The sequence below is a fragment of the Emydura macquarii genome, unplaced genomic scaffold, assembly GCF_026122565.2.
Source record: "Emydura macquarii macquarii isolate MOO-44397 ecotype Brisbane River unplaced genomic scaffold, CSIRO-AGI_Emac_v2 contig_759, whole genome shotgun sequence".
Classification (NCBI taxonomy): Eukaryota; Metazoa; Chordata; order Testudines; family Chelidae; genus Emydura; species Emydura macquarii.
The window spans coordinates 97,566-169,654 of record NW_027130896.1 but is presented as its reverse complement, the minus strand read 5'-3'; the positions used below and the strand labels follow the sequence as shown (position 1 = coordinate 169,654).

General features: G+C 41.4%; 1 protein-coding gene and 2 long non-coding RNA genes across 3 annotated transcripts; 2 read left to right on the top strand and 1 right to left on the bottom strand.

Annotated features, from left to right (window-relative positions):
• Positions 1-7,692: 7,692 nt before the first annotated feature.
• LOC137149502 (claw keratin-like) lies at positions 7,693-8,226 on the top strand. Its single transcript, XM_067543002.1, has one exon. It carries the CDS (start codon positions 7,693-7,695, stop codon positions 8,224-8,226), a length of 534 nt encoding a protein of 177 aa, XP_067399103.1.
• A 13,983-nt stretch (positions 8,227-22,209) lies between these two features.
• LOC137149504 (uncharacterized) lies at positions 22,210-23,708 on the bottom strand. The gene is made up of 2 exons (XR_010918793.1): positions 23,533-23,708; positions 22,210-23,084 (listed from the first exon to the last, which is right to left on the bottom strand). It is a non-coding gene; the product is annotated as an uncharacterized lncRNA (long non-coding RNA).
• Positions 23,709-36,245: 12,537 nt separating this feature from the next.
• On the top strand, positions 36,246-39,682 carry LOC137149506 (uncharacterized). Its single transcript, XR_010918794.1, has 3 exons — positions 36,246-36,301; positions 39,081-39,134; positions 39,569-39,682. It is a non-coding gene; the product is annotated as an uncharacterized lncRNA (long non-coding RNA).
• Positions 39,683-72,089: the final 32,407 nt, after the last annotated feature.

The following is a 72,089-nucleotide window of genomic DNA, read 5'->3' as shown; positions in this document are numbered from 1 at the left end:
TAATCTACCAAGTGAAAAATGGATATGGGATTTTCTAGAGTTTCTCAAAAGATACAAATGCCCTAATTCTATTTCCAATTCATAGGAATTAGATTTCCCAGTTGCATATGTTGCTCCCAAAATCCCCCCTTTAACTGAAAATCATAAGTCCACCAGCACCTGCAACTGAATAACTACAAAATATTATAGTGGAAAAACATTTTATCCCTGATAAAAATCACAGAGAGTAAGTACGTACAAGAGTCAGTGTTAAATGAAAATGGACCCTACTGTGATATCTCTAGAGATAGGAAGATTTTGAGTTGGATTGACTTACCCAGTTCACTGAGGAGATGAAGTCTGGAGAAGTGTTTAGAAGAGCCCTGAGCCGTGAGCTCTTTTATACAGTTTTTAGGAGTGCCTGAAGGATCTGAGATGCCTATGATGTAGGAGGTCCTAATTAGTTACCAAACAAACTTGATTATCTTGGTAGGTCTTCCTTTTGATGTGACTGTTTTCCTTAGGGTTTGCAATTATTGGGCTAATCGCACCCTCAGAGGGCGTGAGACGCATGTTGCATTCTCCAGGTTTCGTTCTTCTTAAAATTGTATGGGCCAACTGCAATCCTCGCGTCATTCCACTGACTTACTTAGTGCTGCAATGAGGATGAATATCAAGGTTATTCAAAGATCCATCAGTGGTACAACTGCCTATCATGAACAGGAGAACACTTTGGTCTTCTGAATTCATGCTGGTCATGGTAAGGGGCATTGGACAGTTCATTCTAAATCTACTAGGAAGAAGGGAGCCATTTTTCTCCATTCTCATCACCTGCACCCCAATGAGTCAGATCGGATTCCCTTTGAAATCAATGTGAATCCTTCCACTGCTTCTGTTGGTTTCCAGTCTGGATCTTAAGTCTAAAATTCACCCTTTGGTAGGGGGATAGTACAATGCCTATGGATAACTGTAGTCCCACTGTAAGCTTTCCAACTAGGCCTTAGCAGGGACTTCAGTGGAGCATGGGCCCATGTGGATAGAGGATTATTCCCCTCTATTCGGCATTGGTGAGGCCGCATTTAGAATATTGTGTCCAGTTTTGGGCCCCCCAATACAAAAAGGATGTGGACAAGTTGGAGAGAGTCCAGCGGAGGGCAACAAAAATGATTAGGGGGCTGGAGCACAGGACTTATGAGGAGAGGCTGAGGGAACTGGGCTTGTTTAGTCTGCAAAAGAGAAGAGTGAGGGGCCGACTTGATAGCGGCCTTTAACTACCTGAAAGGGGGTTCTAGGGAGGATGGAGCTAGGCTGTTCTCGGTGGTGGCAGATGACAGAACAAGGAGCAACGGTCTCAAGTTGCAGGGAGGGAGGTCTAGGTTGGACATTAGGAAAAAGTTTTTTACTAGGAGGGTGGTGAAGCACTGGAATGGGTTACCTAGGGAGGTGGTGGAATCTCCATCCTTAGAGGTTTTTAAGCTGCGGCTTGACAAAGCCCTGGTTGGGATGATATAGCAGAGGTTAGTCCTGCTTTGAGCAGGGGGTTGGACTAGATGACCTCCTGAGGTCCCTTCCAACTCTAATATTCTATGATTCTATGATTCTATGTGGTGGTCTCAAAGGGCTGCCAAGAGCAGATTTGCTCATGGCTCTGGGATTGGTTTGGAGGGGAAAGAAAGGAAGCAGTGATCTTTTGTAGATAAGTTTTCATTTAAATCCTGGAACCTGTGCTCTGTCAGAAACCAGCTCTCCATCCATGAGCAGCCAACACACTGAGGATTTGTAAGACAATGCTGCTGACAAAGCCCAGGAAGAAGCACAGGAGAGATGGTGAAGGAGGAGTTGGCTGTGGGACATGATTTGACATAACCAGCCATAGTCATGTTGCAGAAAACATTCCTGCAAGAACAGAATGTTGTTTAAGTGCAAAATACATCCCCAAGAATGGGTTCCTTATCCAAAAAAGGAGGCTGAAGTGTCAACTCTTGAGTTTAAGGCCCTGATCCTCTTTGAAGTTGAAGCAACAGTGCTGATTTCCACCAAGAGAACACCTCCATATTCAGATAAATATAATTCTACTTATTAAGGGAATGACATGAGAGAACTTGGCATCCCTTTAAATTGTTTTTGACAATTAATTTGTTCTTAACTCCAAATAGTATGACATGCACATTACATTCTGCAGATCTTTTTCATCTTAAAACTTTATGGACCAGCAACATTCTTGCTTTCATTCTACTGACTTCATTGATGTTGCGATGGGATATTTGGAAGCCTGGAGTGGTAGATGTCAATGCAGTTCAGGAGCACTGGTGAGCATGTGGCCTGCGTAATCACTAATACTGGGTTTTATTTCTGACTCTGCCACTTGTTCCCTGTGTAATCTTCAATTTAATGTGCTTGTTGACATCAATATCAATCAGATCTCATAGTGATATTATGCTCGATCATCATAACCTTCCTCAAATCAAAGGGCTTCAAAGCACTTCACGCTCATTGAAGTGTATGTTTCCACTGTGTAGAATTATTTTAATAGTAGAATTTTTTTCCTGGGATTAGGTGCCCCCAAATTGTAGATTATAGATTCATTTTACAAATGCATGTTAAAGTTTCTGATTTCATTCTAATAGATAGTTCATGATTCCTAGCCTCTGAATTTGGGGCTCTTTGATTTTCAGTCAAAAAGCTTTGCTTTTCCCTTCCTTTAACAAACATTGCTTTGTAAAGCTCAAGGGGCAGATGCTGAGCCAGTGCACATCAGTACAATTCCACAGACTTAAATGACATTCTTTGCCTTAAAATTGAGGGAAGGCATTTTACACTGCCCAGGTTAAAAGAAATCACATTGGGGAAGTATTTTTCATTTTAAAAATCATTTTAATTATGGCTGAAAAGCTTTCTCTCAGAGAAAGGTATTGCAGAATGGCCTAGGTTGGTCATACTTGGAATTAATCCAATCTCATCCCACAGCACTCTGACCATTGAAGAAGTTCTTAACTCCATTGGTTTTGTGCTTCCTCCTTTTCTCTGTGAGCTGAATGCTCTTACAGGACCAAATTTTCTTGACTGCTTATAGAATCATAGAATCATAGAGTTGGAAGGGACCTCAGGAGGTCATCTAGTCCAAGCCCCTGCTCAAAGCAGGACTAACCTCAGTTAAATAATCCCAGCGAGGGTTTTGTCAAGCCGCAGCTTAAAAACCTCTAAAGATGGAGATTCCACCACCTCCCTAGGTAACCCATTCCAGTGCTTCACCACCCTCCTACTGAAAAACTTTTTCCTAATGTCCAACCTAGACCTCCCCCCCCCCCTGCAACTTGAGGGGGGAGATGCAGTAGCTGATGTTTCCCATTGATTTCACTGTACATTGGATATGAGGAGTTGAGGGAGGAGGTGCAGAGGAAGCACAGAAAGATACACTCCAAACAAGGTTTTCTTGAACCTCGGCTGGGTAAAGTGCCTTTCTTCAATCTGAAGTTGATGGAAATGTGCTGGTCTACGCTAGCTCAGCATCAACCCAATGAACTTTAAAATATATATACAAGGGGAAAAAATGTTACTCGGAAGAAAATCAAAGCGCCCCAGTTTTGGAGACTCGGATCACAAACTTCGTACTGGAGTGGTATCTGAAACCTTGAGGGGAGTGTTTTAAATGAATCTAATCTTCTATACTGGAACATCTCATCCCAGTAAAAAGTTATTACTACTATAATCATACATCTCTTTGGCCGTATAAAACTTAATGAGTGTTTGTGAAGTACTTTGAAATGCTTAGATCAGAGAAAGCCTCAGACAATCCACGATGAAAGTTATAATTATACCTGTTTGCCATGGAGGTGAACAGAGACATGTTAAGGTGAAGGTCAGACAGGAAATCTGGAAAAAAATGAATTCTCCTGGACATGATGCTAACATCATGGCTTCTAAATATGTCACTAACCTGAGACTAACGTTTAGAGAGAGACTTACTCTGGATTTTTAAAAATTTTCTTTTGATGATTTTGGGGGAACTTTTGAAACATTCTCTGATTTAAGTTGAACAATGATCAACCATGAAGAGTCTTGTAATCCACTTTTACTCCCCTTATTTGAAAGTGTTGGCTCAGTAGTGGGAATTTACACTTGAGCAGCCTTAAAGTATCTTGTACCTAATCTTTTTCCATTTGAATTCTATATTGAGATTTTAATTCCGACACTACACATGAACAAGCCTGGTATGTACACACTCGTAATTCTTTTGGACAATTACTGTCCTCATGTATAAAGAAGGTAAAGTTAAAGAGACAACCTATCCTGTACTTTGTTTGACAAACCTGAAAGAATTCATTACCATTGGATTACTATCTATCTATCACCCATTACATAGATCTGTTTCCAAGGAAAGAAAAAGTAGCACACATAGTGCAGTTGGCAATTTCATTCCAATGGTGCTATGACTTAAAGCAAGTTTTTGATTGTTGAATTATATACTGAGATTTACAATGCTACCGCACTCATGGACATTTACAGACTTGTAATTTCTTTGGAGACGTATTATCCTCAGGCATATAAGAAAGGACAGTTAAAGAGGATCACAACATTAGCCAATTGGTTATTGTTGTTACTTAGATCTAAGGATGTAAACATTTTTTAACAAGACATATTACTAAACTTGTTTAATAAAACTGCGTAACAGGAATTAACCTAGTATTTAGTTTACAGTAGGAGGAGAGAAAACTATTGGGTTGTATTTCTGTTTTTGCAACTCCCCCGTATGACCTTCATCTCAATGTGCATCTTTTTCTAGCCACTAAAACAAGGATACTAATGATGTCAAGGATGTAAGTTCTTCAGTGTTCTCAGAACTCAAGATTTCAAAATACCTCACAAACACTCATTAGTATTTTATACAATGAAAGGGTTGTATTCTTCAAATATTAATAAGTTGTCTCTAGGATAAGACACTTGTGCACTGAGTAATAGAGTCACTTTAAAAAAAAGGAGGTCAAGGTCTCTCATCTCATTCCCTTAATCAGGTCATGATTTAAAGCCACAGAATTTGCAGCTATTCCATTTTCATTTAAATATAGTTTTTGGTATTTTTTAAAAATATATATTTTTTGAAAACTGAAAATGTAGGTGCTGGATTGGTGTAAATCAGCAGAGTTGCTTCAACTTCAAAGAGGCTCAGGGCCTTAAAATCAATGGTGGACACTTCTGCCTCCTTCCCTGGGTAAGGAACCCATTGTTGGGGATATATTTTACACGTTAAACAACATTTTGGTTCTCGCAGGAATTTTTTCTGCAACATGCCTTATGGCACTATTTATGTCAAATCTCATCCCATAGCCAACTTCTCCATCACCAAGATGGCATGATTTCCATTTCTCCTAGAATTCTTCCTGGATATTATTAGTGGCATTGTCTTACAAGGTCTCAGATTCTTGGCTGCTCATGGATGGAGAGATGGTTTCTGATAGAGCACAGGTTCTTGGATTTAACTCAAAACCTTTCTAAGATCACCTCTTCCTTTCCCTCCCCACCATTTCTCCCCTTCAGCCATGAGCAAATCTGTTCCAGAAAGCACTTTGAGATAGCATCGGTGACATAAATGGAGGTTCAATTTTAAGTCAGTTTTGAATCCCTGTAAAACGAAATTCACCTCTTGGAAGAGGGCCATGACAAAGACCCATGCTCCACTAAAGTCCCTGCTAAAACCTAGTTGGAAAGTTTAATCTGGGACTAACGATATCCATAGGCATCGTATGATCCTCCTGCAAAGGGGTGAATCTCAGACTTAAGGTCCTGACTGGAAACAAATGGAAGTAATGGAATTATTCCCATTGATTTAAAAGGGAATCGGATCTGACTCGTTGGGGTGCAGGTGATGAGAATGCAGAAAAATGGCTCCCTTCTTCCTACCAGGTTTAGAATGAACTGTCCAATGCCCCTCACCATGACCAGCATGAATTCAGAGGACCAAAGTGTACTCCTTTTCACGACAGCCAGTTGTGCTACTCATGGATCTCTGAATCACCTTGATATTCATCCTCATTGCAGCACTAAGTAAGTCAGTGGAATGACGCGAGGATTGCAGTTGGCCCATACAATTTTAAGAAGAACGAAACCTGGAGAATGCAACATGCGTCTCACGCCCTCTGAGGGTGCGATTAGCCCAATAATTGCAAACCCTGAGGAAAAGAGCCACATCAAAAGGAGGACGTACCAAGGTAATCAAGTTTGTTTGGTAACTAATTAGGACCTCCTACATCATAGGCATCTCAGATCCTTCAGGCACTCCTAAAAACTGTATAAAAGAGCTCACAGCTCAGGGCTCTTCTAAACACTTCTCCAGACTTCATCTCCTCAGTGAACTGGGTAAGTCAATCCGACTCAATCTCTTCCTACCTCTAGAGATATCACAGTAGGGTCCATTTTCATTTAACACTGAATCTTGTACGTACTTACTCTCTGTGATTTTTATCAGGGATAAAATGTTTTTCCACTATAATATTTTGTAGTTATTCAGTTGCAGGTGCTGGTTGATTTATGATTTTCAGTTAAAGGGGGGATTTTGGGAGCAACATATGCAATTGGGAAATCTATTTTGTATTAATTGGAAATAGAATTAGGATATTTAAAACTTTAAATCATTTTAGAAAATCCCTTAGCCATTTTTAAGTTAGCTAAATTAGGAAGACACTTTCCCAGGTTGGTCCAGACATGACTAAATCAGGGTCCGTCTACTTAATTCTGAAGCAACTGTTCCTATCACTATTGTCAGGGGAATGTGTGGGAATTTAAATTTGACCCCTTTTGGAGGGGGAACCCTCCTGTCCCACCCCTGGCCTGGCAGAAGTTCACTTTTCCCTCCCCCCTTCCCTGCCCCGGGAAGAAACTCATTCTTCTCTCTGCCCGAGGAAGAGCTTGCTCTTCTCTGCCTCCTTGGCCTCAGGGCCAGAGAAGTTTTGTGTCTGCGATGATTATTGAGGGGGGCAGTGCTCCTGCTTTTCCTCTCACGTGCACACCTTTAACTATTGAAGACAGGAGAGTGGATTAATCTGAAAACTCATGTTATCCAGTTTAGTAATTCCTGCATTCTTATGTGCAGAAATACCCATCTTAGATGCTTCTCCTGACTGGGCGTGATTTGGTGTCACTCTATGGAAGTCAGTGAACCTGAGCCAATTTACCTCAGCTTAGGATCTTGTCTTTAGTGATTTATTTGGAGAAAAGAAAAGTTTCTATTCATTCATCAGCAAGTCTTGGTGACTCACAAAGTTTGGAAAAACCACAAAGCCACTCTCTGACACTGGACTCAACTGGTTTGCCATGCAGTTTAAATACAAAAAGAAAAGGATATGATTACGATTATTCTAGCCATGTTCTCTTTGAGAAACATCTAAAATGGACACAGATTCCCAGGTGTCCATCATAAAAATACTTACATTTATTTCAATTGGTGTTTTTCAGACAAAGTAATTGAGAGGACTTCAAAGGGGCCGATTGGGAGGAAAGTTTAGTGCAAGTGAACAAGAGGCATAGAAAGAAGAAATAGGAACAACTACATAGCCACGAACACAGGGACTAAGTCCACGCCTCCTCTCTCTCTCAGGGCCCAGGCAGACCTCACTATAACAATAACCGAACTTTGAAGCCTTTCTTCCACTGGCACTTGAGCCTTCTCTTTACTGTACTTTCTCTTGTGTGTTCCAGGATTACCTCCATCACAGAAAGATGGCTTGCTCCAGCGTGTGCTATCCAGAATGCGGCGTGGCCCGGCCCGCTCCAGTTACCGGCAGCTGCAACGAGCCGTGCGTTAGGCAGTGCCCTGACTCCGAACTGATGATCCAACCCTCACCGGTTGTTGTGACCCTCCCAGGACCAATTCTCAGCACTTTCCCTCAGCAGAGCGAAGTGGGAGCCGTGGGAGCGCCTGTGGTCGGAGCCGGCTATGGAGGCTCATTTGGTTCAGGGGGCTTGTATGGCTATGGAGGCCTTTACGGTTTAGGAGGATATGGTGGTTATGGGGGCCGTTATGGTTACGGGGGATTGTCTGGTTACGGAGGAGGTTACGGGGGATTGTCTGGTTACGGAGGAGGTTACGGGGGATTGTGTGGTTACGGGGGAGGTTATGGAGGATTGTGTGGTTACGGGGGAGGTTACAGAGGATTGTCTGGTTATAGGGGAGGATTGTGTGGTTACGGGGGAGGTTACGGTTATGGGGGATATGGCCGTAAATATGTAGGTGGATACTGTGGGCCATGTTAAACCCAACAGGAATATCCATGAAAAATTAGAATTAAGCCCTACATGTTCTATTCTTTCCATCAGTTCATACTTTTAATGTCTCACTTTGAACTTTGCTACAGCAGATGTATAATGGAGAAGCCGTGTAGTCCTCCGCTTGTATTTTGCTGTGTTTCATTTCCCACCAACTATGGTAAAACAAGGAATTTAAAATAGTTCAGCTCTGTATTATTTCTTCCTGTAATTGTGTACTGGAAATTTTCATTCACATTAAAAACTATGCTGCATCATAATATCAGTCTTCTGGTTCTCTTTGTTCCTCCCTCCTTGTTAAAATCGGGCTGGATGAAATTCCTCCCTTTGGAGCAGGTAGCAGCAGGCGTTTCTCAAATTGCAACTTTCGAAGCCATGGAGTGAATCGGCACTTGACATGGTTCACAGCATTTTGCAGGCCCTCCGCACAGGGCTGGAGTTCCTCCTTCCATTAACTGGTTTAGCAAAGAGTCTTTTCCTGAAAATATTTATACAGGTTGTCACTTTAAGAATGTACATTTTTCCTTTGGTTACAAGAAGACCAATCTCATGGTTCATGGTAAGCCTCTGTGTGAGTCTTTGCAGGACAACGACCCAGATTTTCATAAGGAAAAGAAAATTGGCCACCAAATCACTTGTTTAATGCACAGTTATCCTGAATCCCAATCCCTTTAATGACAGGACAACTTTCAAGACAGGATACCTCTGCTTCTAGAGTGTTTGAAAGTTTGGATCTTCACTAGAAAGCTCTTCTCAACCTGAACTGCATAAGTCACCTTGCTGTTCTATGGCGCTTGTGTTCCCCAGGCATTTGGTGTTTCAGCAGAGATTATTCATTCAGACGAATGATGGGAAAACTTTACTTACATGGCCACTTGATATGGAGTGCTTTGTCTGGAGCCCTTTGACCATACCAATCTCTGTTTCCTGCACGATCGCTTCTCCAGGTGTTAAGGATGAATGTTCAAACCAATGTATCTCTGGTGTTTCATGCTGAGAGCATTTTGAATAATAAACTCTCAAACAGAAACTCAACTGAAACTTAAGTATGCAGTCAGCAGCCCTCTTTCAGAACATTCTTCTCTTTTCCTCTGCTGGGACCTCCAGTGATATATAGCATATAGCTTCCCCCTATAAATCAGTCTTTTATGACAACCTATTGGGGGTGTAAAGTCTACAAGGTTCTCTCCTTGACACCAAATTGCAAATCACTTTGCAATGCTGGAGATCAGCTGACAAGATCAAAGGCAAAAGGGCAGAAATACGTCAGCCTTATATTGACAGTTTGAATTTCAACGCACCATTAGAACTCAAATTAATCTTCTCATTGTATGTCTTGATGTGTTCATGAAGTGGTCATCAGCAATCTCCACTTCTTAGTGAAATGACATGACCAAAAGTTGATTTTACAAGGATGTTGAAAACACACCCAACTGAGTCCGTTCAGCTGTAGAAACAAATTACACCACACCAAAGACATCTGCAGCAGTCAGGAATTTCATGTGTGATATGAAGAGATGAATGCAAAGACCAAATTCAGCAAAATAATCTAATGGTTTTTGAGGTAGCTCCATATTACCATTCTTATATAAAGTTCCCTGAGTGTTCTGTGGCTTGATTTTGGAGGAACTGCAAATTAATTATTACATTTTCCACTACATTTTTCTTCAACATTTTCATCATTCTCAGTTCCCATAAGATGAATATTTTCCACTACACAAAATTTTTGATTTGATGACACTAAAGGAAAAATATTTCCAGACCATCCTGCCTCTCCCAGAGCATGCCATAATACTTAGCTGGTGAAAGGAGATTTAGCCTTCTGGCCACAGGTTTTATTTAAGGGTGATACAGCTCTACTCTTCAATATAAGGCCATAACAACGGACTCTTCCTTGGAATGGAAGAACATAGGCATTGCAACTACAGTTCAGGCTACTCTTCCACAGCGATCAGTACTTGAGGCCTCATGGAGAGGTCAAGTAACCCAGCAGAACAGAGATATGGGACCACCTGCCCACAGAGGTAAGTTTTTCACTATCGCCCATGAAGCAGATCTAACCTCCATTATCAGATGATGCCCTGAAGCACAAGAGTTTATATCCTTGCCAAACTTGAAGAAATGCAGTAAATCCATCTCAGTCTCTATTTCCTCTACAGTACTGAAAGCTCAATCTGCCTCATCAAGAGATATGTCTCAACTCATTCCTCTCCTTTGAGATACACCAGGCTCTATAATGAATTTAAAGCTGCAGTATTAAAGACCTGAACTGCTGAGGAATAAACCTTTTGCCATTAAGAATGAAGCTTTCACTGCCAGATTACAAGCTTTATTGAGAACTGGTGTCCTAATATCTCCAATCTTCCTCTCCAAAATATCTACTTAATTCTTTTTTCTTTGTTCTTTATTTTTAAATTGGAAGGCCTGGCAATTGTGCCTGACCTGAGCTAAATCAGCAGATATTCCAGTGGACTCGATTCTGGAAGCATGAAAGCCGGCGACTTTCTAAAAAAGTAATTAATTTTAGATGCCTGACAGGAGAGTCTCCAGGCCTATTTTTTTTGATGTGCTGAATACTCAAAACCCCCAGTGAAGCTACGGGAGTTGTCCATGCTCAACATTTCTTGACAGCAGGCCACTGAGTTGTGCAGTAACACTGGCGGTATCCAAAACTGGAGGACACTTTTCACCAAGTGATGTGCAAACCTTTGGTGATATGAAAAGATAACAGATGGAGGAGAAATTAAAACCAGAAGTATATAATGTATTCTCTATTTGAATTTGAAATAAAGGGGTGTAAAAAATTTTCAGAAAGAAAGAAAGACCTAGTCCCTCTCTTTATGTCTCCAACTCTGGTCCCGTATTCTGCTTTTAGTCTTCTTGCTCCACCCACCCTTAGTCACCACCTAACCCTCTCTATTGAATCCTTGTCACACTCTTTGTCCTAAAAACTCACATCTCTAACTAGTATAAATATATAATATTTCTGTCATTAATGCTTGGGATTTTTACTCTATTAAAAATTATAACAGAGAACATGGCTGGGATATCATTAATGTTAGTTTCCTTGTTAGGATGTAACCTTTACTTACAAACAAGTTCAGTCCAGCATCAGAATGTGGTGCTTTGGTTTGTAAACCTTAGTGAGCCGCCAAGATTTGATGATGAATAAAGAAAAGTGTTTGGCTTTTTTTTATTATCAAAACAAAATTCTGAACACCACTTCCTCAGCTGGTGTAAATCTGTGCTGTTCCACTGGCGCTACTTTAATATGTTAGACCATACAAGCATCTGTACCTATAATTACTTCTGCACATGAGAATGTAGCAATTGCCATGCTGGAACAGATGAGTGCCCCATCTTATCCAGTATCCTTTTGCAATTCGTGTCACTTACCCCAGCTGCTTCAGACGAAAGAAGAACAATGAATTAGTTCTTTATGGAGTAAATTTAGGGAATTCCTAAACTCTAAATTTTAAATTGGGGGTGAGAATTTTCAGAGATACCCAAGATCCTAAATATTGTTAAGACTCAGAGAGTGTATGAGCAAGATTCAGTCCTAAAGTAAAGCAATCTCTAACATGCTAACCCATCATTTCAATGATTACAGAGAGAGCGAGTCAATAAGGACTTACCTAGTTCATGGAAAAGAATAAGTTAAAGAAGTGGTTTGACGACCTCTGAGTCATGAGTGTTTTTATATAGTTTCATAGACTGTCTGGAGAACTTGAGAGGCCCTTTGTTCCTGAATGCCTAATTAGTTATAAAACAAACTTTTCATAATTCCTTCAATTGTAATTTTTTTCCTCCATGTTTTTGACTATTAGTTTGTTCATAACTCATATGGTTTAACGTGCACAATACACTCTGGACCTCTCTTTCACCTTAATACTTTATCGGCCTGCTAGATTCCTGATATAATCAGACTTTCTTTTCAGGAGTTAGAATGGGCAAGTAATCAATGATCTATCCAGAAAAGGAATGAAAATTACTGCCACCTTAAAATGAGTGTAAAATGGATTTCTAGCCACCTGAAGTCTTCTGCCTCTTTTCCATTGGCAGAATCGGGTAAAGGTCCCTTTCTGTTACTCAGATTCATTCCCAGAGTTTTAATATTAGAAGCAATACATTGCCGGGAAAGTGTTAGAGGAAACTGTTATCAAAGTAAAGTGTCAGGTTAGAAACACATACAGGAGCATGCTTTTCGGAGCAGCGGAGTACTCACAGCTTTCAATCACCTCACTAGGAGCTCTGGGGGCTAACCATTTCTGAAAGTTCATGCCCACAAACTCAGCCATATTTATGTATCTCATTTTTCATTTCCTGCTTAGTCCTTCTTCTGTGGATATTCCTGCTGGCTTAATATGGCCCAAAGTTTCCATAGTGTAACCCCATGACCACATATGAACCCCTCCTCCCCCCTGTACCCTGGGGGGAAGCACTCTTTATAAAATAAAAACTTTAAAACCATTGGCAGATGGATGAAGATCAAGGGAACTCCAACAGGAGCAGAAATTTTCCTTCCACACCCCTCTTCTGTAAGGTTACATTGTACAGTGATGTAAATTTGAAAACTGATGGATCCACAGGCCAATTGCATCATTCTAACATCTCCCTGCCAAGAACTTCTGGATCAAAATGCTCAGATAACACTGTCAAATGAAAAACAGCCTTATTTTCCATTGCCTTGAACTTTGTGCTCCTATTTACACCAGTGCATCCCGTGAAAGTGCAACGTGGTGCTAGGTATTCAGCATTGCAAATGTCATGGTTCCTGCTGCATTGAGTCATGGTACCCCAAGGCCATTTTATATAACAGTGGCTGTCTGCAATGCCTACCTTAAAAATTATTACATTCTATTACTAGATTAGTTCATAGTGTTTCAATTATTCTTAAGTACACAAGAGATTCCTGAGCCAGCAGTTGTGTTTGTTGTGTAATTGGTGTAAGTGTGGAAAAAGAATAGATTCATGTGTTTGCAACATCTTTGACGACTTGACGGTCAGTCACTCTATTTGTCCACAGCTTGAAAGAATAGAAATTGTTACAATCCATTTTCTGAACATGTCTCACAGTCATGGATTAATTTGAGTTTTCCAGTGAATTAAAACCCAAATTCACGCCATGAAAATAAAATACTTGGGTCAGATTCACCATCACCCTGAATCTTGTCACCTTCACCAGAGCTCAGTGAGGGTGGAGTATTTGACCTGGTACAATTTTGCACACACTTAAGACTGACACACATGACTACTCTCCCCATGCACTGGTTCTGGTAACCTCTGTATGGCAGTATATGGAAGGGCAGCAGAAGAAAGGAAGAATTTAATGGGAAATGGACAGTTAGTGTGGAAGTGGTAGTGACTTTATAGGCTATGTACAGATCAATTTTTCTGGACTGATTGAGCGGCAGTGAAGACCCACTCAATCGATCTGGAAGTTGGTCTATTAAAACCACCTTCAAAAAAAGCATAGCGCTGCATCGACGGGAACACATTTCCCATTGGCACAGCGCAGTGGAGATGGCGCGCTAAAGGGAATTTATGAAGTCTATGGGCATTATGCAAGTTACTCTGCGTGGCTTGTGTAACTCCTGGCCAATGCTGCCGAATTTTGCCAGCAGTGTAGACCAGCCCATAGTTAGAGCAGAGCAGAGATTTCTGATTAAGAGCCAATTATTCAAAATGCTCCAACATTCACATGTGCAGACTGCATTGAATTTGTTTTGCCTCATCAGGGCCTGGAACAGGGTTAGCTGAGGAAACTTGGCTTGATGACATCATTCCAGATGAAACACTCCAGAGTAAAACACAGGTCAGTAAAATTTCCCCAGTTTTAGTTTATATTAATCATCTCACCTGAGGCACATGAAAACTCTTAATTGTATACTACAGGTTTATCAAAGCTTTCTGTTTAAGAACCAATTATTGAAAGTGCTCTGATTCCAAAAGCATCCTTAAATTGTCTTGAAAAAGACTGTGCAGAGGGGTTGGGGTAGAATTTACTCGACATTAAGGAAGATTTTGGAGGTGAATTGTTTTATTTCTGAAAAATTGGGTCACCATCCTGTGAAGCTGTACACAGGTGCTTCACATGAATCATGTGACTAGCCTTATTAAATTCCAAGACACAGCTCCTACAACCCCACTGGCTGCCATAACCACAGGGTGAGTAGCACCCATCGTTGCACCCGTAGCCATTCCAAGTCATTTTCTGCGATGGATGTAAACCTGAAACACACATTAGGGAGACAGTAAACATGAGGTGTAGGTGCCAGTCGAATTAGAAGGATTACAGCACAGTTACATTTGTAATGTAGAGAAGTGGAACAAGGAAATAACCTAGTCCCTCAGTTCCTGGATTCATATCTGCTCCCATTTTCTTCTTCTATTCTCTTGCTTCACATATCTTTAGCCACACACTTTTAAGCCAGTCTCTCATGCTTTGCCTTAGAACACAGGCTGAAATAAGTAACATCACAATAAGAGTATTTCTGTCATGGACATGTGGAGTTTTCAATCCATTTCAGAAAATTTTAATATGTTGTGTGGAGGGGTCAACATGAATGTTGATTTTCTTGTTATGATTTAACCTCTGGACATCAGTTCTGTCCAGCATCAGAGGTCGGAGCTTTGGTTTCTAAAGCAAGACTTGCTAATGAATGAATGTAAAATATGCTTTTGGGAAGACAATGCACTGTGGACTGGAATGTCAGATAGTGCAAATCCATGCATTTTCATTGACTTCAATACAGCTACACTAATTTACACCACCTAAGGATCCAAATCTAAAATTACTACCACTATTTGCTACTTTCCCAACACCCATGAACTATAAATTGAGTGTGATATTTCAAAACGCAAGGACCTGAAATTCCAGCTTCCAATTAAAAAAATAGGAAAGAGGTTTCCCAAATGCGTATGTTTTAAAAATCTCAGACTTGCACATTAAAGCTCAAATCAACCTATGCCTGTAACTAACATAAGCTCAATCTTGCTAAGAATCACAGAATGTATTAGCAGAAGTTAGTGTTAAATTAAAAACAAACATTAATGTGACATTGATAGTAATAGAGAGATTAAATCAATTCCCACTTACCCAGTTCACTGAAGAATATAAGTCTAGAGAAAAGGTTAGAAGAGCCCTGAGTCGTAAGCACTTTTATACAATTTCTAAGACCTAATTAGTTCCATAAAACACTTAGTCCACAGAACTCCTCTGTTTTCCTCAGTGTTGGTGGTTATTAGTCTATTTTCAGCCCCATATGTTATGACATGTACATTACACTCTGCAAGATTCATCTTAAAAGTTTGTAAGCCAAACTAATTATTACACTGACTTCACTGAAGTTACAATGGCAATGAATTTAATGGAAACTCAATGGTACATTAGTAGCACAATCTACTGTCAAGCACAGGACTTCTTTCTGGTCCTTTAAATCCACACTGGAATCGGTTAGAGGCATTTGCCCTGGCAGTTGCTAGGAAGTATTTAGACTTTATTCGGAATGCTCAGCACTTCCATCTCCAGTGGGCCTGATACAATGCATACCAAAATCAATAGGAGTCTTTCAGCAGGCCATACACCTGGAAGTTCACCCATGGCAGAGGGTTAATAAGTTATCCCCCCCCGGACAACTTAACTCTTAAGCTGTTAATGGGTATTGAAGTTGAGCATGGGCTTTTGTTCCGGCCCTTTGCCCAGGGATGTACTTCACCTTATGGCAGTTAGAAGTTCATGTTTCAATAGACCGCCAGTCATGTCCCCCCTGGTGCGGGATCAAGGCTGAGGGGTGTGATGATCATGGCAGAATACCATGCCCATTTCAGGGTTGCTTCTGGACTGAGGTGAGGGATGGCGGTGGGTGAAAGAAAGCAGTGCAGTGTTTTTATAAAGGTTTTGAATTAAACCCGTTCATAGATTCTAAGGCCAGAAAGGACCATTGTGATCATCTAGTCTGGCCTCCTGTATAGCACAGGCCACAGAACTGCCAAAATAATTCTTAGAGCACATCTTCGAAAAAAATCCAATCTTTATTTTAAAATTGTCAGTAATGGAGAATCCACCATGACCTTTGATAAATTGTGCCAGTGGTTAATTACTCATGGTTAAGTTTCTGCCTTCTTTCCAGTCTGAATTTGTCTAGCTTCAACTTCCAGCCATTGGACTGTGTTAGACCTTTCTCTGCCAGATTGAAGAGCCCATTATTAAATATCTGTTCCCCATGTAGGTACTTACAGACTGATCAAGTCACCCCTTCACTTTCTTTTTGTTAAGCTAAATATATTGAGCTCCTTGAGCCTATCAATATAAGGGCTGTTTTCCAATCCTTTAGTTATTGTCATGGCTCTTTGAACACTCTCAAAATTATCAACATCCTTCTTGAATTGTGGACACAGGATTCCAGCAGTGATTGCACCAGTGCCAAATACAGAGAGAGAATAATCTCTCTGCTTCTACTCAAGTTTGCTGTTTATGCATCCCACAATCATATTAACGGTGGCCAAAAAAGCATCACTTTGGGCGCTCAGGTTCAGCTGATTATCCATCACAACACCCAAATCTTTTTGAGTCACTATTTCCCAGGATAGAGTTCCCCAACCTGTAATATCTATGTCTATCTATCTATCTGGTCTGGATTTTGACTTCATCACATTTACAATGTGTAAGCAGAGTAATGATCACTTGTACCTAGGCTACCATTAACTTTTAGTTCTGTGATCAGCTCCTCTGTCTGTCAGGAGAAAGTCTAATATAGAATTCTCCTACATTGGCTGCAACATTTTTTGAGATAGGAAATGATCATCCATAATGTTTAGAAATGCCAAGGATGTTTTAGTATGGCAGCATGAGGCCTCCAGTGTGTGTCATTCAAATTGAGTCCCCATGATGACAGGTTCCCCCCCTATACATTACAGAGAGCTGCACAAGTAGGTAGTCACACTGTTCCCTACTGTGAATTGGGGATCTGTAGCAGACACCAACTAATAGCACATCTTGTGCTTTATCTGTTGGGACATTGATCCCTAAACATTCACAATCATTTTCTTCTGAGTTATCAGTGACTTGGGGCATGTCTTCCCTGATGGTGGCAAATTTGCTGCCGTCAGATCGATTTATCCAGATCGACTGAGCTGAAGTGAAGACCTGCTCAATCGGTCCAGAAGTCGATTCAATAAAATCAACTCCAAATTGTGCAACTCCAATTGTGCAACTCATCCCACCAGATTCCAGTAATACCAACTAGATTGAATTCATTCTCATAAATTAGCATTTCCAATGTCTTGTTTGTTAGTCAGGCTTCTAGCATTAGCATATAGGCAATTCAAGAATTTCTCCTCATGTTACTCAGTTCGATTAATTTTGTTCTCAACATCGATTTTGTTCTGAGTGTTCATATCTTCCCTCTTTTTATCCTTCCCTTTTCCTATTAGTTTAATCCCCTCCTAACCAACTCTAGCCAACCTGTCCCCAAAGAGATTGGTCCCCCTTCTACTGTGGGGAAAGCCATTCAAACTATACAGCCCACTTTCCCCACAGAAGGTGGACTAATGTTCTACAAAACAAAAGCCCTCCAGCCTCTACTGCCTACTGATCCAGCTATTCACTTTAACCTGTATTGCGTTAGCCGAGACAACAATAGTCTGGTGAGAAAATACACTGGAAAAATCCCAGGAATGAGTATGGAAGGAGATATGGCAGTCATGACCAAAGAAAAGATAGCTATGAAATGAGAGTAGACTAATTCCAGGTCTTACTAGCTTTATGGCATGTTGCATAATATTTTTTGGTGCAGAAAGCATTCTTGCCATAGCCAGAATGATTTGTAAATTGTTATAGTCCACAGACTGCTTCTTATAAAACAGGAAAAGGAGAATAGGGTTGTTTTTTGTATTGTTGTAAATGCCTTTGGTTTCATTGAAGTTGAGGGTACTGTGCCAATTTACACAAGCTGGGCTTTCAACATTAATATTTTTAAAGCATTTTTTGTATAAAAATGGGGAAAGCAAAGCTACAATTTAATGAAAAATCAAATAGCCCCAAATTCTAAGGCTATAAATCATGCCCAATTAGGGGATAGACACAAGAGACCTTGGTCTGCATGTTTTAAGTCAACTAGTATCCAGTAGAGAAGCATCTAACATGAGATGCAAGCTCTTAACACTTTAATAGTACGCTTTGTGCTTATAAATATTAATGAACGTTTGGGAAGAGCTTTTCAAATCCTTACTTCTGAGGAAGCCTCAGAACAGTCATGATGACTGTTGTTCTTGTTTTATATGTAGCTAAAAGAGGCAGATTGAGGTGAATGTGACATAGGGAGCTAGTGTCAGAAACAGCCTCCAGGAATCCTGCCTCCTCATGTGCCATTTCAAACACCAGTCCTGACCTCTATTGCATTAGACGACAACATTCTTGGATTCCAAAATATTTCAGAAACAAAAGTAATTATTAAAGATTCATTTAGGGAATTTTTGTGTGTGACATGCTGGATGAGTCCTCTTATCTGAGCCTAAACAAAGACAAACATTGATCTGTGTTGCCTTTGTTTTCTTCCTGTGTGAGGAAAATTCTCCAGCAAAATGACCAGCATAAACATTTCAGACCCATTGTTGGATGGTGCATCACTTTGCAATGAATAATTGGTTACAGTCCTTGAAACCCTGGAAATACACTTTTCACTCTACCCTTTGTCCTGCGTGTGTCTGGAATAGGTACAGTCCTGTAATCTAACAGGATCATTGGCAAATTACTCAAGATCGTCAGAGTTAAGAAGGCATGAGAAGGCGGTGTGTTGTGGAAGACTCTATATTCACTTTCCCCCCCTACTATTCTACTTTAACTGCCCTACAAATCTAGACAGGCCCCTAATCCACCACGACTGCATTAACACATTTTTTTCCAGCAGTGAATTTTCTAGGACTTGTGCAAACTTGAGTCACAATCCTGCAAAGACTCGCTTTTTTTTTTTTTTTTTTTTTATAATAATTAATTTACTTGAAGTACATGAGTAGTCTGATTGAATAGAAAAGGAAAACTCACATGCTAGAAGTGAAGCACATACTTAAGTGTTTACAGTAACCAGGCTTTAGACAGTGTGGACAGTGAAAAAAACCAACCGTTTACAATATATTAATGCAGTATCAGTCGGAGGAAACTCACAATAAAAGTAAAAAAGCCTTGCAGATTTTTCTAAGAAGAGTAGCAGTCACAAACCATTAGAGGTTATTTTAAAAACCTGACACCCTGAATGGACCATTGGAATAGGTGTTCATTATTTATGCTAACCAATCTGTTCCGCTTTCTATTTAGCCATGACACCCTGAGTACATTTCCCAGGCCTACCTCGAAAATTTGTTTCTCTCATCAACAGAAACTGGTCCAATAGAAGATATGACCTCACCCATCTGGTCTTTCTAATATCCTGGGATCGACACAGCTACAACATGGCATGAAAGACTTGTGTTATGGGTCTGGTTGTGTTCCTCCCCCTGCTGGACACTCACCAGACTACTGTGATGGCATCCAAACATACATGGCCTGAGCTTGCTGTGGCTGGGACGGGTCTAGGCACCGTCCCAGGCTTTGGGCCGCTAGGCACAAACTCCAGAGGCCAATGTCATGTCTCACACCCCTCTTGGGAGGGGGGTTCCTCAGGCCCTGAGACTAGTGGGCTCTCACCCAACCCTCCCCAGCAGCTCATGCATGCTCCTCAAAAATCCCCCCAAAGGTCTGAGGCTCCTGGTTTACAGTTCGCCTCTTCGAGGACAGGTGGTAGCAGAAGCAATCAGACACAGGCTTAGCCAAAGTCTCTTGTGCTTTACCTCTTCAGAGTAATTGCATTAGAGAGCACAGATCATGTAGAAAACAACAGACATGCCTCACTACTGCTCACCCTTACTGTTAGCGGAAGAGTGGTCCTGCTATTGTAGGGAACTTTCCTGGTTTCCACACTCCCCTGGTGGAATCGGATAGCAAAAGCATCCAAATCCTTGCTCCAACTCCCTTTACCCAGGTGCCTGCCTGACCTGGAGGACTCACCTTCCACTCTCCTGTACGGCAGAGTTCTCGCAACCCCATAAGGCTGGGCCCAGGATTCCTGGGAGGTTTAACCTCAGTCTCATTGTGAGTCACCCAGGACAGGAACTAGGGTGCCCCCGCTCTGGGATCCTCTCACTGCACCGGCCACTTTCCTGGCCCAGTGAGCAGCACACTAAGTCCAAACCAAATACAGTTTATTAAACAGCAAGAAAAATGAGGAAAAAACAGAAAAGGTTAAAGGAACAAGGAACCCCACCCTCTAGGCAGGGGGATCACCCTAAACAGTGGTCTCTGGGGTGTAAGGAAAGGTCAATCTATTCCTCACACATCCCAGGCCTCCCGCCCAAGACCTGGCTGCACTGCGGTGATACCACCGGGCAGACACCTGCTCGGATGATGGCCACATGCCCTCAGGCTCCAGGTGGCAGGACTCTTCTCTCTAGTATCATCCCTCCCGTGGGTTCACACCCCCCTCCTGTACTGGGCTCTCTGCCCAGGGTGCCCACCTCACTATCCCCAGCTGCTCACCGCTCTCAGCTGCAGCACCCCTTGTGGCATGGCCGGTGTCCACAATGTTGGCTCTGGCCCCGCAGCTCCTTGCTGTAGCTCAGACCTGGCTCACTGTTGCCATAGCTAGTCTCTGCAGCTCCAGCTCCAGCTCCCAGCTCTGGGCTGCTGTTTGCTCCCCAGCCCAGCTCTTGCTGCTGGGCTCCCCTTAACTCTGCCCTACGCTGGCAGCAGCTCACCTAGAGGATGGGTTCCTGACTCCTTCGTTGACCCGCCTGCCCTGTCAGTCAGGCTGACTTGGAGCATTGGCCTCTCCCCATTGGCCCTGTGAACTGTCAGTCTCATGAGCCTGATTTCTCTGCAGCCCTTCCCCTTTCTTTTGCTCTTGGGAGAGGCCAACCAAAACCCAGCACTAAGTTTCACTAAGGGGCCAACAGTCTGGGGTTGGAGGGTGCCCTCCACCACCTTAGCCTTCCTGCTCCTACTACAGCTCCCCTCAGCTTGAGCTGGAGAAAATAGCCCCAGAGCCAGAAGAGAGCATCTCCTGCCCTTTTATATCTTTCCAGTCTCCTCTGTCATGTGACCTCTTGTTCAGCTTCAACAGGTGAGCACAGACCCGTAGCAACTGCCTTCCTTGCCCGGCAACCTGATGAAACCAAGTCACCAGGGTAGGATCTAGCCTTTTCTGCAGAGCTGAAAGCAACTCCTAATTTAGCAACCCTTCATTGTTAGTCTTGTGCCGCTATCCGAGGGAATTTATCCACCCCCTTCCCTCCCGCAGAGAAGATAAACAAACCCCACATTCAAAATGGAGTCTGCAGTCAGACCCAAATATACAGACAGCCTCTTCAATAGCAAACAGAATGCATAAGCTGCGGATAGGCCGCTTCACCAAATTATCCTAACTTCTTAAAACATTAAGGGAGGGTAATAATTTCTAAGCCGCAAGCAAATACTCTTTTGCACAGGCAAATATCTACAAGTTGGAAGTCATTTCTTTCTATCCTTTTGTTATTTTGTAGTTAGAAGATGGTGTAAGTAGAGCTGGGTGAAAGGATGAGTAGTTTGCCAAAAAATGCAGTGTCAGCCTGAAATGATTCACCAGTTTGTTGAACAGCGGCAGTAGTGCCTTTCTTATAACATTTAGCACAGAGTTTAGGGGACTCCACTGAGGTGTGGGAGACCTGGGTTCATCTCCCCTGCTGCTTGATGTGGAGAAGGAATTTGAAGTTAGGACTAATTTTTCAGGAGCCAGCCCTAACCATTGGGCAATGAGATAATCTTGAGATGCTGGTTCTGTTTTTAAAATGAGTCAACGTACTCTTATCTTCCCTTTTCAGGTCGATCTCCTGCCTAGGGTAAATATCCACAGTGGTTTATAAATAAGGAATGGAGGAGAAAGGAAAACTAGGAGGCCAATATCATGATGTGGTATAAATTTTAATGAGAATAAAAAGCAGAGAATAACATTCATTGCAGACCAAAACAATACAGAGTCTAAAGACTATATTCCCAAGGATTCAATAACAGCTGCAACCAGTCACCCACTCGCAGGTGATGCATTTTGCATGGTTTTCTATCTTTGTTGTAGCCGCAGAGTTTGCCAGTCAAGTCCTGTTTTCAACCATTTGAAGCAGAGACCTAAGCTGGGAGCCATTAGAGAGCAAATCTAAGGTGAAGGGTAACATAACAAAGACATACCTAGATCAGATTCTCAGAGGTGCTAAGCGCTCACTCCCACCATTTATTTCAATCGGCGTTGTGGGAGCGCAGCACTTCTGAAAGCCATGTCCATAAGCTCAGCTGTGAATCCCTACCTCGCCTTTTATTTCCTGTTTTTGTTGTGTTCTGTGTATGTTGACTATAGTCAACGGTTTCCAGAGCGGTATGAGTTGCAAGGATGGGACCTTGAGGAAGAAGTGTATGAGTATTTTGGAGTGTACTGGGGCTCCTGCCTTGTAATGACCCGTGGAGGGCATCTATCGAGAGTTGCCCCCGAGCTCCCAATGATTTTTGGGGCTGCAAACGTGGCAGAAGCCGACTCAGCCAAGCCAGTGTGAGGTGGTCCTGAGGAGCCCACTATGCTCTCCTGAGGGCAAGTGGTGAGGATTGGTCCTGGGAATGTCACAACGACTGGTGGGGGGTAGATTATCACTCTGGAGTCTGGACACTTTATCACACATGGCTCATTGGTGGCAACAATACACGGCTCTGCACATTTCACCTCAGGTGGCGGGGGGCACTGGACACCAGTCAGTGGTCCATTGAAAGACATCTTTCCGGGATGGAGATAAACCTGAAACACACAGGAGGGCAGAGTAAATGTGAGGCACAAGTGCCAGTGGAATAACAGATACAGTGGTAATGGGGATTGTGTAGGAACCCAGATGGATAGGAAGATAGATACAGGCTCACTATACTTCCTGGCTGCAAAGCTGCTCCCACTTGCTTATTCTTGTCTACTTGCTCCACTCCCCTTTAGCTTCCTTCCTAGCCAGCCCCACTGTGCCCTTCTCACTCTTTCTGGGCTTCTCCACACAGTGAGTTTGTGCTCACAAGCTAGGGTGTGCATCTGCAGCTCACTGGTCTGCCCACACTAAGTGCCATAGAAGTGGGATAGAAAAATGCCATAGAAATGCGTGGTAGCAGAGTCCACAGGATGAGTGAGTGCACGGCAAGCTGGTGTGTTGTAGATTCACACCCTGGCTCCTTGTGCAGACAAGCCCTCCGTCTCTCTTACTCACACAGCAAGAAACCTTCCTGTTTCCGTAAGGGCTGCCCAGAAAAATGCATCTCATCTGCAAAGTCTACACTGATGATCTGATAAACACTGTTTTCAGCTTGCATCATCCAGCTCTTTTCACCCCTCTTGCCTTCCCACGCTCTGTTGCTTGAGCCAGCTCTCAGGCAATGTCAAGGCCTTTTGTTTAGCGTTTCAGAGATTAATACAAAAATCAAACCACCTGATACTGTCCTAGTGTCACAGGGTGACTGATTCTTTAAGGGGAGTTAAGTCTCAGCCCCACCTGTGATAACTCTTATCTTGACTCCCCAGGTGGGGGAAAATGCTTGAGTCATGTAACTCAATCAGCCCTCTGGGATGTTTATATAAGGAAGTGGCCTTGGTTAATGAGGCACCTGGAGAAACAAAGATGTCAGCAGAGGGTAGAAGGTTCCTGCAGGAGAGCCTAAGGTGCCAGAGGAGTAAAAACTCCAGCTAGGAAGGGCTAGGAGTGGTTTGCTGAAGCAGTGAAAGATTTTGGGCAGAGATACCTAGGAAAGACTTGAAAGAATCTAGGCAGGAGGGGCTGAGAGAGGTTTGACAAAGCAGGCAAGGATGATTATATTGACTTAAAGGGCTTCATTTTGAATGGCCTATGATAACAAGCCAAGGTATCACTGGCCAAACAATAAGTATCTGAGGGTGGGGTGCCTGCAGTGCTATCCTATGTCAAAAGGGGAGTGCTCTGTAAGCAGCAACCAGGTTGCACATGGCAAGATACCTTTTAAGTGCCTTGTGCAACCTTCAGTTCTCCCTGTGACCCAGTGAAGTAAGTAGCAGCTGTCCTTGTTCTGTACCAAGGGGAATTAAGGCTCAGATGTTACATGAACTGCATTAAGGAACTTGCAGAGTCAGCGGAAGAGCTGGGACTAGAACTCTAGTACTACCTGTTTGTTTTATCTATGTCTTGAATCTCAGTAACTCAGATGTTGCAAATAAAAGTGGGTGGAGCTGAGCACTAGGCAATCAGAGCAAGAGACCATCTCTGCTCTAAAGAATTTACAAACTAAATCAGCCAGGCAGACGAAAGGTGGGGAGAAGAATTATTACCACCCTCCCCCCCGTTTTACAAGTGGGAGTCACTAATGACCAGATGTTGAAGAAAGCTAAAGACATAAGGTGTTGAGGTCTTGTAAAATGACAAGGTTCTCCAGAATGTGCTGTGATCAGTTCCCTGTTCTACCTGATGTTGTCCTTTAAAATGTATTGTAATTTCCTGCAATTCTGCTGCTAAACCCCACATGAAAAAAAGGAAGGCTGAGGAAGGGTGGGTTAAAAACAATGATTGTAACAGAGGGGAAAAAAAACAAACCCTGCAGAATATTTGGATCATGGACAGGTGGTGTTTTCAAACCAGTTCAAAAAATTATGGCATGTGTTAGGGTTGGGAAAAGGATAATAATCCTTCAGATTTAATCTTAACATGCAAACCAGTTCAACTCAGCATTAGTGTTATTTTGTTTCTCAAACTGGTGAGTCAGCAGCACATGATGACAGATAAACAGAAAATATTCTATTACCTTTTCAGATCTAAATCCAGCAATTCCCTAGAACTATTTTCAAACTCTCAAAACAGTAAAGGCTAAGAATGAGGCTGAGTGAAAAATGCTGACTATAATAAATGAACACACACACACACACATTATAAAGAATATTTCAATCCTGGATGGGTAGCATTTTCAAACTACCCTAGAAAATTATAGCCTAAATGAGGGTGGGGACATTAATTATGCCAGTTCCCTTGCTAAGATTTTATCTTAGCATGCGAACCAGTTCCTTCCAGAATCACTATGGTACTTTTTGTTTTTAAAGCTTGTGAGTGAGCAATATTTGCTAACGAAGGAACAGAAAATAATCTTTTGTCAAAACAAAACCTTAAGGAGAAGATCTTTAAAGTCAGTTCCTCTGACTTCAACAGAGCAGTGCTACCTTACTCTAGCAGAGGATCTGGATCTAGAATTGCTAGTTGTTCACATAAGAACATGGAAATTGCCATACTGGATTAAACCTGTGGTCCATTTAATCAATTGTCCTGTCTCTAACAGTGGTGACTATCCGCAGCTTCAGAGGAAAGTAGAAGAATGCTGAAGGCTCTGTTATGGAAACAACCTGCCCATAAAGGGCATTTCTTCCTAAATTAGAAGTTGACTTGGATTTCAAAGAGAAATTCCATAAATCTCTTAAGCTTTCATCTGCAGAGATAAAATAAAATTAAAAACAAAGTTGCACATCAGCAGTGATATAAGAAAGCTGGGCTCCATAGTAACATGGCAGCAATAGAATCAGATCCTCAGCTGCTGTAATTTGCCATGACTCTAAACAAAGCAGCTACAGGTGTGGTTATTGAATATATGAAGTGCCAAACCTCAACTGCATGCGTGCGCACACACACCAACTTGAAAACAGCCGTGAAAGTCACTTCAATATTTTATACATGAAACTTATCTCAATCATTTATTAGAAATCAAAGGGCTGAATTCTTATCTGGTGTTGCATACGCCAAAACAAAATGCCTACTATTAAAAGTACTTTAATTTTTTCATAGTTATTTAAGGTATTTACAGTCCCAATACCCAAATAAAAATAACAGGACAAGAGTCTCCCAAATCCTTATGTGGCTTTGGAAAACATTTTTTTTTCTTTTTAAAGTCTGCATCTGCTAATGCTGACAACTGAACTACTACAAATACATCTTTATGAAAAGAACCTCCCTCACACTGGTGAGAATCACAAAGTTTTTGTGCAGGACTTGGCCCTACGTTAATAAAACTATCTCTAAAATAATTAGTTATCAAAAGATAGTTATAAAACCAATTGAGTCGAATTGGACTTACTCAGTTCACCGAGCAGAATGAGTCAAGAGATGCCCTTAGAACAGCCCTGAGTTGTGTGTGCTTTTATAAGCGTTCTTAGATCGCCTGGAGGACAGGAGACGCCCTTTGTGCATGAAGGCCTAGTCACTTATGAGCCTACCTTTGTTGCATGTATAACTCAGAAAGTTGCTGTAATTGTTTTGCTCACTGTTTGATTACTCAATTCCCAGCCTCAGCTAATATGAAATGCATGTTGCAACCAACAGGTTTATTCTCTCTTAAAACTTTATGGGACAAATTCATTTCTAATATAATTTTACTGACTTCTTTTGAGTTACAATGAGAATTAATCTAACTCCATTTATTTAGCTCTTTTAACAACTTCACCTAGTGAAGGAGATTCAGTGTCGCAATGTGCTGCCACGCACAGGATATTATTTTAGCCCTGTAAATCCTTATCCAGGCTACTACGTAGCTGAGAGCTCTGTGGAGTTTACCTTTGCAACACCTAGGATTTCAATACTCACTGAAGTCTATGGGGTTTTTTCCAACAATGAGTTCAACTGACTATAAATTAGACCCTAGGGGTTTTGGTTCATTTCTCGATTGAGGGTGGCAAGTACCAAGGCAAATGTACCTTTTAAGTGCCACTTAAGAGTTCAAAATGGTGCTTAATTGGACCTTAAATGGTATATAGGACCTTCTGCTCTGAGGCCCTAGGGGTAAATTTCAAACTATAGCAGTTTGGAATTCAGGTCCGAAGGGCCTGTCACGTCACGTCACCCATGTCATGCAGTCCATGTCACCCATGTTTTGAGTCCACGGGTTCAGGGTGATCATTGTAACAGAACATCCCAAGGCTGCAAACTGCAGTTTTCACACAATGGGTTGAAGAAGAAGGTGGATAAAAGGAAACAGTATGGTGTTTTACAAGGGCTCTGAATTAAAATATTGAACTGCCACTCTCTTCTGGACCCACCAAGAAAGACATATGATCTTGGGATGATGTACCTGACCAAGACCAGGAAAAATCACATGAGACTTGAAATAAACCTTCATGGTCAAGTAGAAATGAGGTCCCAAAAACTAACTTAGAGGCTGACAATCTTTTAGGAAAAGATGCAAGACCCTCCTCTTTGAGAAAGCCACCCCATCACTGTTGGAAGTGTTTTCCAACTGTTATATATACCCCAAGCAGAGCTTCCTATACCCAGGGAAAAATTAGGAGCAAAAAAACTCTATGAAGACCACTTAGAACTGCACAACAAAGATTTAAGTGCTTAAAAATTGCCAAATTGGATTAGAACAGTAGTCTCTCTGTCCCCTGATAAGTCTCCAGATATATTAAGGGCTATTACAAAGTATATGGTGATCAATCATTCTCCATGTCAACTGAAGGTAGGACAAGAAGTAATTGGCTTAATCTGTAGGAAGAGTGATTTAGGTACGCTATTAGGAAAAACTTTATAACTCTCTAAGGAGAGTAAAGCACTGGAATAGGTTTCCAAGGGGGATTTTGGAATCCTCATCACTGGAGGTTTTAAGAACGGGTTGGACAAACACCTCTCAGGGATGGTCTAGGTATTCTTGTTCCTGTCTCATCACAGGGAACTGGACTAGATAACCACTCAAGGTCTTTTTCCAGCCCTACATTTCCATGTTCTATATATTGTCTCCAACAATGGTCAATACCAGCTCCTTCAGAGATAGCTACCTGGGAAATGTGGGTACTATGCTAGTGGGAGCTATGGAGAATCCTGAAATAGATATATACTGATACCAAAGAGAATCAGAAAAATATCACCAGGCCCTATTTTAACAGATGAGTATGCTGAAGAGGAGAGAGTGTATTGATTTACTCAAGATCTCTGAGGATGTCTTTGGCTAAACACAAGGTAAAGATTTTCAAAAGTGACAGTTTGGGATCTCGAGTTGAAATACATTAAAGGGGCCTTATTGTCAAAAATGTTGAGCCACTTCCCTCTGAAACCTTATCCCCTTTATGATGTCTTCAACTGGGCCCGCTCAATGGCAAGTCATCACTGAAAATCTTGGCTTTTAGTTCTCTGTTTCCTGCTGGAGGCAAATTTACAAATACGTCTAAAAATCATCCTTTCACAACACAGAAGGGAAAACAAATCACGAATCGTCCTGGATTGTCCTAGGAAAACGTTATTAGCACCAGTTCCTTGATTGGTGTAAATTGATGTAGCATCATTGAATTTTGTGGATGTGTGCTGATTTATACCAGGTGAGGATTTGACCAATGACTTTTAAGTAGGAAAACCAGTGCAAAGCTACTTTTTAATGGAATAGCAAGGTGCGTCAACTTATGAAGGTTTAAATTAAGACTTGACTAGGGGAGTGATGTGATCTTGACACACACATTTGAAAGGAATGCTATTACTCAATGATGGGGCGTTTAAATACAGTAATATGCTATTAATATTATAGTAAGAACACTTTGCATACATAACACATTAATGAATGTTGGTGAAGCTCTTTGAAATCCTTTGTTCTCTGGAATCCTTGGAATATCATTCATAAGTCTTATTGCCCAGGAGATCCACTAAAAGACACTTCATCATTGGACCTGGCAGAATTCAATATATATATAATTTCAGTGGATAATATTAGTGTTTATTTTTAAGCATTGCTTTATCTTTTATATAAATTTTCACAGTTGCAGGAAATTATGGGGCAGTCAGATAATAATTATTTAATGACCCTGGGCATTGAGATTCAAAATGTTAAAGCTTTATTACCATTAAAACACAAATTGTCAACAATCACATGCCAAAATAGACCAAATAAATAACCTTAATTCAAACTCTAGGTTCCGAAGCAGCATTTTTCTTTCTTTGCCCATCTGTAAATTTTGATTATTATAGACGGAAATCTTTTTTTGTCGGTTTGTGGTGTTCATGAAATCGATGTTTATAGACATTTACCAGTAAAAATCGAATCTTTCCAACCTATTAATAAGATAGGGATCACTTATAGCATAACAAAAACTTAACGAAATAAACCAACACTAAGAACATAAATGAACACCACAAATGAACATAGTCTTTGCAGCAAAAGATGGCCACACTTTGTCCTGGCTGGCAGTCCCCAAAGTCAAAATGACTACACAAATAGAAATATCATCGGGCCCACCCAGGTCTGGTTATGCTGCTTGAATCAACCCTCACTGCACTGCTGTAGAAAGGGTTAGAGCCACCAATGGGACAGATCCTGGGTGATCTCTGTGGAGAGATTATTGCTAATTGCTACACATGAATCCTACAATTCTGATACACCTGCCCCTTCCCACTCATTGTCTCAGCCAAATCGCTGAGGGAGTTTACCCCTCTCCAGAGATGGCATCCAGTTCAAAACTGAAACCCAAACAGAATTCAGGCTTGAGCCAAACAGCAATTAATATATAACTCTTAGTCAAAAGACCTGAAGAAGAACTCTGTGTAAGCTTGTCTCTCTCACCAACAGAAGTTGGCCCAATAAAAGATATCTCACCCGTTTTGTCTCAACAACAACAATAGTCCATGGGTATTAACCAACATACTATCTATCCCAGTACTCCATAGGTAGAAGCCAAGGATAACCATCTATCCCAAACCTCAGCCCTTTCTCTTAAGGCTTACGGCCTGGGTTGTATTTGCTGATGTGTAAATTAGTATGTGAGAAGAGACTTATTCAGGTGTGTTTGCAACATCCTTGATGAGTCATCTACTTATCTCATCCTTTGATCATAGGATGAAAGACTAGGCCATGTAGCCGTCCAGTTTATATCACTGCAAAGTGGACTTGGATGCAAAAATCTCATAATGAAATTGAAATACTTAGCCCTGCACCTCAGACAGTCACCTTCATCAGTATACAGTGAGTGCATGATGTATGTATACTACCTGATATGGTGGTGTGGTTCTGAGCACTTTGCACTAGTGAAAATGTCTATCCTTTTCCTGGTTTCTAACCTTGGTATATCAGGCCACATCCCAGAAGAAGGCAAAAAGAATAGAATGGAAAATAGGCAGTTAGTTTGTAGCAGCACTGCTGAGCAGAGCTTCCAGTTTTTCAGATTCAACGTTTCCAAGCGCTCTAATATCCATAGAAATACTTATATTTTCTTGAAAATTACAATGCCTCATTGGGCCCTGGAGTAGTATTAGTGATGGAACTATGGTTTCACTTGGTAAAGACTTGCATGGGTACAGTTCCCACAGGAAAAAGATATTGGTTACTTCACCATGCAACACTACATAGTCTATTGTTCTCCTTTCAGCTCTGTCCTCTTCTACCTTTTGAATGGTTCACAACAGAAGCAACAGAACAATGAAGGACAAAAGGTGGGTTAACAAACAAAACTGACTATATTGTATACAGAGAGACAATGCAGGGGAGATAATATCTTTTATTGCAGCAAATTCTGTTGATGAGAGACAGGCTTTCAAGTCACACAGAGCTTTTCTTCAGGTATGGCAAAGAATGCAGTCCAGACTAGTGAAGGGTTTTGTCACTGCCTGCCCGATAACTCTGGGTGCCTTAAATGTTCTGCCCCGTGCCTTACAGCCTGGACACCAAAAGCCAGCCAAGAAGCTTGTGCTGCGTGTCCGTATGTTGAGCAGCTTTCATTCAGCAACTCTGAGTCCAGCAACCTGTTTGTTATACTCCAGCCACATTCATGGTATCCACCAACCTTGGTTACTACTAACCAATTGACTACAACACACCCCCAGTTCCAGTTTTTCCCAAAGCTGTCTGCTCTGCAACATCCAGCCGCTTCCTGGACTATTCAGAGGAATAAAACGGTTTGTTTGTGCCGTTAAACAGTCAATACCCAGCAGTTTGCCATACTAACCAGAGTTAAGGATCACTTTAATTCAAAAACAGCACTGATTGGGTCAGCTTAAAAGTAAGCCAAGTTTATTAACAAAAGGAGATAAGATTTTGTCAGTTCAACTATCAAGGATAGAGAGTTCTGTGGCACTTTAAAGACTAACAAATTTAATATTTGCAGGCATAAGCTTTTGAGAGACTTCAGCTCTCTTCTTCAGATGCAGTAATACAGAAAATAGGTAACACAGAGGCATCTTATAGGTATACCAGGTATAACAGGAGGTGGCTAAATTGAGTGGCGTAATAGTGAGATTATAATCATACAGCACTTTGCATGTCGAACAGCAATAATGAGTATTTGTGAAATGTTTTGACATCCTGTTTCCTGAGGCTTCCTCAAACCATTCCCAACCTGTATTGCTCAAGTGGTCCCACAAAGGCAGGTCACAAGCTAGGGATAATTAATAGCATAAAGAGCACAACGTGACCCAATAAAATAACTGTGGAAATGGAAGCAAATTGTGGTCATTTCCCTGCATAGGCTTTGTAGCAAAAGGGTGGCTCTGAGCATGAGCCACCCTTTGTCCTGACTGGCAGATAAACAGGTCAAAAAGGTTCCCTAGCCAGGTCTGGTTGTGTGCTTTGTACCCCACCATACAGAGGGATAGATTCTGGGCTGACTCTACCAATGAACCTTTCATTCCCAGCTACACAAGAATCCTAGATCTAGGAGATATACACATGCCTTCCTATACAGCATCTAGACCTAAGCGACTGAATAAATAAATTCCCCTCCCCGCCGCAAACACTACATCAGCTGCAAAATTACACGCAGCAGTCATATGATAATACAGTTTCCTGAGGATAAGAAGTGACTGTTTGCTCTCAGCCCAGATTCCATGTCCAGGGGTTACTGGCAGGGAAAACCTTAATGCGACTGGAGCATTGACTGATAGGACCTTTGTTCCTATCACAATTCAAGCTAAGGTGTGTGTGTGGGGGGGGGGGGGGGCGGTCTGCAGCTCCTTCATATCTAGCCACAATGAAGGTAGTGTTTGCAGCAAAGGATAACTGTATCTATTCAGAATCAGCACGAGCCACTCTTTGTCCAAACCGCAGACCCCAAGTTCAAATGGATGTGCAGTGGAAATCCACAACTAGAGATCAATGAGAATTGGAATTTCCATCCCATGATACATTTCATATTTCTGAAAAAAGTTTCTCATTCCAATCTGGGACCAAAAAGTTGGAAATGCACAATTTCTTTTCCAGAGTAGCACTAATCCTCAAAGGTTATTCAGATTAAGTGAAATATATACTAAATCATTAGTGAAGGGCGAGGCTGTCTGAGTTCCAAGGAAATATTATTTAGACCACAGAAATATTTTCGTATTGAAAAATCATGTATTTATTTCATTGCTATCCTTTTTGTTACGTTGTATCTAACAGATGATGTAACCAAAACATTCCAGGAAGTAGAATAGGTACTTTTTTCAGAACTCATCCTTCTGTCTTTGCTGAGGGACAGCAAAATGCTAAAGAACATGTAAGGGACATGTTTAGCCTGTCACTTCAGCTTCAGTAGATGTTATATAGTTCATAGGTTCAATATTCACCAGCTGCACTGGAGTGAATTTCACCCAGAATGGTTTGTAAATAAGGAAAGGCATAGAAAGGAAAACCAGAAGACCAATAATATGCTGTAGAACACTTTTTAATGAGAGTGACAAATGGAGTACATGCTTGCCAAATGAAATAATTCAGTATATAAAGAAAACATTTCCAGTGTTTCAAGAAGGGCTACAACAAATCACCCATTCCAAGGTTTTGCATTTCACACAAGATGCTCTTCTTTCTTTGTTGTTGCTGTAGATTTTGATAATCAAGTCCCATTTTCATCTGTTTCTAGTTATTTGATTTTACCCCAGACAGTGTCAAATAAGCCAAAGCATATTATAAGCAGAGAACTAAGCTGGAAAACAATTATATTGCAGTTCTACAGTGAAGGTTAAAATGAAAGAGACTTTCATAGGCCTAATTTCAAGAGCTACCAATTAGAGTTGGTTACAAAATTTCCAGTGGAAAGTTTTTACATAGGAAAATGCCATTTCAGCTAATTATGAAACTTTCCACGGGAGCATCTCAATTTCAATGAAACTCCATGTGTGTGGTGTGGGGGGAAGTGTTTTGACTGTCATAATCAGATATCCTAGGAATTGGACATTTGATTTCTCATTTCAGAGCAACTTTTTGTTTACTTTTTTAAATTTTATTTTATAGCATAATATAATATAAAATCTGTAAAAAGTCAAGAGAAACAAAACTTTTTTTTAATTCCATTTTAAATCTGAACATTCTAATTTGGAGCAAAAACCAGTTTTGACATTTGTGAAAACTTCACTGAAATGGTAATTCTGGTTTCCACACAGCTATAGTTCTGAGCAGTCACAACTTCTATCTACTTGAATTGTGGATGCTCAGTACTTCTGAAACTCATTGTCCCTGAGCTCAGCCATGAATCTGAATCTTATTTTTCATTTCCAGTTTACATGTACTATGGCTATTCATGCTGGGTTTAACATAGCTTACGTTTTTCATAGCAGAATGTATTGGGCAACTGGGAAGAATAAGGATTCTAGTATTCAATGTCAAAGGATGACAAACTGGAATTGTACAAGTTCATGAAACCCCCAGAATCCAGAGATCTTTTGGAACTGAATGATCTCTCAATGTCAAATAGTGCTGAAGATTCCACTAGAGTGTGCTGTGGGAAAGTGGTGAGAATTGGGCCCGGGAATATTGTGATGCCCGGTGGTGAGTCAGTTTCGACTATCGAGTCAGGGCAGTGAACGACACAAGCAATTGGCTTTGGGCGTGGAACCTCACATGGTAGGCCATAGCAAGACATCTTTCTGTGATGAAGATAAACCTGAAACACACAATCTGAGGTTGAATACACAAAATTCACAAAAGTCTTTGGAATAAGAGATTCAAAGTGCAGATACTATGGTTATGTAGATAGATAGGAAGGAAGTGGTGTGGAAAGATGACTTGGTTCCTTAGTTCCTACTGATGTGTCTCTCCCATTTCCTCCTCCTGGTCCTCTTGATTCATTAATCTTTCCCTCTCTCATCCTTCCACCCTCTGTTGCTTCAGTGTGTTCTCTGGACTCTCCTTACCCTTCTTTTTACAGCTTCAGACACTATTAAAAATACTACCTATCACTTAGTAGAGCAACTCTTACCTTTTCCCTGCTCTGTGGAAGTCTTAATTTTAAAACAACACCCATATGAAGTGTTGGGTATTTATTAGCCATGTTTAATAGACAAAGGAATCCAAGCACAGGCTATTGCCCTGGGTCACTTAGTGAGCCCATGGAACAGCCTGTACTAGGACACAGGCACTTCTAGTTGTTGTGAGTATTATTATTTTTAATTTGAATTCCAGTAGCTCTTTGAAGATGTAACAGCTGCTCCTGGGCATTTACAAACTCAAATTAAGAGAGAATCCCAGCTCTGCACAGTGCACAGACTAATTAGCTGGGACAAAGGATGGCAGAAGCGTTCATTATCTGTTTTACGGATGCAATGCTGATGCACAAGGATTCAGAGCTAGGTTTGCAAAGCGTTTTGAGACCTGAGCTCGTTTGGAAATCTGGCCCCAAATAACTTGCCAAAAGTTCCCCAGAAAATCTGTGGCAGAGCCATGATCTAAATGCAGATTTCCTGAATCACAACCCAGAGCTGTAACTGCAAGACCCTCATACTTGTATCCAGTTAGGGCTACATCCTCATCTTGTGTAAATCAGCACAGTTCCGTGGACCTCATTTTAACCACCCCAAATTATACAAGCTGAGGATCTGGATCTGAAATTGCTAGTTCTGCCTATAAAAAGGAAAGAATTGCTATACAGAATCAGCCTGGTGGTCCATCAAGTCCAGTATTCGGCCTCAGATAGTGTCCAGTGACACATATTTCAAAGGAAACCTGGTTCATTATGGAATAAAACAACCATGGGGGGATTTTCTTTCTAACACTCCTGAGGTAAAAATTGCCTTTGACCAGATGAAGGATAATTTAAATATATTCTTTCCAAACTCCAGCTTTTGTGTCTAGCTGTCTCCAAGCTAGCTATTGATCGATCTAATTTCCTTAATTGAAAATAGCAAAAGAGTTGTACCTCAATAGGTATATATGAATGCCAATCTCGAGTTTTATGGAAATATTTAGGGCAAGTTCCTCAAGCTGAAAGTCGACATACCTCTATTGAAGAAATCTGAGGATCTGGAGATATATTTTAAATATAAAACCAGTACCTTTCAGTATCAAAGGACTGAGATTTTAAAAAGCTGTTTAAGGGGTTTGGATACCTAATGCACAGTTAAAATGAGTAAGATGTGGGTGTCCCAAACACTTAGGTAGCTTTGAAAAACCTAGTCTTAATTTTTGAAGCTTGCAGGCACCACTGCCTGAAACTGAATGGCTACAAAAAAGACTCTGTTATGAAAAGAAAGCCCTTAACATTTTTGAGACTCGCATAGCGTTTGTGTAGGATTCAAGTCTAAACTAAAGTCATCACTAAGTTAACATTTAAATAGTCATGAATAAATAACCAAAATGGACTTACCAGCTTCACCTATAAGAATAGATGAGAAGTGAGAGAAGATCCCAAGAAGAATAGATGAGAAGTGAGAGAAGATCCCTGACTGGCTGGTGCTTTTATCCTGCTTCCCAGACAGCCTGGAGGACCTGTGACACCCATGCCACAAGAGGCCCTAATTAGTTACAAAACAAATTTTGCTTCATGCGTAATTCCTCCTACTAATGGAATTATCTTACTTACTGTTTGTGTGGACTAGCATATTTTCAACCCCACACTGTATGGCTTGCATATTATGTTCTGCAGATTTCTTTGATCTTAAAACTTTGTCAAATTAATTCCTGGTATCATTCCATTAACACATTTCAGTTATACTAGGAATTAAGCAGATTTCATTTATTTTATTCTTCTTTTATCAGCTTGAAAACATGAATGGTTCAGGAGAGCATCAGTAGCACTTACAACTCTGAAGATAGTTGGTGAGTTTTATCTGTATTTTATTATTTCTGCCCCTAACTATTTATTATGGATCTAGTAGAATACCCATAGAAACTCATGGGCATCTCTCCAGTGAGATCAGTTGTCTTTGATCTAAGCTAGATGGGTAGCAATTCATTCCTACTCAGAGAGCCAGCACAAGGTCTATGCACTATTTATGTCCCACTTTAACCTTGGAAAAAATAGTGCTTCAGTAGAATTTAAGTGAATGCACCACTCTCTGAAGTTGATGTCCATCCAAAACCTGCAACACCAGCATGGAAAGAGGCGAAAATCAGTGTGCAATCCTAGTAGGACACAAACAGCAAAGAAAATGCAATGATTAGCCAACATCACAACTACAACATACATTCAGCAGGGTATGCCAAAACGCTCTTCCCAATAAAATAAATAAATAAGAATAATGTATGTATTTATTATTAATAGTTTACCATAGCACATAGGGTCCTTAGTTATAGATCAGGACACTTGGTATCAGAACTAAAAGACAGTCGCTGTCTCAAAGAGTTTATAATCTCAGTGTAAGGCAAAAGAGGGATACACATGTATGGGGAAGCTCCAAGAAACAATGAGACAATATTAGTCAGCATGGTAGACGCTGGTCTCAGCACACCAGTGACCCAACTGGTCTTGGAAGTGAAAATAAGCAGTTTATATTGGATGTGAGCGAGAAGTCGGAAGCCACTGGCGGGATGCAAAGAGAGGACTGGCCGTATGCATTGGAGTCCACTTGTTAACTGGATTCTAACCTCTATATGTCATTGTAGATGTGAGCAGAAGGAGAAGAATATAGTGGAAAATGATCATTTATTGCAGGGCATGGCAGACTCCATAGTTAAGAGAGCTGCAGCTTTCAGTTTAAGAGCTGATTTGAAAAAAAATGCTATAAAATCACAAGGATACACAGATTGTCTTGAAGACTGCAATGCCATGAGGGATCTGGGGAGTCGGGGAGGGAATACAGTTGCAGGCCTAGGATCATTTCGCCTCAGTATTTAAAAAAAAAAAAAAAAAAAAAAAAGTTAATTTAAAAATGTTCTGGTACTTAAAAAAAATGTCACCACAGCTAGGAAAACATCTATGAAAAGTAGCAATATAAAACTTATATCATGGACGAAACTCAACAAAGACCAGCCAGCAAAACCATCTTAAAAATTGATTTTTCAATGTATTAGACTGTCATTCTGGATTTATAACGCAATTCCAATGCTAATTCAAGGAAGCAAAAAGAGCACACATGCAGGACATGTCTTAGAGGATGTGAGAGACTGCCAAATAATTCTGTCTAGACAAAATTCAAAGTGCTTTCAAAATCACAGAAAAAATTAAATGAGGTTAAAAAAATGGTAAATCACGTTAGCGGCGGGAAGAGATATTCATGGTGCAAATTTGGGGTCATTGTATCATGATGATTCTGAGATGCAGTTTCCCCACATCCAAAATGATCTGCTTTTAAAATTTTTACATTCTTATAATAGTATTTGCATAGATCAAGGGAAAGTTTGGTGAGTTTGATCCATATAAAACTCTTATCATGGGATTGTTCCTGAGCTCCGGTATTCAAAAGTACCTAGGATCAGATTACAAACCCAATATTTAAGAAGACCTTTAGCACCTCTGCTTACAGACAACTCATGTTTCTGCAAGCTATTTTTTTTAAAGTTGGAATTATCTTTTTTAAGTGGTTTGATAAAGAGGAATTGATCTTTAACCTGTGGATTGAGAGTTGGAATCTTCTTGAGGAAATGGAAATGTGTGAATTCCCTACAGATGTAGAGTTCCTGTGGGCTGCTAAATGGAGTAATGTACTCTTGTATTCCTGTTTCTTCTTAACATCACTACTAGACTATTCACCTCTGCAGATGATGAGGACAGCCAGGGATAGCAACTGCAAGTTCTTCCCATATTCATAGTGTTGAATAGAACATACTGAAAAATATTGAAACTGGGTGACTGGATTGAAAACATGGAATTGTGTAGAGCAACAAGAATACATCCATATTCATAGTACCTACTGCCATCTCTGAGACTAGAATAAAAGTTGCATGGGCGTGTGCAAGAACAGATATTACCTTAATGGTTTATTATTACATTGTAAGAAGTTAACTATTAGTCAGACTCAACATTCTGGAACATCATGAAGCGTGGCTTGGTGACTTTCCCTAGATTAAAAGTTTTGGGATGTTCATTTTGGGTCACAATCTTTCAAAGAGTTACTAATCCACTTAACTTTAACCAAGGGAGTAGTCACGCTGAGTTTAAAGCTTAGCATATGCATAAATGGCTGCAAGAATAAGGCCTTACATTTCTTTTTTTTAATTAAAAGCAAATAATAATGAATTTTGAATCTATAGCTCATTATATAAATAGCTGATGTACCTATATGACTTTCAAACACATTTTTTAAGGTGACACTATTACTCAATTCTAGGAAATCCACATCCAGTCACAGACCTTTAATTGTAGGCTAATTCAATGCTTTGCAGGTATAAACCATGAATGAGGGTTTGTGAAGTGCTTAGAAACCCTTTGATCTGAAGTTGATCCCCACTGAATTTGACTGATCCCCATAGATACTTCATTATGTGAATCAAAGTTTTCTTATTTTCATGACTTTCCAGGTGTAGTTGAGTATGAGGTGGGACCTATTTTGGAGTCAGTAGAGGAGTATAGTTTTTCTGGATTTTGAGAGGCAAGGAGAATTAATAATGGTTAACCTTTCCAGGCATATTTGTTACCTATACCTCTCCCACTTTGTAGCTAGAAGAAAGTGTAATCAAGCCTTTGAAGGAAGGAAAATTGCTACACATTAAGGTGAGTTCTGAAACATATGTAAAGAGAGTAAAATTCACCCCTTGGCAGGAGACCTGCATAATTCTATTGACTGCTTAAGGGACCTGATTAGCATCTAACTTCAGAGTTTGGGTATGGCAGAGACCTGGCGTTTATTGTCCCTAAAAATTTGAATTTCAGCCAGGGCGGTTTGTAAATAAAGAAGAGAAGTGAAAGAAAAACTAGAAGACCAATAATATGATGCAAGATAATTTTAATGTGAGTGAGAAGTGCAGTACAGACTTGCACAATGCAATAAAGTAGCTTGTTTAGAATTTCAATAGGGCTACAACCAATCACCTTCTCCAAGGTGGTGTATTTTATACAAGATGTTCTTCTTTCTTTGTGATAACTGTACAGTTTGACAATCATATGCTCTTTTATAAATTTTGTGTTACTTGTTTTATCCCTATCAGCATCGAATAGCACAAAGCACAATTTATGAAGACAAAGAAGGTGAGAAGCCACTAGGTCAGAAATCTAAGATAAAGCATAACATGAGAAAGACACATGTGTGCTTGATTTGAAGAGGTGCTGAGCACTCACAACTCCCTTTGACTTCAGTAGTCATGGATGCTCATCACTTCTAAATCCCGTGAATCTGTATCTTGTTTATCATTTCCTTGTTGTTCCTTCACCATGTTTATTCCTGCTGGGTTTAACATGGCCGACATCTCTCGTAATAAGGGCTGCAGTATCCAGTACCCCAGGATGAGCCCCCGGAACTGAAAGAGCCCCCGGAACCCAGGTAGCCCCCAGAACCGAAAGAGCCCCCAGAACCCAGGTAGCCCCCAGCACCGAAAGAGCCCCCGACACCGAAAGAGCCCCCGGAACCATATGGGCCGAAAATTCCAGTTGGTAGCGAGGATCCCACTATGCTATGCTGAGGACAAGTGCCAAGAATTGGGCCTGGGAATATCACTTGAACAGGAGGTGCATAGACCACAGCAGTTGAGTCACCGCATCGTCTGACACACACGTCGTTGTAGACCTCAGCACATGGTTGTGGGCATATTGGTGGCCAACATGGTGGCGGGCATGGCGGCGGACATGGAGGCGGGCATGGAGGCGGGCAATCCTTCTGTGGACATTGAGGCGGGCATTTTTTCGGCGGACAATCTTTGGTTGGTGTCTGCGAACCTTTTATATAGCACTCGTTGGAAAACATCTTTCTGCAGTGGAGGGGAACCTGAAATATAAAGTAGGGAGTAAACAAAAGACAAACTGCCAGGGGAATAAGAGATATGAAGCTCTGCTATTGTGGTAATGGGTATAATGTAGGAACCTGGATAGTTAGATAGATGTATAATGAAGGAAAATGATGACTTAATCCCTTGATGTATAAAGCCTTCATTGATGACCTTTCTAGAGATCGCTATTGTTTTATCCTTGCACCATCTGCATCCATTCATCTTTCTTCTCTCCCCACTCTCTGGTTCTTGAGCCTGGTTTCCCACAAGTGCTAAGTAGTCTTCTTTATTTCAAACACAGATGATAGTAATTCTATCTAGAACTTACATAGCATCTTTCATTTTCACAGCTCTATGCACCAATTACTGTCACAAAATCCATGTGCGTAGTGTACTACTCATGTGAATTAGGTTTTTGTTATTCCTGTTTCACTAGAGGGGAAGTTGCAACAGAGACAGCAAATGACTTGCCTAAGGTCACTTGTTGAATCATCAAGGGAACAGCTCGGACTAGAATCTTATTATTAAAATTTGAATTCCAGTTGCTTCTAGAAGCAGCATCTGAGGGCTCATTGATACTGTGTTCCAGTCCAGACGAAGGGGGGGTCTTAAGTGTAAAGCATGCCATCATGTTGCACTTTCATTGCCCGTGTACATTCTGCTGGCGCAAACTACAAGGTACCTAAGTTGCAAAGACATTTCCTGCCCTGAAGTGCTTAAAAACTAACTAGGCAAGAGAGAGAATGGGAGGGAGGAAAGTTGATTATCCCTGTTTTATGTCTGGAGAGCTGATTCACAGAGGTAATGAGGGCTAGAAAAATCTGTACAAGTCCCTGTGTAATCAGTGGTGCAATCAGCCTGTTTACAACTGATCTGGATATAAAAATACCAGTTCTACATACGATGTAGGAATTACTGTACGAGATAACACCAGCTGCCTTCTAAACCAGTATCCGCTCTGAGTAAGTATTCAGTACCAGCTATTTCAAAGGAAAGTAGCAGTCGCTGAAGTGGTCTATTAGGGAATAAACTACACATACAGGAAGCTTTTTTCCTAACATCCCTAAGGTAGATCCTGATTTTGCCCTGAAGAAGCACAATTTATTTCTGTTGCAGTCAAATTATGGATTTGGATTCTGTTTAGGAACTAGTAGGAAAGGGATAGATAATGAAACAGGAAATAGCATACTGCCACTAAAGGGGTATATGATAGAGGTCTATAAAATCATGAATGGTGTGGAGAAAGTCAATAGGGAAGTTTTCACATAACACATGAATCAAGGGTCACCCAATGAAATTAACAGGCAGCACACTTTAAAACAAACAAAAGGAAGTACTTCTTCAGACAACACACACTCAGCCTGTGAAACTTGTGAAACATGTTGACATGGGATGTTCTGAAGGCCAAAAGTATAACTGGGTTAAATTAAAAATTAGATAAGCTCCTGGAGGATAGGTCCATCAATGGCTGTTTAATCAAGATGGTCAGTGATGCAACCTCATGCTCTGTGTGCCCCTAAAGCTTTCATTGCCATAAGCTGGTCCTGGACAATGGGGTGGATCACTAGTAATTCCCCAATTCTGTTCATTCCCTCTGAAACATCTGGCACTGACCACTATCAGAAGACGGGACACTGGGCTCGATGGTCTTGACCCAGTCTGGCTGTTCTGTTTTTATCTAATTTATCAGTGAAAGCTAAATTGAAAGGAGCAATACATGTATACTTCAGAAGTTCTATATGAAATCCAATATCATTGTTTTATTTAAAAAGAAATTAGGGCTAGATCCTTAGTTTGCAAAGACTGTTAACTCCATTGAAGAGAGCAGAGGATGTGTAACCATATATACACATACAGACACACAAATAACACATACCCATACATTATTTTTTTAAACAATGATTAATACTCTCTAGAATTAAAGTACTTTGAGGAGGAGGTTTTCAAAGTTGCTCAACAGATTTTCACTCCCAAATTAAAGTTAATAAGAACTGAGTGCCCCAAACACCTATGTCTTTTTGAAAACCCCAACCTTAATTTCTAAAGTCTGCACAAAGCAATGACTACAACTAAATAATTAAAATGTAACTATCTCAATGCAAAGAAGGAAAATCCTCTCACACACCAAATAAAACAAATAAACCCCCGTTGATTGCCTAAATCAAAAAGTATTTTATCAGGATTCATTTCCAAGTAAGTAAGGATCAAACTTACCAGTTCACCGAGGCGACTGAGTCAAGAGAAGTGGTTGGAACAGCGCTGAGTGGTGAACGCTTTTATACTATTCCTCTGACATCCTGGACAATGTAAGACATCCTTTGTGCCCTCATTATTTACAAAACAAATTTTGTTGCACGTGTACTTCCTCCAGCTTATTGCTTTGTTCACTGCCTGTGATTATCAGTCAATTATCAGTCCTACATCATATATCATGCAAGTTACACCATACGTTACACCCTGCGGGATTTTTTTGTTTTAAAATTGTTTGTGCCAAATAAATTTCGGGTATCATTCCACTGACCTCATTTGCGACATTGCAAAAATTAAGCTGGCTCCATTGATTTAGGGCTGTGTAGTTGGTGTTTTTTGTCATCCTTACTATATGAAGGTAGCTCAGAGCTGGTTCAGTAGCACAATTTGCTGTTATGCACAGGATTCTATTTTAGTCTTTTAAATCCAGGCTACTATCTAGTTGGGGAGAAAGTAGAGTTTTCCTTGCACTTCTTAAGAGGGTGGGGGTTCCAACTGCTTAGCATCTCCACCCCCTCACCATTCACTATGTGTGTGATACAATACCCATAGAAATCTACAGACATCTTTTCTGTGACTTCAATGATCTTTGAATCAGTTCCGAGGGGTTGTATTCCACTCTTGGGGAGATGGTCACTACAAGACTTTGATGTCTCATTTAAGTCCTACATTGGCCTTCAAAATATGGCTTTCATGGAACTTCAGTTTTCCATAGGCCCTTGTCTAGGCCCTTTCCAGAAAGTGTACTACACTCAGTGATGAGAGGGAATTGTGCTCTGAAGTGACCTTAGTTATACTAAAATGCTTTTAGGCTCATCATACAGCAAAAGAGGGCTGCCAGTTGTAGATTTGAGCCTGACTACTTGACATCAAAGTTTGCAGTGGGTGAAAGGAAACTAATGTCATGGGTTGTTTTACAGCTCACGATTAGTCTTGAACCTACAACTCTGTCCAGGACCCATAGCAAATGGGACAAAGTAAGACTCTGACCATATTGGGAGAGCAGCCTGGATTCTCCTTTTTGAGAAAGCCACTGCACGATCTCTGAAATAGTTTAGCACTTCAAGTTGAGCTTCCTCTAAACTGGGAGAAAGGAAGAAGGGAACACTCTGTGAAGTCCCCTGTGGACCTCTCTGTGCACATGTAGGGATATAGGAATTATCAGAGTGATCAGTACTAGCTGCTCCACAGGGATTTACATGGAGATTCTTATGTGATTATGTGGAACAGAAGTATGCAGCTATGAAAAAACACTAAGATAAAAAATGAATACCCCCTCAAAAGATAGCAAGGTGCAATCGTCTCCAATTTAACATATTGAAGGATGAAGAAGAGAGGCACCCAAACATTTTTTAAAAAAATGTTGGCCTTCAACTGTCATAGCCTTATGACTTAAACACCAGACTCTCCTTCTTCACCTTTCCCTTATGCACCAGAGCTAAATGCATGAGGTGCTGGGATGTAATGAAATGTTGTGGGATATTTAACTAGGCATGCCAGTTGTAAATGGAAGACCCTTTCAGAACATAGACAAAGTTTAAACAGCTTATCAATAGAGCTGGGATTTTCTAAAATAAATTATTTGAAATAAACTGTTGTCAATTGTAGGTATCATCAAAGGGTGTGGAGTTGTGCGGATTTGCTCCAGCGGAGAATCTCGCCCATAAGCTTTATGAAAACAAATGCAAAGCTGCCTTTTAATTAAAATAAAATGATAATTTCAATTCAGTAAATCATGATCTAATTATGAGAATGAGATTAGTGACCTTGCGTGTACATTTTTCAGTAATGCTGTTACTCAATGCATGGGTGTCTAATGCCAGTCATATCCATTTAATATTAAACTAAAACAACACTTTGCATATCTAAACCTTTAATGAGTGTTTGTGAAGTGGTTTGAAACCTTTGAAGCCTCATTACATTCCCAACAAGTTATTACTCAAGGAATCCCCCAAACCACACCTCATTACTGAGGGATAATTTATGGGATACAGATCAGCATTTTATTAAACAAGAATGTAAACAGCTGGAGGAGGGAAATGATCATATGTTTTCTATCAAAGGGCAGGTGCAGGTGAGTCACACTTTGCTCTGAGTGGCAGACCCCAAAAGTCAAACCGGCAGCCTAGCCTGGAGAGTTCATCAGACCTACCAAAGTCTGTATCCTTGGTTGTACCAAGCACTTTTTATCCCCATGCAGAAGGTTAGAGCCACCACAGGAATAGGTTCTGGGTCGTGTCTCCTGGTAAGTCTTGTTATGCCAGCTGAACAGAGTTCCTGGAATCTATCCAGCAACCCTCCCCATCAAATCCAGCACAAATGGTCACTGCCCTGCTCCCCTGTGAGAATATGTGGAGTTAGAGTGGGTTAAGGAAGAGAACAACTGAGTTGAATGCAACCAATAAAGGGACCTTATTGATTTACCCAGGATCCCTCAGGCTGTGTCTAAACGTACTGCCATGAGTTTTGTCTGTGATTTGTAGCCTGAGGGGTCTCAGCCTCTGAGTGCACAACTAGAGACCCCTTTAAAACAGGACTGTGTTTCGGACAGTGCTGAGCACGCACTCTCTGAAAAGCAGGCCCCTTTAATGGTCTTAAATTGGGTGCCCAATGTCACTGGCCGCTTTTGGGAATCTTTGTCTTTAAAGCACGATGCTGTGAGATTTTATCAGACTATCCATCCTCTCCTCTACGTATCAGTACTAAATTCACAGGGAACGGGGGTGGCTGAAGGTCAAGGGCATCTGAGCAAACTGCTAAATCAATGTGCAGACTTGCCATACAAGAGATAGACCAGTCATTGCCAACACTTGCACAGGTAAACAGGTCACTGATAGAGTTGGGAGTACCCGAGGAAAATATTATTTGGCATATGGGGCAGATTTTACTCTGTGTGTCGACAATGAAATCTCTAAATAAATACAAAGTTACATTTGGGTGTTCACAAAAGTCCTCATTGTTTTGGTGGCTCTTCTCAGGCAGAAGGGGATACTGGTGTTCCTTTTCCTGGATGACATTCAAGGCATAGTCCTGTCTGAGGAAAAGTTCCCTTGAGTGACTCAGACCACAGTTCAGACATTTACACTTCAAAAGTTATATATAAAATCCAGTCTCTATTAGGTTTGTAAAAAGTACTTGGGGCCAGATCCTCAGCGATTAAAATTTTGTTGTCGCTCCATTAAAGCAGCAGCTGTGCCACATTTCCACGTATAGGTACATAAACACACATCATATCTGCATATATATTACTGTAAAAAAAAAGGACCAAAAGCACTCTTCGGTACCAAAGCACTTTCAGACTGATATTAATTTTAATTTGGAAATGAAAATATATTGTGACTTTAAAACTATGATGTCAATGTCTCAGACCCCAGCCTTTACTTCTAAAGTTTGCACACACCAAAGCCTGAAACTGAATTCAAAGCAAACAGATGTGTGTGGCACTTCCCCTGTTTTCCTCAACCCCCCCAGCCCAAAAAACCACGTTAGATTGTTAAAATCACAGTATTTGCAGGATTCGGTTCAATATGAAAACTTCAGTTTTGACCATTACAAAGGTCAATATGAGATTTACCCGGTTCCCTCAGGGTAATAATGCAAGAGAAGTAGTTAGAACAGTCCTGGGTGGCGAGCGCTTTTATACAATTTCCCAGACAGCCTGGAGGAGCGGAGATCCTAATTAGTTGCATGAGGTTTAGGTATAAAACAAATTTTATTGCAGCTATAAAAATTTTTATTGTAGGTACAACTCCTCCAAATTATTATTTGCTCACTGCTTGTGGTTATTAGTCCGTTATCAGTCCTGCATAATACGACATGCACATTACATGTTTTTGTCATTTTAAAACTTGGTGTAACAGATTAGTTTTAGTTTTGATAATTCCTATATCCCTACATCTGCACAGAGAGGTCGACAAGGGACTTCACAGAGTGTTCCCTTCTTCCTTTCTCCCAGTTTAGAGGAAGCTCAACTTGAAGTGCTAAACTATTTCAGAGATCATGCAGTGGCTTTCTCAAAAAGGAGGATCCAGGCTGCTCTCCCAATATGGTCAGAGTCTTACTTTGTCCCATTTGCTATGGGTCCTGGACAGAGTTGTAGGTTCAAGACTAATCGTGAGCTGTAAAAAAAACCATGACATTAGTTTCCTTTCACCCACTGCAAACTTTGATGTCAAGTAGTCAGGCTCAGATCTACAACTGGCAGCCCTCTTTTGCTGTATGATGAGCCTAAAAGCATTTCAATAGAACTAAGGTCACTTCAGAGCATAATTCCCTCTCATCACTGAGTGTAGTACACTTTCTGGAAAGGGCTTAGACAAGGGTGTATGGAAAACTGAAGTTCCATGAAAGCCATATTTTGAAGGCCAATATAGGACTTAAATAAGATATCAAAGTCTTGTAGTGACCATCTCCCCAAGAGTGAATAGTGAGGTGGTGGAGATGCTAAGCAGTTGGAACCCCCACCCTCTTAAGAAGTGCAAGGAAAACTCTACTTTCTCCCCAACTAGATAGTAGCCTGGATTTAAAAGACTAAAATAGGATCCTGTGCATAACAGTAAATTTGCTACTGAACCAGCTCTGAGCTACCTTCATATAGTAAAAGTGACAACAAACACCAACTACACAATCCTAAATCAATGGAGCCAGCTTAATTCTTGCAAGTTTTCAAATGAGGTCAGTGGAATGATACCAGAAATTTATTTGGCACAAACAATTTTAAAACAAAAAATCCTGCAGGGTGTAACATATGGTGTAACTTGCATGACATATGACTGATAATGGACTGATACTCACAAGCAGTGAACAAAGCAATAAGCTGGAGGAAGTACATATGCAACAAAATTTGTTTTGTAAATAATGAGGGCACAAAGGATGTCTTACATTGTCCAGGATGTCAGAGGAAGAGTATAAAAGCGTTCACCGCTCAGCGCTGTTCCAACCACTTCTCTTGACTCAGTCGCTTCGGTGAACTGGTAAGTTTGATCCTTACTTACTTGGAACTGAATCCTGCTAAAATACTTTTTGATTTAGGCAATCAATGGGGGTTTATTTGTTTTATTTGGTGTGTGTGGGAATTCCCCTTCTTTGCATTGAGACAGTTACGTTTTAATTATTTAGGTATAGTCATTGCTTTGTGCAGACTTTAGAAATTAAGGCTGGGGTTTTCAAAAAGATATAGGTGTTTGGGGCACTCAGTTCTTATTAACTTTAAGGTGGGAATGAAAATCCATTAAGCGATTTTGAAAACCTCCTCCTCAAAGTACTTTAATTCTAGAGAGTATTAATCATTGTTTAAAAAAATAATGTATGGGTATGTGTTATTTGTGTGTCTGTATGTGTATATATGGCCGCATCCTCTGCTCTCTTCAATGGAGCTAAACCATCTTGCAAACTAAGGATCTAGCCCTAATTTTTTTAAAATCAAACCATGATATGGATTTCATATATAACTTCTGAAGTATACATGTATTGCTCCTTTCAATTTAGTTTTCACTGATAAATTAGATAAAAACAGATCAGCCAGACTGGGTCAAGACCAGTGGTCCATCAAGCCCAGTGTCCCGTCTTCTGATAGTGGTCAGTGCCAGATGTTTCAGAGGGAATGAACAGAATTGGGCAATTATCAAGTGATTCATCCCATTGTCCAGGACCAGCTTCTGGCAATGAAAGGTTTAGGGGCACCCAGAGCTCAGGTTGCATCACTGACCATCTTGATTAAACAGCCATTGATGGACCTATCCTCCAGGAGCTTATCTAATTCTTTCTTTAACCCAGTTATACTTTTGGCCTTCAGAACATCCCATGTCAACGAGTTTCACAGGCTGAGTGTGTGTTGTTAGAAGAAGTACTTCCTTTTGTTTGTTTTAAAGTGTGCTGCCTGTTACTTTCATTGGGTGACCCTTGATTCACGTGTTATGTAAAAACTTCCCTATTCGCTTTCTCCACACCATTCATGATTTTATGAATCTCTATCATATACCCCTTTAGTGGCAGTATGCTATTTCCTGTTTCATTATCTATCCTTTTCCTACTGGTTCCTAAACAGAATCCAAATCCATAATTTTACTGCAACAGAAATAAATTGTGCTTCTTCAGGGCAAAATCAGGATCTACCTTAGGGATGTTAGGAAAAAAGCTTCCTGTATGTGTAGTTATTCCCTAATAGATCACTTCAGCAACTGCTACTTTCCTTTGAAATAGCTGGTACTGAATACTTTCTCAGAGAGGATACTGAGCTGGAAGGACAGCTGGTGCATAGAGGTGTGAAAATGAACCCCATGCTCAGGGCACCCCTACACCTCTGACTGCTAGAAGCTGGAAGTGGAAGACAGTGGAAAATGAAAGATACTATGTAAGTTCTAGATAGAATTAGTATCTTCTGTGTTTGAAATAAAGAAAACTACTTAGCACTTGTGGGAAACCAGGCTCAAGAACCAGAGAGTTGGGAGAGAAGAAAGATGAATGGATGCAGATGGTGCAAGGTAAAGCAATAGCGATCCCTAGAAAGGTCATCAATGAAGGCTTTATACATCAAGGGTTTAAGTCATCATTTTTCTTCATTATACATCTATCTAACTATCCAGGTTCCTACGTTATACCCATTACCACAATAGAAGAGCTTCATATCTTTTATTCCCCTGGCAGTTTGTCTTTTGTTTACTTATATTCTTTATATTTCATATTTTATATTCTTTATATTTCAGGTTCCCCTCCACTGCAGAAAGATGTTTTCCAACGAGTTCTATACAAAAGGTCAGCAGCAGAAACCAACTGACCCATGTCAGAAGCAGAAACCAACTGACCCATGTCAGAAGCAGAAACCAATAAAACCATGCCCGCCACGATGCCCGCCTCCCTGCCTGCCTCCATGCCCGCCTCCATGTTGGCCATCAATATGCCCACAACCATGTGCTAAGGTCTACAACGACACGTGTATCACACAGTGCGGTGACTCAACTGCTGTGGTCTATGCACCACCTGTTCGAGTGATATTCCCAGGCCCAATTCTTGGCACTTGCCCTCAGGATAGCATAGTGGGATCCTCGCTACCAACGGGAATTTTCGGCCCATATGGTTCCGGGGGCTCTTTCGGTGCCAGGGGCTCTTTCGGTACCAGGGGCTACCTGGGTTCCGGGGGCTCTTTCAGTTCCGGGGGCTCATCCTGGGGCACTGGGTACTGCAGCCCTTATTACCAGAGATGTGGACCATGTTAAACCCAGCAGGAATAACCATGGCGAAGGAACAACAAGGAAATGATAAACAAGATACAGATTCACGGCTGAGTTTACTGGATTTAGAAGTGATGAGCATCCATGACTTCTGAAGTTAAAGGAGCTGTGAGTGCTCAGCACCTCTTCAAATCAAGCACACATGTGTCTTTCTCGTGTTATGCTTTATCTTAGATTTCTGACCTAGTGGCTTCTCACCTTCTTTGTCTTCATATATTGTGCTTTGTGCTATTCGATGCTGATAGGGATAAAACAAGTAACACAAAATGTATAAAAGAGCATATGATTGCCAAACTGTACAGCTGCCACAAAGAAAGAAGAACATCTTGTATAAAATACACCGCCTTGGAGAAGGTGATTGGTTGTAGCTCGAATTCAAATTCTAAACATACTACTTTGTTGCATTCTGCAAGTCTGTACTGCACTTCTCACTCACATTAAAATTATCTTGCATCATATTTCTGATTTTCTGTTTTTTCTTTCACTTCTCTTCTTCATTTACAAATCCCTTTGGGTGACATTCAAGTTTTTGGAGACAATAAACGCCAGGTCTCTGCCATACTCAAACTCTGAAGTTAGTTGCTAATCAGGTCCCTTAAGCAGTCAACAGAATTATGCAGGCCTCCTGCCAAGGGGTGAATTTTACTCTCTCTTTACATATGTTTCAGAACTCACCTTATTGTGTAGCAATTTTCCTTCCTTCAAATGCTTGAGTACATTTTTTTCTAGCTAGAAAGTGGGAGAGCTATAGGTAATAAATATGCTTGGAAAGGTTAACCATTATTAATTCTTCTTGCCTCTAAAAATCCAGAAAAACTATACTCCTCTACTGACTCCAAAATACTGTCCCCCACCTCATACTCAACTCCATCTAGAAAGTCATGAAAATAAGAAAACTGATTCACATAAGAATGTCCATATTGGCTCAGAACAATGGTCTTCGGACATTGGCCAGTGCCAGCTGCTTCAGACCAGGCCGATTTTGAGTCATCCATTTCCTGTTGTCCAATCCCAGCTTGTGCCAGTTGGAGGGTCAGCGACACCAGAGCATGGGTGTCCGTCACTTATCATCTTGGCCAATAGCCACTGATGGACCTATCCTCCGTGAGCTTATCTAATTCTTGTTTGAACACAGTTATACTTTTGGCCTACACAACATCCTGTGGCAATGAATTCCATAGGAGAACTGCACTGTGTGAAGATGTACTTCCTTTTGTTTGTTTTACACCTGCTGCCTATGAATTCAATTGGATGATCCCTGGTTCATGTGTTATGTGAAGGGGTAAATAACTGTTCCCTTTCCACACACTATTCATGATTTTATAGACTTCTATAACATCTCACCTTAATAGTCTTTTTTCTAAGATGAACCCTTCCAGTCTTTTTTATTTATTCTCTTATGGAAGCTGTTCCATATTCTTATTATATTTTGTTGCCCTTCTCTGCACCTTTTGTAATTCTAATATATTTTTTTGAGATGGGGTGATCAGAACTTCAAGCAGTAGTCAAAGTGTGGTCATATAACGGGTTTACATAGAGGCATTATGACATTTTCTGTTTTATTATTTATCCTTTTATTCATGGGTTTTAACATTCTGTTAGTTTTTTTTAACTGCTGCTGCACACCGAGTGGATGTTTTCATAGAACTATCTATGATGCCACCCAAAGTTCTTTCTTGAGTGGTAACAGCTAATTTATCAGACACTACCCAGAATCTGTTCTGAGGGTGGCTCCATCCCTCTGAATGAGTAGGAAGAACAGCTTGGTACAAGCAATGATCCAGACATTGGTAGGCCTGATGGAATCACTGGCTGGTTTGATTTTTGGGGTTAGAGCAAAGAATGACTTGTCTGCACCAGACCTTTACTGGAAAAATATCATTATTTCTTCCTTCTGATATTTACATGCTCTCCTCTTTAAAATCAAGTTGCAGCCTGCATCTTATCTCTAAATGTTGAGGTATGGTTTGGGAGATCTCCTGGGCAATAACACTTCACAGGGATGTTCTGAGACTCAAAAGAAGAGTTTTCAAAACATTTCAAAACACTTGTTTATGGTAAATACATGCAATGTTTTCTATTATTTTCATATTAAATGCATGTGACCAGTTTCAAATGCCAAAGCACTGAGTAATAGTCACTGATGTCATTCCCCTAAGGACGTTGTGATTTATAGCTAGTTATTTCTGTTTAATGAAAAGGATGTTTTGCATTTTTTTTCATACAAAATCCTTCTTAAAGCTTCTGGGTCAGATTCTCAGCATAGTTCAAATAACGTATTTTAGGAAACTCCAGCTCTGGCAACAAGCTATTTTCATTTTTTCTAAGTTCTAAAAGGATGGTCTGTCTACAAATGGCATGTCAATGAGTATATTCAGCAGGCACCAAGTAGCTTACTCAATATTTCCCCTGGCTTTCCATTATAGCTCATCTTAGAATCATAGAATATTAGAGTTGGAAGGGACCTCAGGAGGTCATTTAGTCCAACCCCCTGCTCAAAGCAGGACTAACTTCAGCTATATCATGCCACCCAGGGCTTTGTCAAGCCTCAGCTTAAAAACCTCTAAAGATGGAGATTCCACCACCTCTCTAGGTAACCCATTCCAGTGCTTCACCACCCTCCTAGTAAATAACTTTTTCTTAATGTCCAACCTAGACCTCCCCCCCTGCAACTTGAGACCGTTGCTCCTTGTTCTGTCATCTGCCACCACCGAGAACAGCCTAGCCCCATCCTCCCTGGAACCCCCTTTCAGGTAGTTAAAGGCCGCTATCAAATCCCCCCCTCATTCTTCTCTTTTGCATACTAAACAAGCCCAGTTCCCTCAGCCTCTCCTCATAAGTCCTGTGCTCCAGCCCCCTAATCATTTTTGTTGCCCTCTGCTGTACTCTCTCCAACTTGTCCACATCCTTTTTGTAGTGGGGGGCCCAAAACTGGACACAATATTCTAAATGCGGCCTCACCAATGCCGAATAGAGGGGAATAATCACTTCCCATGACCTGCTGGCAATGCTCCTCCTAATGCAGCCCAATATGCCATTAGCCTTCTTGACAACCAGGGCACACTGCTGACTCATATCCAGCTTTTTATCCACTGTTACCCCCAGGTCCTTTTCTGCAGAGCTGCTGCGTAGCTCGTCGGTCCCCAGTCTATAGTTGTGCATGGGATTCTTCCTTCCTAAGTGGAGGACTCTGCACTTTTCTTTGTTGAACCTCATTCGATTTCTTTTGGCCCAATCCTCCAGTTTGTTTAGGTCACTCTGTATCCTATTCCTACCTTCCAGGGTATCTACCAATCCCCCCAGCTTAGTGTCATCTGCAAACTTGCTGAGGGTGCAATCTACCCCGTCCTCCAGATCATTAATAAAGATGTTGAACAAAATCGGCCCCAGGACCGACCCCTGGGGAACTCCGCTTGTGACCGGTTGCCAGTTAGACATGGAGCCATTGATCACTACTCGTTGAGCCTTTGCTCTAACCAGTTCTCTGTCCATTTTATAGTCCATTCATCCAACCCATACTTTAACTTGCTGATAAGAATACTGTGTGAGACAGTATCAAAAGCTTTGCTAAAGTCAAGGTATATCACGTCCACCGCCTTCCCTACATCCACAGAGCCAGTCAGCTCATCATAGAAAGCAATCAGATTGGTCAGGCATGACTTTCCCTTGATGAATCCGTGTTGACTGTTCCTGATCACCTTCCTCTCTTCCAAGTGCCTTAAAATGGATTCCTTAAGGACCTGCTCCATGATTTTTCCAGGGATTGAAGTGAGGCTGACCGGTCTGTAGTTCCCTGGATCCTCTTTCCTCCCTTTTTTGAAGATGGGCACTATATTTGCTTTTTTCCAGTCCTCAGGGACCTCCCCCTGTTGCCACGAGCTTTCAAAGATAATAGCCAATGGCTCTGAAATCACCTCAGCCAACTCCCTCAGCACCCTCGGGTGCATTGCATCTGGCCCCATGGACTTGTGTATGTCTAATCCTTCTAAATAGTCTTGGACCTGTTTCTTCAGCACTGCGGGATGTTCACCTCCTTCCCATTCTGTGCCACCCAGTACAGTAGTCTGGGAGCTGATCTTGTCTGTGAAGACAGAGGCAAAAAAGTAGAGACAAAAAGAAGACAGAGGCATTGAGTACCTCAGCTTTCTCCACATCTTCTGTCACTAGGTTGCCTCCCTCATTCTCTAAGGGGCCCACACTTTCCCGAATCTTTCTCTTGTTGGCAACATGCCTGTAGAAACCCTTCTTGTTCCCCTTCACATCCCTTGCTAGCTGCAACTCCAATTGTGCTTTGGCCTTCCTGATTTCATTCCTGCATGTTCGAGCAGTGTTTTTATAATCCTCTCTAGTCATCTGACCAAGCTTCCACTTCTTGTAAGCTTCTTTTTTGCGTTTAAGTTCGCCAAGGACATCTTTGTTAAGCCAAGCTGGACGCCTACCATATTTGCTATTCTTTCTGCACATCGGGATGGTTTGCTCCTGTGCCCTCAATAAGGTCTCTTTAAAATACAGCCAGCTCTCTTGGGTTCCTTTCCCCCTCAGCCTTCCAGGAATCCTGCCCATCAGTTCCCTGAGGGAGCCAAAGTCCGCTTTTCTGAAGTCCATGGCCCGTATCCTGCTGTTCTCCTTTCTTCCTTTTGTCAGGATCCTGAACTCGACCATCTCATGGTCACTGCTGCCTAGGTTGCCACCCACTTCTACTTCCCCTACCAAATCTTCCCTGTTTGTGAGCAGCAGGTCAAGAGAAGCACGGCCCCTAGTTGGTTGCTCCAGCACTTGCACCAGGAAATTGTCTGCGACACTCTCCAAAAACTTCCTGGATTGTTTGTGCTCTGCTGTATTGCTCTTCCAGCAGATGTCAGGGTGATTGAAGTCTCCCATGAGAATCAGGTCCTGTGAACTGGAAACTTTCCCTAGTTGAGTAAAGAAAGCCTCATCTACCTCATCCTCCTGGTCTGGTGGTCTGTAACAGACACCCACCACGACATCACGCTTATTGTTCTTGCTTCTAAGCTTAACCCAGAGACACTCAACAGGCTTATCTCCAGTTTCATACTGGAGCTCAGAGCAGTCATAGTGCTCTCTTACATACAGTGCAACTCCTCCCCCCTTTCGCCCCTGCCTGTCCTTCCTGAACAGTTTATACCCATCCATGACAGTGCTCCAATTGTGAGAGTTATTCCACCAAGTCTCAGTTATTCCAATCATGTCGTAGTTTCTTGACTGTGCCAGGACTTCCAGTTCCTCCTGCTTGTTTCCCAGGCTTCTTGCATTTGTGTACAAGCACTTGAGAAAAGTAGCCGATTGGCCTACTTTCACAGTATGAATCGGGAGGCCTCCCCTGCTGCAACCTCCTTCCCCATGCATTTAGCAAATTATGCATTTGCCCCAGCGGAGAATCTCGCCCGTAAGGTTTATGAAAACAAATGCAAAGCTGCCTTTTAATTAAAATAAAATGATAATTCCAATTCAGTAAATCATGATCTAATTATGAGAATGAGATTAGGGACCTTGCGTGTACATTTTTCAGTAATGCTGTTACTCAATGCATGGGTGTCTAATGCCAATCATATCCATTTAATATTAAACTAATACAACACTTTGCATATCTAAACCTTTAATGAGTGTTTGTGAAGTGGTTTGAAACCTTTGAAGCCACATTACATTCCCAACAAGTTATTACTCAAGGAATCCCCCAAACCACACCTCATTACTGAGGGATAATTTATGGGGTACAGATCAGCACTTTATTAAACAGCTTGAGGAGGGAAATGATCATATGTTTTCTATCAAAGGGCAGGTGCAGGTGAGTCACACTTTGCTCTGAGTGGCAGACCCCAAAAGTCAAACTGGCAGCCTAGCCTGGAGAGTCCGTCAGACCTACCAAAGTCTGTATCCTTGGTTGTACCAAGCACTTTTTATCCCCATGCAGAAGGTTAGAGCCACCACAGGAATAGGTTCTGGGTCGTGTCTCCTGGTAAGTCTTTTTATGCCAGCTGAACAGAGTTCCTGGAATCTATCCAGGAACCCTCCCCATCAAATCCAGCAGAAATGGTCACTGCCCTGCTCCCCTGAGAGAATATGTGGAGTTAGAGTGGGTTAAGGAAGGGAACATCTGAGTTGAATGCAACCAATAAAGGGACTGCAGTGGCGAGAGACCTTATTGATTTACCCAGGATCCCTCAGGCTGTGTCTAAACGTACTGCCAAGAGTTTCATCTGTGACTTGTAGCCTGAGGGGTCTCAACCTCTGAGTGCACAACTAGAGACCCCTTTAAAACAGGACTGTGTTTCGGACAGTGCTGAGCACGCACTCTCTGAAAAGCAGGCCCCTTTAATGGTCTTAAATTGGGTGCCCAATGTCACTGGCCGCTTTTGGGAATCTTTGTCTTTAAAGCACGATGCTGTGAGATTTTATCAGACTATCCATCCTCTCCTCTACGTATCAGTACTAAATTCACAGGGAACGGGGGTGGCTGAAGGTCAAGGGCATCTGAGCAACCTGCTAAATTAATGTGCAGACTTGCCATACAAGAGATAGACCAGTCATTGCTTACACTTGCACAGGTAAACAGGTCACTGGTAGAGTTGGGAGTACCCGAGGAAAATATTATTTGGCATATGGGGCAGATTTTACTCTGTGTGTCGACAGTGAAATCTCTTCATAAATTCATAGTTACATTTGGGTGTTCATAAAAGTCCTCATTGTTTTGGTGGCTCTTCTCAGGCAGAAGGGGATACTGGTGTTCCTTTTCCTGGATGACATTCAAGGCATAGTCCTGTCTGAGGAGAAGTTCCCTTGAGTGACTCAGACCACAGTTCAGACATTTACACTTCAAAAGTTATATATAAAATCCAGTCTCTATTAGGCTTGTAAAAAGTACTTGGGGCCAGATCCTCAGTGATTGAAATTTTGTTGTCGCTCCATTAAAGCAGCAGCTGTGTCATATTTCCATGTATATATACATAAACAGACATCACATCTGCATATATATTACTGTAAAAAAAAGGACCAAAAGCACTCTTTGGTACCAAAGCACTTTCAGACTGATATTAATTTTAATTTGGAAATGAAAATATATTGTGACTTTAAAACTATGATGTCAATGTCTCAGACCCCAGCCTTTACTTCTAAAGTTTGCACACACCAAAGCCTGAAACTGAATTCAAAGCAAACAGATGTGTGTGGCACTTCCCCTGTTTTCCTCAACCCCCAGCCCAAAAAACCACGTTAGATTGTTAAAATCACAGTATTTGCAGGATTCGGTTCAATATGAAAACTTCAGTTTTGACCATTACAAAGGTCAATATGAGATTTATCCAGTTCCCTCAGGGTAATAGTGCAAGAGAAGTAGTTAGAACAGTCCTGGGTGGTGACCGCTTTTATACAATTTCTCAGACAGCCTGGAGGAGCAGAGATCCTAATTAGTTGCATGAGGTTTAGGTATAAAACAAATTTTATTGCAGGTATAAAACAAATTTTATTGCAGGTACAACTCCTCCAAATTATTATTTTGCTCACTGCTTGTGGTTATTAGTCCTTGATCAGTCCTGCATAATACAACATGCACATTACATGTTTTTTTCATTTTAAAACTTGGTGTAACAGATTAGTGTTTGGTATCTTTGTACTGACTTCGTTTGAGTTACAGCAGGAATAAACTGGCTCTATTTATTTAGCTTCCCTTTCCCCCACTTTACGGTAGGAAGGTGGCTCGGAGACATTGCAGTTGCACAATTTGCTGTTATGCACAGGATTCTGTGTTAGTCCTTTTACTCCTCGGTAGTAGCTAGTTGGAGAGAAGGTCCAATATCTCCTTGCAGTTCATAAGACAAAGGGAATTCTTCATGCTTAGCAACACTATCTCTAACTATTCACTGTGGGTCTGATACCAGATATATTTCACCTTCTGGTGATCAGAAAAAGTTACCTTTAGTTATACTGAAATGCTTTCTGAGTCGTCATACAGCATAAGGCGGCTGCCAGTTCTAGATCTGATCCTGATTTGAAATGAGAGTCAACCGTGGTTTGAGGGAAACAAACATTTTTTTTTTTAGTTTTGGATTAGTCCATTGATCCTACATCATGAATACAGCTCAGCAAAATAAGAGTCTGATATTTGGAGAGCATCCTGGATCCCTCTTTTTGGGAAAGCCACTCCACCGTTCTTAAAATAGTTTTACACTCCAAGCTGGACTTCCTAAAGACAGGGGCAAAGGAAGAAGGAAACACTCTATGAAGTCTCCTGAGGGCCTCGTGGTGCAGATTTAGTGATATAGGGACTTATCAGAGTGGTCAGTACTAGCTGCTTCATAGGGATTGACATGGAAACCCATGAATAAAAGGATAAATAATAAAACAGAAAATGTCATAATGCCTCTATGTAAACCCGTTATGTGACCACACCTTGACTACTGCTTGAAGTTCTGATCACCCTACCTCAAAAAAATATATTAAAATTACAAAAGGTGCAGAGAAGGGCAACAAAATATAATAAGAATATGGAACAGCTTCCATAAGAGAATAAATAAAAAAGACTGGAAGGGTTCATCTTAGAAAAAAGACTATTAAGGTGAGATGTTATAGAAGTCTATAAAATCATGAATAGTGTGTGGAAAGGGAACAGTTATTTACCCCTTCACATAACACATGAACCAGGGATCATCCAATTGAATTCATAGGCAGCAGGTGTAAAACAAACAAAAGGAAGTACATCTTCACACAGTGCAGTTCTCCTATGGAATTCATTGCCACAGGATGTTGTGTAGGCCAAAAGTATAACTGTGTTCAAACAAGAATGAGATAAGCTCACGGAGGATAGGTCCATCAGTGGCTATTGGCCAAGATGATAAGTGACGGACACCCATGCTCTGGTGTCGCTGACCCTCCAACTGGCACAAGCTGGGATTGGACAACAGGAAATGGATGACTCAAAATCGGCCTGTTCTGAAGCAGCTGGCACTGGCCAATGTCTGAAGACCATTGTTCTGAGCCAATATGGACATTCTTATGTGAATCAGTTTTCTTATTTTCATGACTTTCCAGGTGTAGTTGAGTATGAGGTGGGGGACAGTATTTTGGAGTCAGTAGAGGAGTATAGTTTTTCTGGATTTTGAGAGGCAAGAAGAATTAATAATGGTTAACCTTTCCAGGCATATTTGTTACCTATACCTCTCCCACTCTGTAGCTAGAAGAAAGTGTAATCAAGCCTTTTAAGGAAGGAAAATTGCTACACATTAAGGTGAGTTCTGAAACATATGTAAAGAGAGTAAAATTCACCCCTTGGCAGGAGGCCTGCATAATTCTATTGACTGCTTAAGGGACCTGATTAGCAACTAACTTCAGAGTTTGAGTATGGCAGAGACCTGGCGTTTATTGTCTCCAAAAACTTGAATTTCACCCAGAGGGTTTTGTAAATAAAGAAGAGAAGTGAAAGAAAAACCAGAAGACCAAAATTATGATGCAAGATAATTTTAATGTGAGTGAGAAGTGCAGTACAGACTTGCAGAATGCAACAAAGTAGTATGTTTAGAATTTCAATTTGAGCTACAACCAATCACCTTCTCCAAGGCAGTGTATTTTATACAAGATGTTCTTTTTTCTTTGTGGTAACTGTAAAGTTTGGCAATCATATGCTCTTTTATACATTTTGTGTTACTTGTTTTATCCCTATCAGCATCGAATAGCACAAAGCACAATATAGAAAAGACAAAGAAGGTGAGAAGCCACTAGGTCGGAAATCTAAGATAAAGCATAACATGAGAAAGACACGTGTGCTTGATTTGAAGAGGTGCTGAGCACTCACAGCTCCCTTTGACTTCAGAAGTCATGGATGCTCATCACTTCTAAATCCCATAAACTCAGCCATGAATCTGTATTTTGTTTATCATTTCCTTGTTGTTCCTTCGCCATGGTTATTCCTGGTGGGTTTAACATGGCCGACATCTCTCATAAGAATAAGGGTTGCAGTATCTACTGCCCCAGGATGAGCCCCCAGAACTGAAAGAGCCCCCGGCACCCAGGTAACCCCCGGAACCGAAAGAGCCTCCGGAACCAAAAGAGCCCCCGGAACCATATGGGCCGAAAATTCCCGTTGGTAGCGAGGATCCCACTATGCTATGCTGAGGACAAGTGCCAAGAATTGGGCCTGGGAATATCACTCGAACAGGTGGTGCATAGACCACAGCAGTTGAGTCACCGCACTGTCTGACACACACATCGTTGCAGACCTCAGCACATGGTTGTGGGCATATTGATGGCCAACATGGTGGCGGGCATGGCGGCGGGCATGGCGGCGGGCATGGTGGCGGGCACGGCGGCGGGCAATCCTTCTGTGGACATTGAGGCGGGCATTTTTTCGGCGGACAATCTTTGGTTGGTGTCTGTGGACCTTTTGTATAGAACTCGTTGGAAAACATCTTTCTGCAGTGGAGGGGAACCTGAAATATAAAGTAGGGAGTAAACAAAAGACAAACTGCCAGGGGAATAAGAGATATGAAGCTCCGTTATTGTGGTAATGGGTATAATGTAGGAACCTGGATAGTTAGATAGATGTATAATGAAGGAAAATGATGACTTAATCCTTTGATGTATAAAGCCTTCATTGATGACCTTTCTAGAGATCGCTATTGTTTTATCCTTGCACCATCTGCATCCATTCATCTTTCTTCTCTCCCCACTCTCTGGTTCTTGAGCCTGGTTTCCAACAAGTGCTAAGTAGTCTTCTTTATTTCAAACACAGATGATACTAATTCTATCTAGAACTTACATAGTATCTTTCACTTTCACAGCTCTATGCACCAATTACTGTCACAAAATCCGTGTGAGTAGTGTACTAATGTGAATTAGGTTTTTATTATCCCTGTTTCACTAGAGGGGAAGTTGCAACAGACACAGCAAATGACTTGCCTAAGGTCACTTATTGAATCATTAAGGGAACAGCTCGGACTAGATTCTTATTGTTAAAATTTGAATTCCAGTCGCTTTTAAAAGCGGTATCTGAGGGCTCATTGATACTGTGTTGCAGTCCAGACGAAGGGGGGGTCTTAAGTGTAAAGCATGCCATCGTGTTGCACTCTCATTGCCCATGTACATCCTGCTGGCGCAAACTAAAAAGTACCTAAGTTGCATCATTGTTGTCCTGTTTCAAAAAGGACTATGTTAACATGTACTAAGTGCATTCCATTTCATGCCAGTAGGATCTGCACAGAGCCATTTGAGAAGGTCACCTTCCAACGCTCTATAATTTACACCACTATAGTCAAGACTGTTGCACTATGTAGAAAAGCCCTGAGATCAAGTGCTGGGCATTGTAGAAAGACAGCATAACAGACATTTCCTGCCCTGAAGTGCTTAAAAACTAACTAGGCAAGAGAGACAAGGGGAGGGAGGAAGGTTGATCATCACTGTTTTATGTCTGGAGAGCTGATTCACAGAGGCAATGAGGGCTAGAAAAATCTGTACAAGTCCCTGTGTAATCAGTGGTGCAATCAGCCTGTTTACAACTGATCCGAATATAAAAACACCAGTTCTACATACGACTTAGGAATTACTGTACACGAGATAACAGCAGTTGTCCTTCCAGCTCAATATCCTCTCTGAGAAAGTATTCAGTACCAGCTATTTCAAAGGAAAGTAGCAGTCGCTGAAGTGGTCTATTAGGGAATAAACTACACATACAGGAAGCTTTTTTCCTAACATCCCTAAGGTAGATCCTGATTTTGCCCTGAAGAAACACAATTTATTTCTGTTGCAGTCAAATTATGGATTTGGATTCTGTTTAGGAACCAGTCGGAAAGGGATAGATAATGAAACAGGAAATAGCATACTGCCACTAAAGGGGTATATGATAGAGGTCTATAAAATCATGAATGGTGTGGAGAAAGCGAATAGGGAAGTGTTCACATAACACATGAATCAGGGGTCATCCAATGAAAGTAACAGGCAGCACACTTTAAAACAAACAAAGTGAAGTACTTCTTCAGACAACACACACTCAGCCTGTGAAACTTGTGAAACACGTTGACATGGGATGTTCTGAAGGCCAAAAGTATAACTGGGTTAAAGAAAAAATTAGATAAGCTCCTGGAGGATAGGTCCATCAATGGCTGTTTAATCAAGATGGTCAGTGATGCAACCTCATGCTCTGGGTGCCCCTAAACCTTTCATTGCCAGAAGCTGGTCCTGAACAATGGGATGGATCACTTGATAATTGCCCAATTCTGTTCATTCCCTCTGAAACATCTGGCACTGACCACTATCAGAAGACGGGACACTGGGCTCGATGGACCACTGGTCTTGACCCAGTCTGGCTGTTCTGTTTTTATCTAATTTATCAGTGAAAACTAAATTGAAAGGAGCAATAAATGTATACTTCAGAAGTTTTATATGAAATCCAATATCATTGTTTTATTTAAAAAGAAATTAGGGCTAGATCCTTAGTTTGCAAAAATGGTTTAGCTTCATTGAAGAGAGCAGGGGATGTGTAACCATATATACACATACAAACACACAAATAACACATACCCATGCATTATTTTTTTAAAGAATGATTAATACTCTCTAGAATTGAAGAACTTTGAGGAGGAGGTTTTCAAAGTTGCTCAACAGATTTTCACTCCTAAATTAAAGTTAATAAGAACTGGGTGCCCCAAACACCTATGTCTTTTTGAAAACCCCTGCCTTAATTTCTGAAGTCTGCACAAAGCAATGACTACAACTAAATAATTAAACTGTAACTATCTCAATGCAAAGAAGGAGAATCCTCTCACACACCAAATAAAACAAATAAACCCCCGTTGATTGCCTAAATCAAAAAGTATTTTATCAGGATTCATTTCCAAGTAAGTCAGGATCAAACTTACCAGTTCACCGAGGCGACTGAGTCAAGAGAAGTGGTTGGAACAGCGCTGAGTGGTGAACGCTTTTATACTATTCTTCTGACATCCTGGACAATGTAAGACATCCTTTGTGCCCTCATTATTTACAAAACAAATTTTGTTGTACGTGTACTTCCTCCAGCTTATTGCTTTGTTCACTGCTTGTGATTATCAGTCAATTATCAGTCCTACATCATATATCATGCAAGTTACACCATACGTTACACCCTGCAGGATTTTTTGTTTTAAAATTGTTTGTGCCAAATACATTTCGGGTATCATTCCACTGACCTCATTTGCGACATTGCAAGAATTAAGCTGGCTCCATTGATTTAGGGCTATGTAGTTGGTGTTTTTTGTCATCCTTACTATATGAAGGTAGCTCAGAGCTGGTTCAGTAGCACAATTTGCTGTTATGCACAGGATTCTATTTTAGTCTTTTAAATCCAGGCTACTATCTTGTTGGGGAGAAAGTAGAGTTTTCCTTGCACTTCTTAAGAGGGTGGGGGTTCCAACTGCTTAGCATCTCAACCCCCTCACCATTCACTATTTGTGTGATACAATACCCATACAAATCTACAGACATCTTTTCTGTGACTTCAATGATCTTTGAATCAGTTCCGAGGGGTTGTATTCAACTCTTGGGGAGATGGTCACTACAAGACTTTGATGTCTCATTTAAGTCCTACATTGGCCTTCAAAATATGGCTTTTGTGAAACTTAAGTTTTCCATAGGCCCTTGTCTAGGCCCTTTCCATAAAGTGTACTACACTCCGTGATGAGAGGGAATTATGCTCTGAAGTGACCTTAGTTATATTGAAAGGCTTTTGGGTTCTTCATACAGCAAGAGCGGGCTGCCAGTTGTAGATTTGAGCCTGACTTGACATCAAAGTTTGCAGTGGGTGAAAGGAAACTAATGTCATGGGTTTTTTTACAGCTCACGATTAGTCTTTAACCTACAACTCTGTCCATGTCCCATAGCAAATGGGACAAAGTAAGACTCTGACCATATTGGGAGAGCAGCCTGGATTCTCCTTTTTGAGAAAGCCACTGCATAATCTCTGAAATAGTTTAGCACTTCAAGTTGAGCTTCCTATAAACTGGGAGAAAGGAAGAAGGGAACACTCTGTGAAGTCCCTTGTGGACCTCTCTGTGCAGATGTAGGGATATAGGAATTATTAGAGTGACCAGTACAGGCTGCTCCATAGGGATTTACTTGGAGATACTTATGTAGAACAGAAGTATGCAGCTCTGAAAAAAAACACTAAGAAAAAGAATTAATACCCCTCAAAGTGCTATCATCTACTGTTTAACATATTGAAGGATGAAGAAGAGAGGCACTCAAAAATTTTTTTAAAAAATGTTGGCCTTCAACTGTCATAGCCTTTTGACTTAAACACCAGACTATACTTCTTCACCTTTCCCTTATGCACCAGAGCTAAATGCATGAGGTGCTGGGATGTAATGAAATGTTGTGGGATATTTAACTAGGCATGCCTGTTGTAGATGGACGATACTTTCAGAACATAGACAAAGTTTAAACAGTTTATCAATAGAGCCGGAGTTTTCTAAAATAAATGATTTGAAATAAACTGTTGTCAATTGTAGGTATCATCAAAGGATGTGGAGTTGTGTGCATTTGCCCAAGCAGAGCATCTCGCCCGTAAGGTTTATGAAAACAAATGCAAAGCTGCCTTTTAATTAAAATAAAATAATAATTTCAATTCAGTAAATCATGATCTAATTATGGGAATGAGATTAGTGACCTTGCGTGTAAATTTTTCAGTAATGCTGTTACTCAATGCATGGGTGTCTAATGCCAGTCATATCCATTTAATATTAAACTAATACAACACTTTGCATATCTAAACCTTTAATGAGTGTTTGTGAAGTGGTTTGAAACCTTTGAAGCCACATTACATTCCCAACAAGTTATTACTCAAGGAATCCCCCAAACCACACCTCATTACTGAGGGATAATTTATGGGATACAGATCAGCACTTTATTAAACAAGAATGTAAACAGCTGGAGGAGGGAAATGATCATATGTTTTCTATCAAAGGGCAGGTGCAGATGAGTCACACTTTGCTCTGAGTGGCAGACCCCAAAAGTCAAACCGGCAGCCTAGCCTGGAGAGTTCATCAGACCTACCAAAGTCTGTATTCTTGGTTGTACCAAGCACTTTTTATCCCCATGCAGAAGGTTAGAGCCACCACAGGAATAGGTTCTGGGTCGTGTCTCCTGGTAAGTCTTTTATGCCATCTGTACAGGGCCCCTGGAATCTATCCAGGATCCATCCCCATCAAATCCAGCACAAATGGTCACTGCCCTGCTCCCCTGTGAGAATATGTGGAGTTAGAGGGGGTTAAGGAAGGGAACATCTGAGTTGAATACAACCAATAAAGGGACTGCAGTGGCGAGAGACCATATTGATTTACCCAGGATCCCTCAGGCTGTGTCTAAACGTACTGCCAAGAGTTTTGTCTGTGATTTGTAGCCTGAGGGGTCTCAACCTCTGAGTGCACAACTAGAGACCCCTTTAAAACAGGACTGTGTTTCGGACAGTGCTGAGCACGCACTCTCTGAAAAGCAGGCCCCTTTAATGGTCTTAAATTGGGTGCCCAATGTCACTGGCCGCTTTTGGGAATCTTTGTCTTTAAAGCACGATGCTGTGAGATTTTATCAGACTATCCATCCTCTCCTCTACGTATCAGTACTAAATTCACAGGGAACGGGGGTGGCTGAAGGTCGAGGGCATCTGAGCAACCTGCTAAATTAATGTGCAGACTTGCCATACAAGAGATAGACCAGTCATTGCTTACACTTGCACAGGTAAACAGGTCACTGATAGAGTTGGGAGTACCCGAGGAAAATATTATTTGGCATATGGGGCAGATTTTACTCTGTGTCAACAATGAAATCTCTTCATAAATTCATAGTTACATGGCCAAAAGGGACCACTGAAGCTGTGCTGATTTACACTAGCTGAGGATCTGGCCTATTAGCTTTAAAAGGAATTTCTCTGAAAACAAGTGCATAGTTACTTTCAAATGAAAATCAAATTAATTCCAAGTTTATGAATCATGATTTGAAGAAGGGAAGGAGATGAGATGACTTTAACCTGTATATTTAAAGTGATGTTATTACTCAGTACTTGTTCATCGCAATGGAATAACACATCATTAAGATGCTAATAACATGGCACTTTGCATGGATTCAGCATTAATTAGTGTTTTTGAAGTGTTTTGAAATCCTTTGTCCTGGGGATGCTTGAGAACTTCCTTGATGAGTGTTATTGCCCAAGTGATTGCCACAAAGATGCCCCAGAATTTATGGAAATTTATGAAATGGATGTGAAAAAGTTTGTAACTTTACAGAGTAAACAAACAACAAGAAAATAACAAAACGAAGGAAGGAAAAGAATGTATTCTTTCTCAGAGCCAGGTCCGCAGATCCTCTGTGGGTTGTCACCAGTCTAGTTGTAGAGGGCAGAATCAAATCTGATCAGAAGGCTACCAAGGGACTAGTCTCCCCTTTCCAAAGACCCCCTCAACTTTCTTCTGCCTCTTGGAGCTACTGGGAGGGCAGAGGAATCCAACATCAGCAAGAGAGAATTAAATATATATTGACAGATGGAATTTATCAGAAATTACCACTGTGAACCGTTTCGTACCTGCCACCCCCCACCACGCTGCTCAGGTAACAGGCAATGAGGATAGCAGAGAAGGGTCCAAAATGTAGACCAAGACCATGTTCTTCCGGCTCTGCATCCTTGTAGAAGGAGATGTTTGTGTCTTGTGCACTCTAGCTTGCCTCATCCACCAGGGTTGGAAAGGCTTCACTTCAGCCACCTTCCCCGACCCAGGAGCTGGGTCTCCAGGAGTCTGACAACCAGGCCATGGATGTCTTAAAGGACAGCAGAAAAATGAAGGGAGCTGTTCGGCCTCCAGAGGCAATTATGTCAAAGCACAGCAGTCTGGCATAGGGAAACCATTAGTGGGACCAGACAAATCCTCCACAGACAGAGAAAGAAGCAGCTGGAAGATTCAGTCTGGGATGCTTTCCCCACACTCCAGCGAAACCATTTTGATGTGTGCACCCCTGCAGCACTGGTCTCATCATCATCCCGCTCTCTTCCCTCGTCGGGCAGTTCGGTCTCCAACCCTCAACCCCAGGAAAAGGCAGGAATTCTGCAAGGAGGGGAGAAGAAGGGAATCTCCCGCTAAGAAAAACATTTCCTCTTGGGCTAGGGAGCTCCTGAATTTGGTGCCAAAAATGCCTTCACCTCAGAGGCTGCCGTCTTGTGAACCCCAGGCAGCAGCTGCAGTGTACCTTTACTGGCCTTCTATCCTCTCTCAAAAGGGCAAAGATAAAGAGATGCCCGTTATCAGAAGCAGTTCACAGGACTCCTCATCTGACTCAGGTTTACAATCCCCACCTCCCGCAAGGAGTAAATTAAGAAAAAGCATTTTAGAAGTTGCCCAAGGAAATTAGAAGAAAACTGGTCTGTTCTTCCCGAGGGGACAGCTGTTCCTCTGAGCATAGATTCTGCTCACAAGGTTTTCATGCACAGAAATTAAACCACAAGGAAAAAGCAGCTTGCAGAGGAGTGTGTCTGGGTAGGCCTGTTTGGCGGAACACCTCCCGGGCAATCGGAGGAATAAGGAAGTTGGCAGAAAAAAGATGCAAAAATGCCTGAGCTCAGTGAACCATGGTTGTGCAGCAGGTCAGCCACACCACACTTGTGGGGCTTATGGGACTCTGCTCATTGAGGATCGCCCCTGCTCTGGACAGCCAACCCTGGAGAGCGGAGAGGGAGAGCAACTTAGAAGTGAAGGAATGAGCAGGCAGCGAGGGTGCTGTGGGCCCTTCGCTTAGTTCTGACTAACTTACTTTGCCTGCTTTATGGCGTCAGCCCTTATGGAAGCCAGCTTTGCTCAGCCTCCGATTCAGTGAGGCAACATGGCTATGCCCAGCCGCCGTTATGTAGCAATGCCCGGCTCACAAGTGGCTCCAGTGAGACAAGGAAACTGGTGTGTCGCACTAACTGGCTTATTCAGGGGTCCAGTGAGAGGTAAATTTAGTGGCTTCAAAATATTCAGGAGGTCAGTTATTTAGGGAGCTTTTAGACCGAGGGGTGGCTGAATCCTCAGATAAATTGAAAAGGTCTTTGAGGATCTGGAGGTTCCAAATGGAGGAAAAGGAACAGCCGGCCTTATTACAGGCCTAAGGATCCTTTTTGTGACTACTCCTCTAAGTACAGGAGCAAGACAACAGTAAAAGCAGATGGAACAAGTCTAAGCCAGGAAAGGGGAGAGACCAGTCTTCCTCCAATGCAAGTTTCCAACATTAGGAACAGCCTCTGATTGCGGTCAGGAGAGGTCCGAAGAGCAACACTTGTGGGGGCAGATGATTAAAATACAAGGACTGATGGCCTCTCTCAGCATCGGCCAGATGGGTCCTAGATTTGGTTCGTCAAGGGCAGGTCACAGAATTTTCAAAGATTCCAACCTGTCATTTGCTCCCGTCTCCACGATCCTCAAATCTCAAAAGTGGCAGGATATGCAGAAGGCCATGGATCATCTGTTGTGAATCGGTGTGATATAGAGCGCTCCAGAGGCGGTGATGTTCTCTGGCCATTCCTCAATCTTGTTTCTGGTTACCCAAGTGTTCCGGGCAGGACAGAGCAGTGTTGGGCTTAAAACACCTGAGCAAGTTCAAAGGAGGATGAGTTTCAAGGTGAAGGACCTTGAAGTTGATAGTGGCAGCCATCTGCTGGGGCATTACTTTACATCTATCTACTTGAAGGGGAACTATCTTCGCATGCTGTTTCACCAGGCACACCTGAGATTTCTGCAATTTGCTCATGGGACAGATCATTCTCTGCCTTTCGGACTGACATCTGTACCTTGAGTGTTCATGAGGGTTATCGTCATTTTGGTGGCTTTTCTCAGCCAGTAGGGAATACTGGTGTAACCTTTCCTGGATCACATTCAAGGCCGAAGGAGGAGCCTTCTTCAGTGATTCTGACCACGATTCAGACATTGAAACAACAGGTTTTATAGTAAATTTCTACAAGTTGTCTTCAGCCATCTCAGTGCCTAGTCCATCTCAGTGCCTTGCAAAGACTCATAAAGTTTTCTGTTAGCTGCAAGACAAGAAAAGATCAGATCAGTGTAATGACTTCGCACTTTGCACTACTAAATTTCATCCAATTTCTATTACTTCAAAATAACTTTTGAAACATTGACCTTCAATTGTCCTAGTCTCATGATTTAAACACCAGACTATCTATCTATCTTCACCTTTCCTTTAAGTATCAGAGCTAAATCAGAGCTAAATCAGAGCTAAATCCATGGGAAGGTGGATTATAATCCCATGGGAAGATCATGGGATATTTAACTAGGCCATGGGGTGAATACATTATTAGACATGCCATTAGTAGATAGGCTGCCCTTTTATAAAATAGAAAAAGTGAAAACAGCTTGTTCCTAGAACTAGAGTTTCCTAAAATATGGTATTTGAAATCAGCTGGCATTAATCAGAGCAGTATAAACAAAATAGCTGGAACTGTGCTGATTTACGCCAGCTGACAACCTTTAAAAAGGATTCCTTTAAAGGATTTAAATCATATAAGGTTTAAAAAGGGATTTCTTATGAAAAGAAAGACAAAGTGACTTTTTAATTAAAATGACATAATCCAGGTATGGGGGAGGGGCAATGTACTGAACCAAAATACACATTCAACCTTGTAACCAATTACCATAAAGCCCCATCAGTTGCACCAAGGCACAATACAAATCATCAAGACTTCTCATACCTTTGCTTATAATCATCAGTTATCTGTTCTTTGGTTCCTTCCCTACATTATCTCACTTCATTTATTTCTCCAGGGAGTAAGCATGTGCTTGTCTGAAAGCACTTTTAGCAGGGTAGCTCCGGCTGTTTGCATTGTTCACTATGGAAGGGACAAATTTAAAATATCAAAAGCAACTGCTTAAGTTATTTCTTTAAGTTTATCTTAGGTCCGTTTGTTTTGGCTTATGAGGGAGAAATATGCAGATAGCATTAATTGGTTAAAATCCAAAAGATGGTGACTTGAGGTCTTGTTAGAAAGAGTGTCGACTCAATGGGAAACTTTCAGTGACTTATTCTAAAGAGCAGAAAAAGAAATACAAACTCTAAAATGAAATCTCACCTGCTGCTGCTTCTCAGGCCTGGTAACCTTAGGAAAGGGAGAGTCAGTCCATACATTTGGTCCAAGTGTCCTGTAGCCTTTCTGGTTTTACAGCTTCATTGCTGGAGTCAGCAGCTCTTCTTCTTAGTCCTGGAATCCTGGATGAGGGAAGAGGCTGTCCAGGGGAGGTTCTGTAAAACTCTGGGGTGCCACATGGTGAACATGTGTGTTTCATAGCCTGGTTTCAGGGCTTTTTTGAGGATGGCTGCCCTCTCATTTCTATTAGGCTCAATCTACACTTACCTCCGCGATTCGGCGACAGTCGACGGGAGTTACGCAAAATACTCAAAGAACTTGCGTAACTCCCGGCGACTTCAGTGCTTCTCTTGTGCGTGCCGTCTTCATCGCACTGCGCCAACGGGAACCGCGTTCCCTTCAACACAGCGCTACGTCACTTGCGGGAGTGGATTAATAACATCGACTTCTGGATCGATTGAGCGGGTCTTCACTGACCGCTCAATCGATCCAGATAAGTCGATCTGACGGCGGTGACTTTGCTGCCACATAGCCCTAGCTGCTTTCCAAGGTGCTTTCGTTAGTTTTCTCTGCTGCTTCCATTTATATCCAGTAGATGGCAATGGTATATGGCAAATGTCTGTGACCCTTTTGTTATCCGAGACTTTTTATGTTTATTCACTTCAGAGACTGTATTTATCTTTAAAGGAATTGGCTTAAAAGCAGGAATACCAAATAATAGTCGGGGTAAATAAAGATAAATACAAGCCATTGAAATGAATAAACATAAAAAGTCTCTGATAAGAAAAGGTTCTCAGACAGTTGTTATGCACTTGTACCCTGGCTCGTTGCTTATATTCTTCAGGATGAAAGCTTTTCTAAAAGGTCTAATCTTGGAATTGTTTGGGGAATTCTATGGACTGTCTTATACAGAAGGTCAGACTAACTGATCAGAATAGCCCTTTATGGCCTTGGAATCTATGTAGCTATGTATTAAATACGCACAATAAGACAGGAGGGACCATGGGCAAAGAGAAGGTGGTAGATGAAAGGCTCGAAGAAGTGTGTCTACTAGGAGATAGCAAGCACAAGGGGAACTGATAGGAGGCCAGGGTGGCCCCAGAGCATCTAACCCAGTTCAGGGCCTAGTCTGTGAAAAAGGGGATCTTTCCATCCAGCTGCATCTCAGGAGATATCCAGAAGTATGAAGTTCCCCATTTATCTCGAGAGGATGTGCTCAGCTGAATAAATGTATCCCATGATGAGAAACAGCCAGTCTGAAACAGTAGCTCTGAGAGGTGTGTCCTGCGCTGTGCAGGAGATCAGACTAGATGATCATAATGGTCCCTTCTAATCTTAAAGTCTATGATATGCAAATTACTCTACTTATTTCAACTTGTGTTCTCTTCCCCCTATTCTGATGTGCATGGCAATCAGCATCTGGCTTGGGCAGGGGGGTACATAGCATTAAAGATACGCTTATATGGTGCTGCTGGACTGCTGAAAAATTGCATACGCAATTCACAGAACCAAAAGGAAACAACGACTGTCCGCTTAGACCAAGCAGAAGGCAGGTTGGGAGAGGAAATATGTACAGAATGGGCACACCTGCAAATCTCCTGCAGAGTATTCCAGTTTGCATTCCTAGGTTGAAAAGCCAGTGTCTTTTCCCAAACCATTCACAATTTTGTTGTTTCTGCCCACAGATTTTTTTCCCCTACCTATCGTCAAAAAATGCTGTAAGAATCAACAAAATTTAAAATGAACTTATCTGAACTCCACCATCTGATCCCGGTGGATTATTATTTCACAGCCTGCAAACAAATAGCAATGAAATATTTTCCAGTTGTAAGTAATTTATTTTATTTGACATCATTATGATTTAAAATTCCTTTTTAAATTTCTTATATTGTATCAAAGATGTTCTAATAACCAGACCTTTCCAGGAAGGTGAATTGCTATTCAGCAGTGTGAGGGCCGTGGCATGTGTAACAAAGATGAAAATTACCTCAGTCAGAAATTCTGGATAATGCCTTTGACCACAAAATGGGCCAGATTAGCTTCTCTATTCAGACTCAAATAGTGCAGAGGCCTGGTGACGCCCCTGAGCACAAAGGTGTATTTCACCCAGCATGGCTCATTTAAATGAAACAAAACAAGACAAAAATAGAGGCAAAAGGAAAACAAGCCAGCCAAT

Coding starts and splice junctions, on each gene's coding strand:
- LOC137149502 (XM_067543002.1), top strand. CDS start 7,693: ATGGCTTGCTCCAGCGTGTGCTATCCAGAATGCGGCGTGGCCCGGCCC.